Source organism: Rhinichthys klamathensis, unplaced genomic scaffold, assembly GCF_029890125.1.
Source record: "Rhinichthys klamathensis goyatoka isolate OS25496 unplaced genomic scaffold, OSU_Roscu_1.1 h1tg000067l_1, whole genome shotgun sequence".
In the NCBI taxonomy this organism is placed as follows: Eukaryota; Metazoa; Chordata; class Actinopteri; order Cypriniformes; family Leuciscidae; genus Rhinichthys; species Rhinichthys klamathensis.
The window spans coordinates 461,378-533,466 of NW_026606610.1; the positions used below are offsets into that span (position 1 = coordinate 461,378).

Genomic DNA, 72,089 nt, shown 5'->3' on the forward strand with positions numbered 1-72,089 from the left:
AGTTTCTAAGTTGATGTACTGAATTGTATTTTATTTAAGCGTTTTTGGTATTTTTCTACATGTAATCATATGGAGCTTCGAGATGGCGACAGTGTATGAAAGCTCTTTTTGGTCCACTGAGAGAGAGCACTGATTGTGCTAGACTATTTCCCAGGGCCAGATGACTCATTGAGTCCTTTTATGACTCATTGCATCCATCTCTCACGAAACAACACTGCCATCCAGTGGATGGAAAGGCTCAGGATTTCATGATCTTGTGCTCCAAAATTGGTCATTTTGTATTGACAAACAAAATTTAACAAAAAAAAAAAAATTTAAATACAGTGTGGTCCAATAGTCTGAGACCCCTATTCAAAACGCTTAAAATATTTCTTTTTTTTTCTTAAAATATATAATATAATATAGTCAGCATAACGATAAGGCAAAAAGCTGAACTGAAAATTGGACCTTTTGAGTTCACATGGTCAAATTGGCTTATTTTTTATTTTATTTAAGATTTATTTGACAGGGACAAATGCATAAAACATTGCTTTATAGTAAATACAAAGTAGATGCCACGCATACAGGTTTCTAGCCATGACTAATTTGCAACCCCTGTCCCTGGTTAGGCTTATGAAATAAAACAGAAATTACAGAGTATTGAATGTAAGATATGTAACTATTAAAAGACACACAACAAATACATCCCATACATGAAAAAGAATATGGGCTTAAGTAGATATAAAACTATAAAACAATCTGGCAGATTTAACAATACAAAAACACAAAAGGCTGCATATGCGTGCTAACATTATGCAACATTATGTTTGTATGCATTGTGTTATATCCTGTACAGTCAGTGTTCACAAAGTTGTTTCTGTTTCAGCCATTGCTTTAAATGTGTATTAAAAACCTTGAGTTCTGTCAATGTTTTAATTTCAGATGGTAAAGCGTTCCACAAATGTATGCCTCTTACTGAAAATGATGTCTGACCAAATGTTGTTCTACGCTTTGCAGCTATACAGTTTCCACTTATTGTGCCTCTAGTTCTTATTCCGCTTTTTTGTTTCTCTACTAGTTGACAGAATATTTCTGGTGCAAGGTTGTTCACACACTTAAAAGTTAGTTTTAAAAATGAAAAACTGACAAAACTGTCAAAACTCAATATATTATGTTTCCTTAGAATGATGCAGTGATGCCATCTTACAGATTTCTGGTCCATTACTTTTAGTGGTCTCCTACAGCAGCGGACAAAACAGACGCAAGTCACTTTAAATATGCACTGATTGGACTTCTTCCTTTCTGGTCAATCATATTTCAGCCCAAAATAATACATTTACAAGAACAAGACATTTGTTTTAAGATGATTTTGGCATTGTCATTCTTTTCAGGACAGTTCCCTTCATATTCTTCTCAATTCCCTACAATACTGAAGCTGAAGTAGGCTACCATCACCATTTTTTATGAAAATTAAAATAAATTTAATTCAATACTTTGACAATGTATGAATAAATAGTATTTTAGTTATAAGAATTAGAGAGAACGCAGGAATGTGATTAACTGGATTGCAAATAATGTCTGCTTTTCATTCTATAATTGTAACATTTAGTTAAATTATAATATTATTTTTTCTTTTAGGTTTAGGGTAGTGTTATTTTAGTATAATATGCTATTATAGTTTTTGTTAATTTTGTTAGATTTATTTTATTTTTTCTGTTTTAATTTTAGTCAAAGTTCTAGTCATTTTGATGGGAGTTTTTTAAAATATCTATGTTTATATATATTGTTTATATATATTATTTTAATGGTCTAGCTCTAGAAATTGTGAATTCCTAAATTTTATCTTGGAAGTACTACTAGTCGGTTTGTTGTTGTTATTATTTTCAAAATTGCCGCACTTTATTTTCAGGTTTAAATAAAATTTTGCATACCAGATTTTTTCACCCCAAACCAAGGTTATTATTGTTAACTAAAACTAAAACTAAAACCATAAAAATCATTACTTGAAATAAACATCAACAATAAAATACAATATAAAAATTGCGAAAGCATTTAGTTTGTTGAAGTACTAAAATTAACTAAATACTAAAACTTAATTTAAAAAAATATATATAAACATAGATATTTTAAAAAACTCCCATCAAAATGACTAGAACTTTGACTAAAATTAAAACAGAAAAAATAAAATAAATCTAACAAAATTAACAAAAACTATAATAGCATATTATACTAAAATAACACTACCCTAAACCTAAAAGAAAAAATAATATTATAATTTAACTAAATGTTACAATTATAGAATGAAAAGCAGACATTATTTGCAATCCAGTTAATCACATTCCTGCGTTCTCTCTAATTCTTATAACTAAAATACTATTTATTCATACATTGTCAAAGTATTGAATTAAATTTATTTTAATTTTCATAAAAAATGGTGATGGTAGCCTACTTCAGCTTCAGTATTGTAGGGAATTGAGAAGAATATGAAGGGAACTGTCCTGAAAAGAATGACAATGCCAAAATCATCTTAAAACAAATGTCTTGTTCTTGTAAATGTATTATTTTGGGCTGAAATATGATTGACCAGAAAGGAAGAAGTCCAATCAGTGCATATTTAAAGTGACTTGCGTCTGTTTTGTCCGCTGCTGTAGGAGACCATGTTCACTCTATAATATAATGACAGCCTGACCCTTGAGAGACAGTGTGCTGTTGGGTTTACACTGAATTATGTCATGTGCCTGTGTTATATAGACACACACCCGGATCTTTAATTAACAAGTCTGTGTGACAGGGGAGACAAGAATTCTCTTATCAAAATTATGAATGATGCCACTCGTTACAAAGCAAAGAGCGCCTTATTTGTCCAAATGACACATTGTGCTGAATGAAAGGAAATCTACAGTATAGAAGGCCATTCCTGTAAGGAAAAATCATGCTTTTGTAAATCAATCTTGACATAAAAAGTTGAAATTATAACATAAACGTCGAAATTATGATATACTAAGTCATAATTATAAGATGAATATCCATAATTATGACAAACAGTCAAAGTTATGACATACTAAGAGATGAAGAGTCATAATTATGGCATAAAATTCACATACTAATTTGAAATTATGACATACAAAGTAATGATTATCAATTATGATATAGAAAGTCACAATTTTGACTTTTTAATGTCATAATTATGATGAAAAGTCATATATATATGGCATAAAAGGTACACATTATGATACCCCAAATCAAAATGATTACTTGCTAAATTAAAATGATGACATTAAAAAGACATGTCCAAATTATGAACTAATAATTATTCTGATTATGATTTAGAATGTCAACTTCAAATTTCAACTTTCTTTTATCTCATGACTTGGTGTGTCATAATTTTAGAATTTTTATCTCATAATAATGGCTTAGTAGTCTTGTTTATCTTGTAATCTTATTATGATTTAGTATACGTCACTTTCAACTTTTTATCATAATTATGGCTTAGCATGTCATTTATTTAACCTTTATATCTCATAATTAGGACTTAGTATGTCAATTACACATTTATCTCATCTGTATGTCATCTGTAGCAAGGTTAGATGTTGTGGGAACTGGGAAGAAGGAGGCGGGAACCGGCGAACATTCAAAAACTTTAATAAGCGTAAAATAAACAAATACAAAATGAAAGTAAAGACAGCAGCCCCTCACGGACGACTGCTGTCACATATAACAAAACACAAATAAAACCCAGGCCTGTGACCTGTCCTCTATCGCTCCTCCTTTATGCTTCCGCTCCTCCATGAGAGATACGAGACCGCTCTTCATCAATCACGCCACCAGCCTCGCGCCCTCGGCCTCGTCCTGCTCGCCGCATCATCATTTTGACTTTTTATTTCATGACTAAGTGTCATATGAACAACTTTTAATGTCATAATTAGGATTTACCAAAGCACTTTTTTTTATGTGGCAGAAATGGGCTTCCATAGAAATTTGAGATTATACACCAAAAATAAAATGACAATTCAAATCAAGCTAGCACAAAGCATCACACCGTCAAAGGGCAAGGAATATTTTTCTGTTTTATTGAGAAATTATTGTTTTAAAAAGACCCAAGCCATTCCAACTTGAACTACAGACTTTGTGTGCTCAGTTTCCTATGTACAAGGACTTCACTGGCTCGTCACATTCAGAACAAGTTTAGATAGTATAGTTATCTCCATTTGTCTTGACAAAATACAGTAGTACTGTAAATGTAAGCTACAGCAATACTAGCAAGGTTGTACTGAGTTGTGGAATTAGGCGGGTAGCAGTGGGGCGTTTACATTCTACACACAGGAAAGAGCACTAGACACATGGCGTAACACTTCCACTGTGCCCTGTCAGTAACAGACTAGTAAAACACTGCTTCCGAGTACAAAAGAATCAAATTAAAATCATGCACGTCATTTCCCATTCACCAAGTGTCATTATTTCCGACCAATCCGTGAAATGAAAGGAATATTCTGGGTTCAATACAAGTAAAGATCAATTTGTGGTTTAATGTTGATTACCACAAAGATATTTTTTACTGCAAAGATCATTTTTGACTCTTCCCTCGTTTTCTTTACAAACAGCAGAAATAAAGGTTACAGTGAGGCGCTTTAAAAGTAGAAATGTGAAGCTTATCATTTTGCATTGATTCTTGTGTTACAAATTGTGTATTATTTGAGCTGTACAGCTTTTTAAATAATTTCTAATGTTGTTTCAGGGTTTTAGAGTTTTAGGTGTTACATTGTCTTGGCAATGAAGTTGTAAAATTTAACATAGGAAGAGTAGTATAGTACAGTTTAAAAGTTTGGGGTCAAAAAGATTTTTTTCCAAATATGTTTATTCAGCAAGGATGCATTGAATTGATCAATAGTGACAGTAAAGTCTTTTACATTATTACAACTTTTTTCAACATTGATGATAATAAGAAATGTTTACTGAGCAGCAAATTAGCATAGTAGAATGATTTCTGAAGGATCATGTGACACTGAGAACTTGGAGTAATGATGCTGAAAATTCAGCTTTGCCATCACAGGAATAAATTACATTTAAAAATATATTAAATTAGATTTGTTTTAAATAATATTTCACAATATTAATTTTTTATGTATTTTTGATCAATTAAATGCAGCCTTGGTGAGCATAAGAGATTAAAAAAAAACATAAAAAAAATTCTCACCAACCTTAAAGATTTGATTGGTAGAGTAAGAGATTTTTTTAATCTCATATTGTTTACAAGACTTTTGAATATTTCGAGATTGGCCTTCCATTGTAAGTGCCTCATTGTAACCCAGATATGTTTTTACTAAATTAAAAATGATTTTTGAGCTAATCAGTCAATATTATGCCACAAGTGTTGTTGAATGAGCTTGTACTGAACCAGGAGAATTTGTTTTAGAGTTCCAGTGACTGTGTACATGCTGTTTTTAAAGCCACAAGAAATGCATGATTATTGCTCACAGTGAGTTTGAGCGGCCAAAATGGGTTTGGAAATACTGCTAAATTTCATCAGAGGGAGATCCCCTAACAGACACTGAAAAAAATGAAAAATAAAAATGTTGGCACAGGATTTTTTAAGAACAGTTAAATATATCTGAACATTTCGAATGACGGATAGTGCCACCGTGGGTGCTGGCAGGCTTTCTTAACATAACATCTCTCAGCTCACAACAGCTGTGGTAACTAGCAGCAACACAACAGAAGAATTGCATAAAATTGTAGTGCAATGGGCAAATTGTTCATAAAAGATCATCTCTTTTGGTCAAGTTGGTAACAAAATGCAGTACATAAAATATGTTCACTATCCACCACCATGACAAATCCAAGAGGTGTACCATGAATGGATTATTCATATTGTTTTTCTAGTTTTAGAATCACTGATTTCACTTTAATACCTCAAGTCATCATATTGCGGGTTCAAATCAGTAAGAGAAATATCAGAGCTAACCAATAACTGATCTGAAAACATTTGCAGGTATTCTGGAAACCTGGATTCTTAAACTCTTGTAACAGGACTAAGCATCCAACGGTTAACCTGTTCGGATCAAGAGAAAATCAAACACTAAAGGACATGAAGGATGGACGTTTTGTCTTGTCTATGCGAAGGTGTTCTCTGGATAGCTGACTTTAATCGCTCCCCAATAGCAGGCCCGTACCAGACAGATGAGACCCAGGAGATATGCGAAGGCCCAGGACACATAAGTAGCGTGGAAACGCCTGGCGAAGTCCTGAGTGCCCACCTGAGAGGACAAAAACACCAGGAATCTGTGATGAGCTAACAAACATAGTTTAATAGTTCATACCCAGAGTCCAAAAGTGGACACTTGCCAAGTGCTAATTCGAGTGGCTGGTAACTTCTTTTAGGAACCGCAACATAATATGCGGTTTAAATCAAATTGTGAGAACATCATCTGACCCTGATGTAATTTACAAGTGTGATTCAAATGAAACGTCTCGGTTACGGATGTAACCCTCGTTCCCTGAGTAGGGAACGGAGACGTTCCGTCGGATGACGACGAATGGGGGTTTCGCTTAGAAAGCCAATCGACTTCGAGTACTACAAAACGAGCCAATGGCAAAGAAATGCCATGGGTCTGCGGAATTTGCATAGCGTAGCACCGCCCCACCTCGTGGGTATTTAAGGAGCTCGCTGGCAGCAAACCGGCATGTTTTCTTCGCTGAGGAGCCAAGACTGAGCTCAGGCGATCCCCGCGGTACAGCGGAAGTGGCAGGAAGACGGAACGTCTCCGTTCCCTACTCAGGGAACGAGGGTTACATCCGTAACCGAGACGTTCCCTTTCGTTGTCACTCCGAGTTCCGTCGGATGACGACGAATGGGGATACCAGTCTAATCACGCCATTTCTCAGCTGTCTTCCAGTGCCCTGCGTAAATCTGAGATCCCTGTCGTGAGACTAGCACGGACGAAGGACTCCTATTTAACACAGGAATACCAAGGTACACTGGGGAGCATATCCCAGATCTTAGGGAAGTATGCAATTACTGCCAACCCAGAGGGGGGGACTTAAGGATACACATATGACCCGAGGAATGCATATGGGGAATCACTGGGGTGTCCAGCCGCAGGTGGAATATTTCAACCCCAGGGGTGGCAAGGTGGCTTGCCAAGGGAAAGACACATGCTCAGAGAGGCTTACAGTGGGAATACACATGTGGGGGTAGCTCCGGGAGGTACCATGCACACGGGAGGCACCTAGCCGACGCGCAGGCAAGAGACACTGGCGCCGACGTCAGGAGTGCAGGAGGAACTCAGGGCTTTCGGAGAAGCTCACCTGAGGAGAATATCGCACGCATCCAGTCCGTGGAGTGGAATGGCGAGCAAGCGAAGACACCTGAGCGGGTCCGGTACTAGCTGGTTGAAGCGAGTACATGAGAGGACACTGGCTCCACTCGGAGATTGTAGAATCTGGCGAATGTATTAGGTGTCGCCCAGCCTGCAGCTCTGCAGATGTCTGTTAGCGAGGCGCCATGCGCTAGAGCCCAAGAGGATGCCACACTCCGGGTGGAGTGGGCAGTCACACCAAGGGGGCACGGTCGACCTTGCTGCTGGTATGCCAAAGCAATGGCGTCCACTATCCAGTGAGACAACCTTTGCTTGGAGAGAGCCTTTCCCTTCAGCTTCCCACCATAACAGACAAAGAGCTGGTCTGAGGTCCTGAAACACTGCGTTCTGTCTACATAGATGCGAAGAGCACGTACTGGACAGAGCAGTGCCAAGGCTGGGTCTGCCTCCTCCGGGGGCAGCGCTTGCAGGTTCACCACCTGGTCCCGGAAGGGAGTGGTAGGAACCTTGGGCACATATCCAGGCCGGGGTCTCAGGATCACGTGAGAGTAAGCTGGCCCGAATTCCAGGCACGCTTCGTCAACGGAGAATGCGTGCAGGTCCCCTACCCTCTTGATGGAGGCCAATGCAGTCAGAAGCGCCGTCTTCATTGACAGGAAGTTAAGCTCGACTGACTGTAAAGGCTCAAAGGGAGCACTACGCAGGGCGGTTAAGACCACTGCGAGGTCCCAAGAGGGAACGAGAGGAGGGCGAGGAGGATTCAGTCTCCTCGCTCCTCTCAGGAACCTGACGATCAGGTCATGCTTCCCCACCGACTTACCTTCTATAAGATCATGCTGTGCGGCAATAGCGGCGACATAGACCTTGAGGGTGGAGGGAGACAGCCTTCGCTCCAACCCCTCTTGAAGGAAGGAAAGCACGACGTTGATCGAACATCTCCGGGGGTCTTCTCGGTGAGAAGAGCACCAGTTGACGAAGAGGTTCCACTTCAACGCATAGAGGTGTCTCGTGGACGACGCTCTAGCGGAAGTGATGGTAGCCGCCACCGCTGGTGGCAGGGTACTCAAACCTGCCTCGTCCCGTCCAGGAGCCACACGTGGAGGTTCCAAAGATCGGGACGAGGGTGCCATAGGGTGCCCCGTCCCTGAGAAAGTAGGTCCTTCCTCAGAGGTATGGGCCAAGGAGGTGCTGTCGCGAGGAGTACAAGTTCGGAGAACCAGGTCCGGGTGGGCCAGAACGGCGCGACCAGAGTGACCTGCTCCTCGTCCTCCCTGACCTTGCGCAGGAGTTGCGCAAGAAGGCTCACTGGGGGAAACGCATATTTGCGGCCCCGCGGCCAGCTGTGCGCCAGAGCATCCGTGCCGAGCGTGCCCTCGGTCAGGGAAAAAAACTGGGCGCAATGGGTCGAGTCGTGAGAGGCAAACAGATCTATCTGTGCGTCCCCGAACTGGTCCCAAATCAGCTGAACCGTCTGGGGATGGAGTCGCCAATCTCCGGGGAGGGGCTGAAGCCGTGACAGCTCGTCGGCTGCACAGTTCAGGGCTCCAGGGATGTAAATGGCTCGAAGCGACCTCAGATGCTTCTGACTCCATAAGAGGAGGTGGCGGGCGAGTTGCGACATACGGCGGGAGCGCAGACCACCTTGACGGTTGATGTACGCTACGGTCGCGGTATTGTCTGATCGGACTAGTACATGCTGGCCCGAGAGCACGGCTCGGAAGCGGCGCAGGGCGAGCTGTACAGCCAGCAACTCGAGGCAATTGATGTGCCATAAGCGGTGGGGTCCTGTCCCGGAGCCCGCGGCAGCACGTCCATTGCACATGGCACCCCAGCCCGTGGTGGAGGCATCTGTCGTTACAACAACATGCCGGGAAGCTCGTTCCAGAGGCACTCCTGCCCGTAGAAAGCTGAGGTTCCCCCACGGGGTGAAGGTCTGACGGCAGGTCGGAGTAACTGGTACTCGGAGGGTGCCGTGTTGCCATGCCCACCTCGGGACTCGGTCGCGAAGCCAAAGCTGAAGCGGTCTCATATGAAGCAATCCGAGCGGCGTTGCCGCGGCTGCAGATGCCATATGCCCCAGGAGCCTCTGAAAAAGTTTCAGTGGAACCGCACTCTTGCCCTCGAACTGTCTCAGGCAAGTCAGCAGTGACTGCGCGCGCTCGCTCGTAAGCTGCGCGGACATGGCGACCGAGTCGATCTCCATACCGAGAAAAGAGATCCTCTGCACGGGGCAAAGTTTGCTCTTCTCCCAGTTGACCCGAAGGCCCAAACGGGCTACATGGCGGAGTACCAAATCCCTGTGTTCGCAAAGCTGATCTCGAGAGTGAGCTAGAATCAGCCAGTCGTCGAGATAGTTCAGAATGCGAACCCCGTGTTCCCGGAGGGGAACAAGGGCTGCCTCGACGACCTTCGTGAAGACGCGAGGGGACAGGGCTAGCCCGAATGGGAGAACTGCGTACTGATATGCCTGTCCCTCGAAAGCAAACCGTAGGAACGGTCTGTGTCGAGGGAGAATGGAGACATGAAAGTAGGCGTCCTTCAGGTCGATCGCTGCAAACCAATCCTGGTGCCGCACACATTCGAAAACGCGTTTGGCGGTGAGCATCTTGAACGGCAGCCTGTGAAGGGAGCGGTTCAATACGCGCAGGTCCAGGATTGGCCGTAACCCACCGGTTTTCTTCGGGACAATGAAGTAGGGGCTGTAAAACCCGGACCTCATTTCGGCTGGAGGGACAGTCTCGATCGCACCCTTCGCCAGCAGGGTAGCAACCTCCGCTCTCATGATAGGGGCATTGCCACCGACCATAGTGGAGCGGACTCCCCTGAAGCGGGGAGGAGACCGCGCGAACTGAATCGCGTAGCCGAGCCTGATCGTTCGTGCGACCCAGCGGGACAGGTTGGGAAGCTCTAGCCAAGCTCCCAAGGACTGAACCAGCGGGGTCATGCGAACCACAGACTTCCCGTCGGTGGGGCAGCGAGGCGGTATGACTGACCCAGACGTGGACGGCGTAGCGGCCCGATGTGGGGGTGCAGTCATGAACCGCGCCCTGACAGAGGAGACCAGGGAAGGACGAACGTTCCACGGGGGTCTGCTCTGCCAGGGGTCTGGCGACAGAGGGGGATGAGAGCGGCACGGTCCGGGGACGGCGCGCACTGTCATCCGGCTCTGGGACAGAGGAGGACGAGGGGTGCACGGCCCGGGGGCGGCGCACCGTGTCGTCCAAGAACTCTGTATGCTCAGGGATGAATGTGTCACTTCTCTCAAGATTCTCCCCCGGCCCTCCACCGGGGGAAGGAGTGGTCCTGCTACCACCTCCTGAGAAGTGTACATCATCCCTGAGCAGCCCGTCTCAGGAGCGCCGCTTGACCCGGCATTTAGCGGGGGGCGGGACTGGAGAGGGCTGGGGCGCCTTCCTACGGCCTCCTCCGCGACCGGGCCCGGGTGAAGGCTGCTGCTTGGGCCGGGCGGGAGGGGTGGGAGCCGTAGGAGGGCGCCCTCGGCGGGAAACAGACTGAGTATTCTGCCCGGTCGGCTGAGTGGAGGCAGCAGCGGGCCGTCGGGGCAGAATGTGCTTAATAGCCTCAGTCTGTTTCTGGGCAGTCGAGAACTGTTGGGCAAAATCCTCGACTGCACCGCCGAAAAGGCCATCTTGCGATATGGGGGTGTCGAGCAGCCGGGACCGCTCGGCATCCTCCACATCAGCAAGATTAAGCCAGAGGTGTCTCTCCTGGACCACGGCTGTGGACATCACCAAACCCAGGGAGCGTGCGGTCACCTTCGTCGCTCGGAGAGCAAGGTCGGTGGCGGCGCGCAGCTCATTGAAGAGCCCCGGGTCTGTCCTGCCCTCGTGCATGTCCCTGAGCATCTGGGCCTGGTAGACCTGCAGAATGGCCATGGCATGCAAAGAGGCGGCTGCCTGTCCCGCAGCTCTGTAGGACTTCGCCACTAACGCAGACGAGTACATACAGGCTTTGGATGGGTGCTTAGGCTCACCACGAGAAGAAGCGCTCTGAGGACACAGTTGCATCGCAACAGAGCGCTCAACCGGGGGGAGCCCAGTGTACCCACGGGCAGCGGCCTCATCGAGGGGAGGAAAGGCGGATGAAATCAGCGAGCGGTCACGGGAAGACATGGGAGTCTTCCAGGACTTCGAGATCTCATCATGCACGTCCGGGAAGAAAGGTATCGGGGCCTGACGCGGACGGGGGTCCGCAGCCTGACCCAAATACCAGTCATCCAGCCGCGAGCGCTCGGGGCAGGGCGGAGGGTTCCACTCTAACCCGATGCTCGCGGCGGCTCGAGACAGCATGGCCGTCATCTCTGGATCAGACTCTAGCACAACTGTATTCACACCCGAAGGTGGCAGCTGTGATGAGTCTTCACTTCCAGAAGACTCAGACCCACCTTGTGATGCTGCGATAGACATCGCGTCATCCTCTGGAGCGTCAAAGGAAACCCGCGGGACACCCGAAGATGATCCCGCCGGAATCCCCCGAACACTCACGGGTTGCAGCACTGGAGAGGATGCGGCTGGGCACGGACTGATAGTCGGCGCTTTGTTCCAAACCGTCATCCTCAGATCACCCTGGCCACCAGCCGAAGTACTAGCTCTATTTCTAGAGTCAGTAGATCGGGGTGTGGATGAGGGGACCCTCACTCTTGCGAGATCACCGAGTCTTGATCGTAATGCTGCGATGGTCATGTTCCCACAGAGAGAACATGAGTCATCCACGAGTGCTGCTCTAGCGTGATTAACGCCCAAACACACTATGCACCACTCGTGCCCATCAGAGTCATCAACGAGTCTACCGCAACCAGAAGTGCACGGGCGAGGCATCTTTAAAAAGACGTGCCGCGTGCAAGCTCTTTTGTGAGAAAAAGAAACTCTGACTGTGTTGAAGCGCCCGGGGAGAAACACACTCGCTGTCGAATCACGGACAGAAAAGCAGGAAGCGCGTCCTCGCCGGAGATCGCCGTCACACCAACACCAGAGAATCTCGCTCGTCTGCAGAACTGACAGTACAGGAATGGCTTGTGGAGCGAAGGATCACCTTGGCTCCGAAGCGAAAACATGCCGGTTTGCTGCCAGCGAGCTCCTTAAATACCCACGAGGTGGGGCGGTGCTACGCTATGCAAATTCCGCAGACCCATGGCATTTCTTTGCCATTGGCTCGTTTTGTAGTACTCGAAGTCGATTGGCTTTCTAAGCGAAACCCCCATTCGTCGTCATCCGACGGAACTCGGAGTGACAACGAAAGGGAACTGTTATTAAAGAAAACGACAGTTCTAAGTGTATCCAGGAAGATCTTGACCAAAAACTGATGCGCCTCTTAATGGAAATAACATCACAACATTTATTTACATCAAGAGGTGCATATATATTTTTGGTCAAGATCTTGTATTGACAATGCAAGAGTCCAGCACTCTGTAAAGTCTCCTCCAGCACATCCCACAGTTGCACAATATTTTTGTGGACACCATGATACATTTTTTAGGATCCTTTAATGAATAGAAAGCTAAAAAAAACAACAGCATTTGTTCGATATATAAATATTTTGCAACATAAAAGTATTTATAGTCGCTTTTAAACAATTGAATGCATTCTTGCTGAATAAAAGTGTTAATTTCTTTTTAAAAAACATACTGACCCCAAACCCTCCAAAAAAGAGAACAATACTCACCGTTAAACCGATACCAATGAAAATGCAGATCATTCCTACTGTAATGTAGGCACAGCAGCGTCTTCTGGGTAGAGCACTGCCTACAGAAGAGCTAAAGACACAGATAGCACACAAGCTTAGTACCAGTGCTGCTCTAAACAGACCACAAACCTAAAGCGGCTGTTTTATTGGGCTGTATCTGTCTCCTAGTACAGAGGTAATATGGTTCAACAGCAGGAATTATTCAATGCCTGCGAACCTCCAAAGGAAAAACAGTCTGGAAAACAGACAGATGGAAGGAGTTATTCAATGGACACAGGAAAGCCAACAACCAAACTAGACTAAAATTAAGCTAAAGTACGCTGAAAAAAAGTGAAATGACTAAGACATTTATTTAAAGTCTAATTGTGGTTTGGTTCAGTTTGCCTAAAAGCAAGTAACACTCCCCATAGAAAATAAGCATTTTGTTTAAACAGTATTTTCGTTTAACACCAGTGTTGATGTGCAGAACACATACTCGCTTTACTGACTTCAGAAATGAATGTGGGTTTTGTCAGTACATAACAGAAAATATGATGTATATTTTAAAAAGACAAGTTGTCTTAATTTTTAGAAAGTAAACTAAATGAAACACTGACAAACAAAATGTTTTTAGTTTTATCTAGGGCTGTCAAATGATTAATCGCGATTAATCGCATCCAAAATAAAAGTTTGTATTTACATAATATATGTGGGTGCACTGTGTATAAATATTTTATAAATATAAATACACACACATGCTTGTATATATTTAAGAAATATTTTCATGTATATACTGTATATAGATTTATATATAATTTTGATTATATATAAATACAAATATTTTATATATAAATAATATTTTTTTCTTCAATATACATGCATGTGTGTGTATTTATATATATACAAAATAATTAAACACAGTGCACCCACATATATTATGTAAACACAAACTTTTATTTTGGATGTGATTAATCCCGATTAATCATTTGACAGCCCTAGTTTTATCTTAAAGGTGCAGTGTGTATTTTTTAGCGACATCTAGCGGTTTGGTTGCGAGTTGCGCTAAGGGCTCAGCCCACACCCCTCCCTTTTGAAGAAGCTACGGTGGCTAAAACGGGACAAACATATCGTCGTCTGAGACAGCAGAGAATATCCAGAGTAAGCCAAGAGTAAGTCACTGTTTCTCAACCACAGTCCATTATAAACCACATCATGGATAAAGTTTACAAAGCCATAGTCAGGTGAGGATCAAGGGTCTTAATATATAATATAATAATAGTAATCAGCTGATTGTCTCACAAACGTAACCAGCACATTTCTCCCCACATAGCAAACCCATAATACAGCGAGGGAGAAGAAACACATGAAACTATGCAACTATATATTTTTTCTAACAGGGTAGTAAAAGTTTAGCTGGCTAAAAATGAGCTGTTACTGTGGCTGAGCTGGTTAAAGCATAAAGCCTTGTTTAAACTCGACGCGTCCGCATGAGCGCAAAGGTCAAATTTTGAAAACTCTTCGCGATGGACTTAAAATGCTTCCAAGATCGACTTGTCGACCGTGAAACATGACGTCACAATATGTCGACCTTCATAGAAGGGGGTGCCCGCGGTTATGTAGATATAAATGTCTCATTCTAAGGTAATAAAAACGGTTTATTAAGTAAGTTCTTTATACACCACTGAAAACATAGTTATGGATGTCATATTGCATTTCTGTTAATAGATACTCAAAATTTTTACACATTGCACCTTTAAGTGAATAATTCTGCTTTCATATTATAGCTAATATAGATTTTGTGAAATTAAGCAAATAAATACTAAAAATCAATTATGTTGACCTATATTGTATGGTCTTTATAATAAATAATCTTTTTGCGTTGTATAAAGTATTTTTAATTAATAATAAATCAAAATTTAAGGGTTGAACTAAACTATATAAATATAATTTGAGGAAAAACTGATAAATTCGGCTGTTGGTCCAAAATATATTTTATTCAGTGTGTACAAGGCCTTTCAAATGTAAGATTGATCTTATTAAAGCAGTCCAACAAACGCTTGTAGTCAAAAGAGAACTGCGTCACTGAGTCACATGGACTGCTCTTTTTCCTGTTTGAGTCCCATTAAGTCTGACCATGACCCTTCACATGGCTCTCATGTGATGGGATTTTCAAACATTCTTCTGGACTCACAATGAATCAGATAGCTTAAGGTGCTTCATTTCTCTCCTTCTTCTGCTCGTATCTCCTTCTCTGCCTCTTCAAACGCTCTGCATTCGAGTGGAAATCTTATTTGCTTTGGGATTCTGTGGGCACTCGGCTCCATTCATGTGTGCTGCAACATCTGTTGTCATAACTCTCCCTCGCAGCGTCACTAGCGTGCAGGGCTCATGTTTCAGTATGTCAGCATGATGCTCTCGCTCTCTCAAGTGACTGGCAGACTGGCATCACATCACCTCCCTCTCTAACTGGAACTCGCAAGGGTTTATTTACTTTCAGTTTCTACAAACTGCCCAGTACAAACTCAAGCCTGACCTCCGGCTAGTCACACACATCGCACATTGAGATTTATGACATTTCTCCTGAGAACGGCACATCATCGGTGGAGTATTGCCACAGACATTGCATTTTTGACGTACAAAGAATATGACAAATGATGGCAACTTACATTTTTTTGCAATGTGGGCACTTGGCCAGAGTGTTGAACCGGAGCTCCATCCACTGCAAAAACAAGGGAAGTTAAGAAGAAAGTTATTTCTTCAGCAAGCAAACAAACAGCATGGTAAAGCAGCACAAGTCAATTCATTTAATAATCTACCACACCAAACTTGATTCCAGGGGTCAGTGCATGACATTCAAATATTAGTTCAAATGAGTACTGATAAATGATTCAAACAACTAGCAATTCTTTTTGGAGATGATTTCAATGAATAAATTGAGATGTATACAGGAATAAATTAGGAGAATTAGTGGATTTAACCCTGTACAAAGGCAAAAGGCAGTTGAATCCTGAAAAAAGGAAGAATTCTTTAAGGTTATAACAGAAGATCTTACATTAAAACTAATGTTTCAGTTCCTGCATCTTGCCTCTGTAGGCCACATGGAGTTATGTTCATTTGAGTCACAGGGCTACAGACACAAAAATGACTAAAATGAAACATTTAGGACTAAATTACTTTTTTTAGTTGACAAATTACAGAATTGCTTAATACAGATGATTGTTCAGAAGTTAAGTTCACTGAGTGCATAGATTCTTACTTTAGTTTTTAACAGTCAGTGGATGAAAGGAAGATTCAGTATATAAATTATGACAATTTAAAGGGATAGTTCACCCAAAAATTAAAATTCAATCATCATTTACTCAACCTCAAGTTGTTCCATACCTGTATGAATTTCTTTATTCCACTGAACTCAAAAGAAGATATTTTAAAGAATATGTTTAACCAACAGTTGACAGGCCCATTGACTCCATAGTATGGAAAAAAAAATACTATGGAAGTCAATGTGGCCCATCAACTGTTTGGTTACCGACATTGTTCAAAATATCTTCTTTTGTGTTCAGCAGAAGAAAGAAATTCATACAAGTTTGGAACAAAATGAGGGTGAGTAAATGATGACTGAATTTTCATTTTTGGGTGAACTATCACTTAATGTAAATGAGGTGTGTTTGTATTTAGTATAATTTATTCCAATCTGATATGATTGCGAAATTGTTTAACTGGCAATGGTCATAGGAATTGTTTCATTTTTACAAAAACATCATGACGTGCGCCGTTTTTTGTTGGGTTAACTAAAGGGCGGTATCTGACAAAACTGCATATGGATGCATGTAAAGGTTTCCTATATTTTTAAATATTGTTGCATAAAAATTGTAATAATAATTGATATATTTAATTATTAGTCACATTTGCAAACATTTTAATCTCTGTCTGGAGCCCTGGAACCATGTGATTTAAAAAAAAAAAAAAAATTGAATTATTATTTCTAATTAGTTTGTCATTTAGTCAGTTCCACCGACTGAGAAGGTGGCAGTGTATTAGGACCTTGAAGAGATCAGAGGGGCCGCGAATAGCCAGGCCTGAGGTAGACTGGGACCACTCATCATCGCTGCCCTATACAGCAGGGGCATCACAGGACACTAAGAACATGTGCACTAGTAAAACTCAACACTACCATTCAAAAGTTTGGGGTCAGTAAATTTTTTCTGAACGAAATTAATATTTTTATTCAGCAAGGATTCAATTAATTAAAAATCACAGTATAGACGTTTATAATGTTACAAACTATTTTAAATAAATGCTGTTCTTTCGAGCCTTCTTATTCATCAAAGAATCCCGAAAAAAGTGTATCATAGTTTCCACAAAATGTGAATAAATTAGAATGATTTCGAAGGATCATGTGACACTGAAGACTGGAGTAATGATGCTGAAAATGCAGCTTTGCATCACAGGAATAAATTACATTTGAAAATACATTAAAATAGAAAACAATTATTTTAAATTGTAGTAATATTTTGATGTTTTATCATGGAGCCTTGTTGAACATAAGACTCTTCTTTCAAAAACATAAACAATCTTACTGACCCCAAACTTTTGAATGGTAGTGTAAATGCATTACAGATCTTCTCTGCTTTCAAGAAACATTACTGTAGGTCAGAAAGGTCAGTGATTTTAATGTAAAGATGTGAGACCGTACAAGGAATGTGTTTCCGCAGTGGCCGCAGACCACACGCATGCCCTCAGGCTGGACTGGTAGAGCTGGCTGGGCGGGCTGCTCCTCTGGGATCACCATCACAGGGCTCAGGTTGATGATCCGTCTGCTGGGGGCCCATAAGAACAATGTCAGTTTTTCACCTTCTACAGATTTGTAAAGAATTGTGTGTTAATATTAACCCTATGAAGCCTACTGTATCATATATGCTATGCACATTTGTAAGGCCTCTAAATCATGCACATGATCAAAACTGAAAAAACTGTTGTACATGCTTTCTGATTGATAGTTTATACTTTTTTTAAACAAGTAAAATGCTATTTAGTATAATTCTGAAAAAAATCCTCCTTCAGGTTGTGGTGCATGTGTCTTTTTGCTATGAAATCTTTAACCATACTTATGAAATAAACATAAGAATAACTTTTATAATGTTAGTAATATTTCTAGATGAACACTTACTGAACTGAAGCAACTTCAACAATCATGCTAAAATTTGAGTATCAAATATGATCCATCATGTTTTTGAGGAACATTTATTTGTACATCTCTCAGTAATTATGATTGTAGTGCAATGCCCGTGTAAAATCTTTTTTTGTGTGTTTTTAGTAATTGTTGGTTTGGTATGTTTGAGTTGCTTAATAGCCTAGACTACTATTACACAGGAGCCTAAACTCTGAGAAAACGATAACGTTAAGCCCACCAGAATAAAATATAATATTCAGAATTAAACAGTGTAGCTGACTTACAGATTCAGTTAAATCTCAAAAAAGATTAAAAATGAATCAATACTTTTTCAAAAATGAATCGATACTTTTTCAAAAGTGAATCGCTACTTTTTCAAAAGTGAATCGCTACGTTTTCAAAAGTGAATCGATACTTTTTCAAAAATGAATCGCTACTTTTTCAAAAAAGAATCGAAACTTTTTCAAAACTGAATCGATACTTTTTCAAAAAGAATCTCTACTTTGTCAAAAGTGAATCGCTACTTTTTCAAAAAATGAATCACCACTTTTCAAAAAAGAATCGATACTTTTTCAAAAGTGAATCGCTACTCTTTCAAAAAAGAATCGCTACTTTTTCAAAAAGAATCGCTACTTTTTCAAAAGTGAATCGCTACTTTTTCAAAAATGAATTGCTACTTTTTCAAGTGAATCGCTACTTTAAAAAAAAAAAAATCGCTACTTTTCCGAAAGTGAATCGCTACTTAAAAAAAAAAGAATCGCTACTTTTTCAAAAAAGAACTGCTACTTTTTCATTGTTCTATACAGTTTTTAAACTATGTATAGTTACATTGTAATAAAAGTATAATTACATTGTAATAAAAGTATAATTACATTGTAATAAATGTATAATTACATTGTATTAAATGTATAATTACATTGTAATAAATGTATAATAAGACTAACAAATGTATAAGTGACACAACTTCCCAAAGTTTTGTATGGTCCAAACATTTCACCGACGACTGTTTCCTCATTTCGATGAACGTCTGAAAATAAATCGATCGATTTACCAAGCAACAATTTCTGATGTGTAGCCTAATAGTTCAAGTTCAGACAGGTAAGTTAATCTTTCTCTCAAAATCGTTCAATACTGTTTATGCATCAGTAAGTCAAGCCAGTGACTAAAATATCAACTTCACATCGTTTCTTTTAGTAGGATGAAAATAATCGTATTTAAATTCTGAACAAATTATACAGAAAGCGATCAAAGAACAATCTTTCCACACAGCGTGAGTTTATCTGGACAACTCGTTATGAAATCAATGACGCATGTTACACTGCACAACGAAGCTCTTACTGTATGTACATTATCGTGTTTGCATTGGAGAAAGCATTAGAGAGAGTGCAGAAACTGCGTTGCAAAGATAAGATCTTCATGCTCGCGATCAACAGACTGTCATCTGCTTGCTCAATGCTCATCACGGCAACATTTTATGTGATGGGAATAGATCTAAATACTTTAAAAACTTCTCACGATTCGTTCATCTCGATAGCTGTAATAGTAAAAACGTATAATAGCTTTATGTAGTAAAAGTTTCGTATGTAATACATAGCTATTTCATATGCAAGCATGTCAGCCAATCACAGTAGTGGCTGGCTACACTGAATCCCACAGCCAATCACAGCAGTGGGCGGTTACACTGAACCCCACAGCAGACACGCCCCTACAAACAGAGCGTTCAAATCAGAGGCTAAAATCAGGCTAGGAAAATTGCCTTTTATATCTAAATTATACCCATTTTGGTAACACTTTATAATAACTGCATGCTATTAATCATTTGTTAAGCATGAGTAAACAGTTAATTCTGCCCTACAAAGGCAAAAGACCTTAACTCACCAGAGTGTGAAACTGAGAAAAATGACTTTAAAGTTTTTTTGTTGTCCAGCCAATTGTATGATAGGTAGGACAATGAAAATTTGCCAAGTAGTTGTCATAATGAATATATTTATCTACATTAAAAAATATTTAGCTCAAACTTGACCTTTGACCCCTATTCGGAAGTTACTGTATTCTGCCTTTGCATTATCTGCAAAACAATAATGGGTCATACAAAGGCAAAATACCTTAACTTCTAATTTATTGACCATTTTGCCTTTTATCACTCTATACAAACATTTCTATGATAACAACGATAGCCTTAAAATAACATTTAGTAAGTTCTGTCTAGTAAGGGTTAATATTACATCAATAGTTACAAAATATTACAAAATAAAAAAATTATGAGAAAGACCTTAACTCGCTAGAGTTTGGAACTGAGAAAAATGACTTTAAAGATTTTCAGTTGTCCCTCCAAATTAATTATAGGTAGGACACTGTAAATCTGGCAATTAGATGTTTTAGTAATAAAAATTATCTACATAAAAAATCTTGAGCTCAAACTTGACTTTTGACCACTATTTTAAAGTTACTGTACTCTGCCTTTGCATTGTCAGCAAAAAGTGAGAAGTTATGCCAAGGCAAAAGGCAGTAACTTCCACATTATCAATATTTGGTTGCTGATCACCATTAACAAAATCATTATAGTAACACCTGTATACAATCTAGTGATCATGGCATTTATTTTGTATGATTTACACTTATAGACATCTACTTATTACTAGCCTGTGCTTTGGTTGCATTCTGGTGGCATTATTAATACATGAGACATGGCAAAATACCTCCATAGCGGTAAGATCTTCAATTGGTACCGAGTGGCATAAGACTTGATAAACGCGCGTTCAAAATGATCATAAAACAGGTCCTCGCGCACATTCGACCCGGGGACTCGTTTATAGTATATTCGTGTTCGAAGGTGTCATGCTCCTCGTACGTTCACGAAAAGTACGAAGTACGAACGCAGTGCTTTCCATCTTGAGACTCGGTGGGGAGCGCGCTCTGGACTACCTAGACGACTAATGCATTTATAGCACAACCTTCTGTGTTCTGCGTCTTTTCAGTAGCGGTGGTTTCAGCTGTCTGCCCTATTATTGTGCAGTGCACTTCGCTCGTCCCGCGGATTTATTCCGGACAGTGTGATAGTAGGTACAACCCGCTTGTAACAGCTTGTCTGATGTTGTATGCACTAGCAATTCTTGCTGCATTATGTTGTATGCACCAATATACCGTTGTTGCTTCATTATTATCACTCTGTGATATATTAGTCGTGCGTCGGCTCGACCGTGTTCAGGGCGGAGCTGAAGGCGCCGGCGAAGTTTTGGCACTCTGCCAGCTAGATGCATGATTGTTTCAACCCGATCTGGGTGAGGCGGGGATTTAGTTCTTTGTTGTATTCACCTGCTACGGCGTGTGTAACATTTTTTTCTGTCAACTCTGCATATATCATTCGCGATGGATAGCCTATCGCACGTTTTTCATATGGAGCGGGTTCAGACCATACTAAATGTTCTGACCGCATTTGTGCTGGACAAAGCTCTGAGGACATCAGAAGTTACAGGGACTGATGGCAGCTGTACAAAGTACACAGGCTACATCGTAATTTCGGAGATTTTAATGGAGAGCAAAACAAAGGCAGAACACCGTACAATCTGAAAGGTAGCATATTTGATAGAACGCCAGCACCGTAACTTCATATTGACGCGCGGCTAAACAAAGGCAGAGTACCGTAACTCAAAATGAGCGTTCCAAAACAAAGCCAAAGAGCGGTAACTGGTGTTACGGTGTTCTGCCTTGGTTTCTCACGGGCTTTTGGAAGTTACTGTTAAGACAACCCATTATTTTCTCGAAAAAACGACGGAATTGACTCAAGATACTTATCCACATGATAAAGGGGGTCTTGAATGTGCCAAAAATATAAAAAACTAATTTTCGACCAAACACGAAGTTACGGTCTTTTGCCTTTGCACGGCAGAATTCATCATTTATAAAGCATTAATAGACATTAATAAGCAGTTTATAAATACAGCTATAAACGCTTTTTTTCTTGATTTATAAGCATATCTATAATGTGTTTAATAATTGTATTTTCATACTTTGCTAATGATCAATTAATAATTTCTAAATAAAGTATAGCATTATTTACAAACCAGTTATTTAAGAGTTGTCAGTCATTCATAAGATCACTTAGAAAGTGTCAGTAAATGTAGTAAATACAGGTAGTTATAAACCATTTAGTAGTGGTCAGTTAACTATTTTGTGAGCTAATCTAAAGTGAGGACTATTCATGCCTTGTAAAGCATTTATAAAGGAGATTTAAAGGCGCATCAATCTTCTAAACAGTAAAATGTAACAAACACAACACAGTGATACAGAACATAGAAATATTTAACAGCCTTTAAATCTCCTTTATAAATGCTTTACAAGGCATGAATAGTCCTCACTTTAGATGAGCTCACAAACATAGTTAACTGACCACTACTAAATGCTTTATAACTACCCGAATTAACCCTGAATTACAGCATAAATACATGTTAATAAAGCATTTATTAACACACTAAGTAACCATCACTATATGTCTGAATAATAAGATGTATGAATGTACATTTAAATAGTTTATTAATCATTTACTTACACGTTCTAAGTAATCTTATGAACCACTGACAACTCTTAAATAACTGGTTTATAAAAAATGCAATTATTCATTTAGAAATAATAAATTGATCATTAATAAAGGATGAAAATACAATTATTAAATAAATTATAGATATGCTTGTAAATCAAGAAGAGAGCATTTATAGCTCTATTTATAAACTGCTTATTAATGTCTATTAATGCTTTATGAATGATGAATTAACTGTTTACTCATGCTTAACTAATAATTATTAGCGTGTAGTTATTATAAAGTGTTACCGTTAACGGTTAAAGAAACTAACCCCCCCCAAATAGATTTTTTTTTACTATTATTTTATATGTCTGGCTTCACATGGCTAAGATCTTTTTAGTGACTTCTTAGAATTCTCACAGCTTGTTTTGCACTATAAATGTTCAGACCACTTTCTAAAAGAATGTGAAATGTTTTGACCTTACCAAGTACAAATCCCCTAGCCATACAAACTCAAAACAAGCACTGCTTGTTTGAGCATTTATGGTGATACATGTCTGTGGTAATACTGTTGCAGATCCCATAACACATACCTACTATATGAGCCTCTGAAGTGTGTCTTTAACACTTACCAGTTGGGCCGAGGGCATCCTATCCTCCTAGACGTGTCTTTACAGATTAGCAGGCAGTTGCAAGGACATCTAACATACTTCTTTCCTGTTGGTGGATTTTTTATAGGCTGTTAAAAAACAGATACATCATGTTTCAAAAGGGACACACAATATGCAAGATAAAACAATCAAATGTAATATAATTCTAATATTGTATAATGGTTTAATATTACGAATATCCCTTTTAAGTTTATGAATAAGCATTATTTGACCTTACATACCCTCAAATGCTCTTGTTTAAGCATGCTTTGTAAGAAACCAACAAGTCTTCATATGTTGAATAATTCTATTATAATAGGGACTAGTCAAAGGCTGCCTTAATGAGTCTAGACAGAGCAACCTTTCACTAATACCTTGTATCAAGGTCAGGTCTGCATAGGAATTTATGAAAAGTCTAATTCTGAAGCTGTCAAGCTGAAGGTGTAATCCAACATGTACAGTTAGGTCCACATATATTTTGGACACAGGCACAATTTTTTGTTATTTTAGCTGTATACTACCAACACACTTTCAAGTGACAGTTATAATTAATGTGGGCCTGAATTGTACACTCTCAGCATTAATTTGAGGGAATTCTCACATTCAATTTGGAGGAAGGGTTTAGGAATTACAGCTCTTTAATATGTATCATGTACTCAAAAGCATGGACAAGTGTGGGCTATTCAATTGTTATTTCTTCATCAATTAAGTTGATTCTAAGGGGCCGTTTAAATGACACTGTTTTCAACTAAAAACAGACAACTTTATATGGGTTTTGGGCATTCATTTACACAACAACGGCATTCTGGGGGCTTAAAAACGCAGACTTTTGAAAAACGGGTTTCAAAGTCTACGTTTTTGAAAACTATACTGTTTCTGTCTCTATTTAAAGTACAAAAGATGCGAATATGTGATAACAGCACAAGTGCCCTGTAAAAGAGTGCGTACGTGCACAGGGACGTAGTTTTTCTTTTCAACATGACATCGCTAACTACTGGCCTGGCATACAAATACAGCGTGTTTTAATCGTTTTCACAGATCTATGTGGCCAAATGAACAGCTTGGTACATTCTGAGAAAAAAGAACGCATTGGAGAGCTCAGCAAAATAAAAGGGTCTGGATGTCCATGGAAGACATCAGTGGTGAAAGGTCGCAGGATCCTCTCCATGATAACACATAACATGTTACTGGTAACATAAGACATTTGGCTTTACCAGCACACAAAAATATTGCCCCATTGCCCCATTATTATGCATTATATTCAACATAATTTTTTAGAAGTTTAATGTAGTGCTGACCCTAAAACTCTTTATTTCTCACACATTAATTTTCATTTTGGGTGAACTATACACAATACAGATTGTCACTATTCGTGAAACACATCGTTGCCTTTTGTATTGCAATATATTGACATGTATTATTACATTGTAATACATGTATAATGTACAATATGTACAATGTTACAAACAATTACAATGTGTAAAAGTATTATTAAAATGTAATGTATAGTTATATAAATGACTATAATAAATGTATAATTATACTGTGACAAAAGTGTAATTACAATATAATAATCCTATAATATACTGTAATAAATGTATAATTACTGGGGATGCACCGAATCCAGGATTCGGATTCGGATTCGGCCGAATATTGGGCTTTTTAACGGGGTTCGGTTTCTGCCGAACCTCAGAATTTTTTTTCCACCGAACCGAACCCTAGGCTTGCACTACGCGCGCTACGTCGAAGTCACCGATCAGTGAATGACATCAAAGTACCGCGTGAACGAATAGAGAGCAGACGGCTCCATGCTTTTGAATTGCTCTCGCGGTACTTTGATGTCATAAATAAACTGATCTGTCTGTGCAGCGCCGGTTCAAGTCGAACAAGCCTGTAGTGTAACGCGTTGTGTCAGGAAGAAAAATAGGGATAGCTCACAGCTAAAGTTATTGCAGAGGCCAGACAGTCTCACGGAGGCGATTGGCATCTCACAACTCGCACTTTATTACACAATCGAACTTGTGTAACTGTCTGTCACAAGTTCTCCCGACCACAGCGTTACTTAACAAAATAAGGTAAAAATGAGCATCAAACAGAAATAACCCGCATACATGGGCATGTGTTCGAGGCGCACGGCACATACAATACGGACTGCAAACAGTTCAACAGGGAGCGCGCAGTTCTTAAAGGGGCCACACCTTATTTCCACTCGTTACAGTAGGTGGACCGTTCGAATGCAGTAGGTTGTGAGAAAGTGAAAATGGAACTCGTGAGCAGAAAAAGTGTTGTTTGGCAGTACTTTCAGTGAAAAGAAGGCAATTCAAGTCGAGCTACATGTTCAATTTGCAATGCCGATTAGTCTCATGGTGGCAAGGACTCTAAATAATAGGCTACACAACATCACCGCTGTTAAAATGCATAATGTTGCTTATTCTTTTTTCTTTTTTTTACAGTTATAAAAGTAAAGTAGTGTTTATTATTTACAGTAATAAAATAAAATGAAAAATCCACTTTGTTTACTTCATTAATGTGTTTACTGTGTTAATGGACTGAGGATGAGAGTAGGATTCGGTATTCGGTTTCGGATTCGGCAGAATCTTAACCAGTGGATTCGGTATTCGGCCGAACCCCACAAATCTGGATTCGGTGCATCCCTAATAATTACACTGTAATGTATTATTACAGTGTAATAAATGTATAATTACACTAATGTATAACTACACTGTGACAAAAGTGTAATTACAATGTAATAATCATATAATTGTGCTGTAAGTAACAAATGTATAATTACAATGTAATCAACATACACTGTAAAAATTGTATTGCACTGTATTAAATGTATAATTATAAAATTGTATAATTACAGTTTTTCTCAGTCGCTTTGGTGTATTTCTCAAATCATCCTTAATATTTGCAAAGTATGTGCATTCTCAAAACAATTCGTACAAACATCACCACACATTGGATTACCTGCAAAAACCTGTAACTTACTTTTGAGAGATGAACTTAAGATTTTGAGTAAGTATTTGTCAATGAACATATCAGTGCCATCAGAATGAAAAGGCCTTGTGTCATTGTTCACAAACAAGATAGTCAAAATGCTTAGTCATGTTGTCAGTAAAACACTGCACTCTGTTAGTATTACCTGATGTAAACTATGGCAACAGTTTGGATGACAGTTACTGTATTGAAATGTACAAAGCTGCGCTTCTTCTGTATGCCATATATCCATTTCAAAAGTACAAATTTACACACTACTGTACGTGAGTTAGTGATTGAAAGATACTGGATAGGATTCACAGTTACACTTTTACACACTAGTGGTCTGACAAAAAAATAACATTACAATATTATTGTGATATAGAAAATACAAAGAAATAGGGTCACAAAGGCGAAAATACAACATTACAAAGGCAAACACGGGAAAGACCCCTTAGGCAGAACTTTGCTTTTGCATGCAGCACTGCTTGCCGATTGAGGGTTCATGAAATGCAACTTTGAGCTATTTCAGAGAACTGGTTTCTCATTGTTTGATCTACATTCTCTTCATTAATGAAAGTCAAGTTTCACCTGCACAATTCATGGCACATTTAAAAAAAAGTCGAATAGAAATGTGTAGAAAATATGCTTGACAGTTTAACAACGTAACAAACTTAGAATTACTCTGTAAAATCATACAATTATACAGTAAAAAAACCCGTATAATTACACTGTAAAAAATTAATTACACTAATGTATAATTATTAAAAAATATTATTACAACAAACGTATAATTACACTGTAACAAATGTGTAATTACATTGTAACAAATGTATAATTACACTGTAACAAATGTATAATTACACTGTAACAAATGTATTGTTACAATGTAATCCGATAATTGCACTGTAACAAATGTATAATTACACTGTAATAAATGTATAATAACACTATAAACTTTTACAATTACACTGTAACAAATGTATAATTGCACTGTAACAAATGTATTGTTACAATGTAATAAATGTATAGTAAAACTTTAAAAATGTATTATTACACTAACAAATGTATAATTACACTACAAAATATTTATATTTACAATGTAAAGAATCTATTACACTGTAGTAAATGTATAATTACAATGTAATCCTATAATTACACTGTAGCAAATGTATAATCACACTTTAAAAAATCTATAATTACAATGTAACAAATGTATAATTAAAATGTACTAATCCTATAATTACACTGTAACAATTGTATAATTACACTGTAAAAATATTTATAATTACACTGTAACAAATGTATAATTACAATTTAACAATACTATAAGTATACTGTAATAAATGTATAATTACACTGTAATAAATGTTATGATTACCAGTGATGGGAATAACTTACTAACGGCATTACTTTTTCCCAGTAACGAGTAATCTAATTGATTACTCTTCTCATCTTAATAACGCCGTTCCAGTTACTGCCAAAAAATGCGGCGCGTTACTATAACTGATGAAGCTGGGTTTTTTTTTTCATCAGACCAACTAGATCTCTGAGCGAGAGACAAATACTTTTTTTACTGTTCTTCCTTGGTTAGTGGGCAGAGCACGAGACAAGCGCATAAATGCTGAAGACTGAGGTAGAGTAAAATGTCATTGTAAGCCAATCAGAGGTAGAGTTGGGCGGGTGTTCGAAAGCACGCATAGTAGTAGGCATTCGGCACTTTTGACTCAGCTCACTGAAAAGAGCCGGCTCTTTTGGCTCACAAACGGCTCTTTAAATGACTTTGACTATAATATATATATATTTTTTTACATAATTATTTAATTTCTATAGGCAAAATAGAGTCGGCTCTTCAGATATGCGAGCCAGCTCCCGACGTTCACCTAAAAGAGCCGGCTCTTAGAGTCGCCTCATTCGCGAATCGCGAACGACCCATCAAAAGCTCATTCGCGAACGAGTCGATCCATCATCACTAACGGCTAACGCTCATGAATTGCGAACGACCCATCATAACGCATAGTCGGACAGGACAGGACACACAATGAACAACACAAGCAAGCCAGTCAGTCAACGAGAGACAGGTAAGGCGACGAGCTTAACAAGCTTAATTTAATTTTGCCCAGTTGTGGCCTGTTGAGGGGCAATAAATATCAAAAGTTCCAAAACATCTATTGTGTTATTTGCATTGATCCACTATATAAACATAATATCTACATGACATTTGATTGGAGGCTAGTCTCACTTTGTCCCACAGCAACATTTTTTTTTTTTTTAGATGTGTGTACAATGTTTCATGTTTCTGTTAATAATGTATTGTATTAAGTGTCCATTTCATTATAATATTCAGATTTATCATAAATAATTGAACATGCACATGTATTGTAAGTTCCGTTAAAGAGGGGTAGAGGTGGGGTCACATTTGAGCATTTAAAATTTAATTTTACTTGAAAGTAACGCAATAGTTACTTTCTTAAGTAACTAGTTACTTTTAAAATTTGTAACTGAGTAACTAATTTAGTTACTTTTTGGAAGTAGTAACTAGTAACTGTAACTAATTACTTTTTAAAAGTAACTTGCCCAACACTGATGATTACACTGTAAAGAATGTGCAATTACAATGTAATAATCCTATAATATAATGTAACAAATGTATAATTACACTGTAACAAATGTATAGTTACAATGTAATCCTATAATAACACTGTAACAAATGTATAATTAAAATGTTATAATCTTATAATTATACTGTAACAAAAGTATTAAAATGTAATAAATGTATTTACACAGTAATGTATAATTATACTGTAACAAATGTATAATTACACTGTAACAAATGTATAATTACAATGTAATAAATGTATAATTATATGGTAAAAAACTATTACACTGTACAAATGTTTAATTACACTGCAACAAATGTATAATTACAAAGTTATAATCCTACAATTATACTGTAAAAGATGTAATAAATGTATTACACTGTAATAAATCTATAATTACACTGTAACAAAAGTATAATTATACTGTAACAAATGTATAATTAAACTGTAATAAACGTATAATTACACTGTAAAAATGTATTACACTGTAATAAATGTATAATTAGATGGTAAAAAACTATTACATTGTTATAAATGTATAACACTATAAAAATGTACAATTACACTGTAACAAATGTATTGTTCCAATGTAATAAATGTATAATAACACTATACATTTTTTATTATTACACTGTAACAAATGTATAATTACACTATAACAAATATATTTATTATAATGTAATGTATAATTACACTGTAACAAATGTATAATTACTAGGGATGGCCCGATACCGATACTGGCATCGGGGATCGGGCTGATACTGTCCTAATATACTCGTACTCGTACTCATAAAAATTCGCCGATACCACGCACCGATACCACGTACATTTTGCAAAACGAAACTGGCCGCCGCGAGTGCTTTGTCGAGGTGAACTGAGGCATAGGAAAGTATAATGTCGGCGGTTTGGGCTCATTTCAAGATAAGGGGTGATGACAACAGCAAGGCAGACTGTGAGTTATGTTCAGCTAAGGTGTCGAGAGGGGGGAAAGAAAGTACATCGTTTAACACCAGCAATCTAATTAAACATCTGAAGACGCATCATAGATCTGATGGCCGAGCGCGCGCGCGGGGGCGGTAATGCACTCACTCTGTGTGTGCGGGTTACGGGAGAATAAAACGATTCGCGGGACTCCCGCAAACTAGAAATATCTATGAATAAAACATAAAAACTAAAAGATTTTTATTCATCTCTTGCAGAAAAGCAACAAGAACAACTACAACAAAATAGAAACGATTTACAGGCCAGAGTTTCTATTCATAACATGGTTACAGCGTTGAGCGATGTAGCCAATCACAGACATATGTGTTGATTTCTGGAACGCAATGGCCAATCAGAAGCATTTAAGATAGACTCCCCTCACTGCTCAAAACGGACTTTTTTGTTCAGTGCTGAATTCTGTATGCTGGCAAATCCTCTAATTATAACAAACAAAGTGTGGATATTATGAAAGATTGATTGTGCAGTCAGCTTCATTGATAATAACAGAGATGTGTGAGATCGCGATGAACTGTCAGCTTTTAGGATTTATTAAGAGAGCACACTTTGCGCGCATTCAGTACTTGCCAGACCATGCACGCAGTAGCCTGCTTGCTTTTATGTTAAATTAACAGTGGTTTGTGTGTTAATACATTTATTATTTTACTAATTTTTATTTATTTTTAGACTTGTTAAAACAAGCAGAGAAGAAAATAAAAACAGTCTTCTAACCTGTGTTCTAAAATAGTCGTCTTCTTTTCTGGGAGCCTATTACTTTTGCGGTAGAAATATCGGTATCGGTACTCGGTATCGGCAAGTACACAAATGTAAATACTCGTACTCGTATCGGTTTGAAAAAAAATGGTATCGGGCCATCCCTAATAATTACACTTAATACACTGTAACAAACGTATAATCACACTTACTACACTGTAACAAATGTACAATTACTTGAGATGCACCGATACTAAATTTCTCAGCTGATACCGATAGCCGATTATTCGGAATGACATCGGCCGATGTTGATACCGATAGTTTGATTTTTTTTAAGGAAAACAAATCTATCCCAAATAATGCTGCAGGAACCCTCTCATTTGGTAGACTACAATATTAGAGGTTAAAATTAACAACAGAGCTATTAAATACAACTGCTATTTATTTCCAGATATAATATTTCCACTCAAATAAAAGCTGAAATGTTTGTATACAACTCAGTTGCACATAAGGTAGTTTTCATAAACACTTAATGGCAAATTTATTCAAACATACATATATAATTAAAAGTAAATAAGCTCTTCTCTAGAGTTTTTTATAGCTAACTAACGAACTGTGAACACTGGATAACTTTCCTGAGGTAAATGCAACATTAAGTGATATTGTTCACAAGCTGTTTTAATGACGTCTTTCCGTGGTTGAAACAGACTGAGTTATGATACAGATTTGGTACAACATACATTCTGATATTCATGCACATTTTTCTAGATATAATTTATATTAACGTGGAAGAAAATATTTGCGCTCAGCGCTGCCGCTTGAACTGAGACGCTACAGTGATCTGTCATTTCGCATTTAAGAGGATCAAAACAGCATTTATTGTTTGAATTTCGAGATAAAATATACAGAATTTGAAACCTGAGACTTTGGCTGCGTTTACACTTAGCATTAACATGCGACCTGTATCCGGATGTTGTCCACATACACATTGAAAAGACAAGTGTAAACGCACATCTGATTGGAATGTCATCCGATCAGGGTGTCCAGGTTCGGAGGTAGTCGAGGACGCATTGTGATCGGATCTCAGTGTAATGTAAATGCAATCCAGCCATCGTGTCTCCCCGCTTGGCTGTCAGAAAATAATGGCCAGATGCGGTTTTAGACAAGAAATTAAACTTATTTGAACCTTACAATAAACGTCAATCTTTAAAACAGTTTATTTAGACTTACATGATACTATGGGTGTCATGTTTCATTATCTGACCGAGGCGATCGCCTGTACAATCACAGTCAGTCATGAGATCTTAATGAAGAGCTGAACGCTGCTTTGCCAGAGGAATAATCTGAATCGGATTTTTTTAATGTTTTTATTGTTTCAGCATGTTTATCAATCTCCCATTTCTATCAATATAGTCGTTACAAGCTATAACCTTAAACCCAGATGATCGATGATGACGAACAACTTGATCCAATCTGCTTGATCGGATCACGGTGATCGCATGTTAATGCCAAGTGTAAACGCAGCCTTTGTTTCTTATCAATAGTAACAGCACAAAGCTCTTCGTGATTATTGGATGGGGGGCGACACAAACAATGTTTGATTTAGGGAAAAACCATCGTCACACTGCTGGCGTTTTTTTTTTAGAAAACAAGGCTTAAATACCAGGGATAGCTAATGAAACAGAACAGAAACAGGAGTGGGATTAATTAGAAACTATGGAAACTAATGAGCAAGGAACACAGGTAAAACGAGTACAGGAAAAAACGAAACCAAAAAACATTGAAACTAAACAGAACCAAAGCATAACTCTGACATACATTCCATTAGTAAAATATTTAATTTACTGGATAATCCAGAAATAGGCACTACCACATGGTTCTTTAATATACATTTTCGTCATTGAATTTCCAGTATATATTATGCTACCATAAAAGTACTTATTAACTTCTGAGACAGGCTTTTAATTACACTGCCCACCCCAAGTATATCTAAAAAATAAGTAAAAAAAAAGGATAAAGGACTAAAGCTATGCATGACTAAGCTCAAGTTGCATTTGGGGGTCTCTTACCGTGGCTTCACTGCAGACGGTGCACTTCACCACATGCTGATGGAGTTTGCCATCCAGAGTTATAAGAGACTGGCACACTCGACAATTAATGACCGGCACTCCCCCTGCATCTGGACTGGCAATGGCTGTGTAGGGTGGAGGTAATTCGGCTGCAGGGGGAGAGAAACCAGCATGCAGTCTTTAAAATCAGTGTGCATGACTACTTTGTTGATGGTACTGTATGTTAATCAGTTGGTTTCTTAGTCTGTATAACTGACCCTACCAACATGTTGCAAGATACTGCAAAGACTATAATGCGGTATTATCGGTTTGGTAATGTACAGTCAGCCGGTCATTATTGCAAACTAAACCCAGACAGGGTGATCAGGTTTTGCATGACCCTTAAGACTTAAGAGGTTTATTTATTTTGCCATAATGACCAGCTCAGTTCCATTATTCCATGTATTATTCCTCGTTTTTACATGGCTATTTACCAAATATGTAAATATATAGGCATGAAATTACATTATACAAAAACATTTGACTATAAAATGCTACGATTGACCAATCAGAATCAAGTATTCCAGTGTAATAAGCAGTGATAATCATTTTGCTGAATAATAGAACCTTAGAAATGAATTAACGGACAGGCCTTCATGTCTTGTTGGTGCTCAGATAGAATCCACTGACATATGTAATATTTATATTATAAATGTGTCTCGCAAATCCCATCTAAAGGATACAGAAATGCAAATTCATGTCTTCAGCAATAAGTGCATCCTACTCACACTTTTAATTATTCTCTCACATCCATTGTACAATATCTGGGCGATCAGCCAAACCCTGCCTTCAGTCTACCCTTGTCTTCAGTATTACTGAAATCCAGGGCTCAGCCACGACATTCCCTGCTGCTTATTCTCGGTGAAATTAAGATATGTTCCTCCTGCTGTCTGTCACTTATCCTTCTGAGATCACACTGGCAACAACACAGTCATACTGCAGCCATATTGAACATGTGACACCACAGCAAAAACAACTGACAGCAGCCCTGGCCCCATGATCTCACTCAGCTGTCGGGTACATCCATCTCTGTATGTGCTGCTACAGGATACCAAAAACACATAGTGTGTCCAAGAACTGTGATTTTATCCTATGTAAAAAAAAACATTAAAATGTTGTTGTTAGCCTTTAAAACTAGACAAATTAAGTTATCTGCATTGTTTTAAAAATGATTCGCTATAAATAAAGTTGCTGCTGTCTCACGAGTTTGGGATGCATTAATGCAGCTTTAAAGTGGGCATGAAATGTATGTTGCGATAGTTTTTTCCTCCTTATTGTGACATATATTTGAGTGAAATGGCTTCTCGAACAAGAAAAAATGCAGGGCGGTACTTGATTTTGTCCATTTGGAATTGATTGGATCGTTATGGTTTGCTATTGCTGTAATGTCATGTGAGTGAAAGGATGATCCCACCCTCACGCCAGTACACACATCATCAGAAGAAAGAAGAAATGTCCTTGCAATAGGAAGGGGGAGTTATTTTGATTTACTCTTTCGCAGCCAGTGTTTTACCGTATTTTTAAGTTACCATCCAGAGCCAGTATTTCATATTCAAAAAACTTTCATGGTCCCCCGGATATTTTGATGTTTGATGAATATTTAAAGACAATATATCAAAAGAATGAGCAGAACCTCTGCTTTTAAAATAAATTAAAAAATAAATTACTTCATTCATTCTTTTTTATCAACACTTGAATGTAAGTTCATCAAAAAATAACATTTTGAACAAAAAGCTTAGAAAACTATTTTTTTCTGACAAAGACTTCGTTCGGATTGGAATCAGAACGACGATCAAAACATAGATCATTTAGATCCAGTCCTCGCAGTCATATACCTCTTCATGGGTTCAACAATTTACTCCAGAACGTTAGGCAGTTTACTTGTGTATAAACAACTTCTATTCACTCCTTGTGGTTTACGCAAATCTTCTTCTTCGCTTGTTTTTGGATCTGGATGATGTACTATTTAAAAAGATCTGTAACAGTGAAAACACAGATCACCAGAAAAACTTCTCAATGGTGGGGAAAGAATTAAAGATCACAAGGGCATATGAATGTTTAAAGAAATAATATTGTACACGGATAAATACTGCAATATTTCATAAAAAAAACAATAAACAGAATTGTCCATTTTGATTTCATGGTGACTTTAAGCACATTTCCGTTATGCCTCAATATAGCATATACCATCTCTCCTGGGGCAGATGGAAAGCACAGGTCTCATTTCTCTGACACCAGCCTGCACTGTTTGTAAGATGAGCCTTTTCCCAACCCTGGAGCCTGCAGCCAGCTGTTGTTGCAACTCCCTCTCTGTCTGTCTTACAATAATGTTAAAAAATTAGAGAGACGTCGAGTGTCCCATGTGTAGGGGGGATTAGCATGCAATTGACAATAGTGAATGTGTTAACTGAACGTACAGTTCCATAAGCAAGCAAACTTGTTGTAGTTTTTACTCTTACAGGTACAATATGTAAGAATTTTGTAATAAAATATCCAAAAATCACCTGCAGTGTGATAAATTTCCTGCAGTTGTGTACTTACAATATCCCAAAAGTCTCCAAAGATTTTTTATTTCAGAGAAATTCCAATTTTAAATAAGTGGCCGTCCCGGAAAAAAATGTCGCCTGTCAATGACGCAATATCCGCGCTATCCTCAGTTTCCGTTCATACTGCCATAGCCATGACGTAACCATGGCGACAGACGTGGACAACTGCGTAGTGCGTAACATTTAGCGGCACACAGTTCTTGTTTCTTTCAAACATAGACCATGGCAAGCAGACTTTGGGACAAACAAGGAGAACTAAAATGAGGATCAATATCAGCGTGGCGTTTTGAGATACCGAGAGCTCCACGTCCGCGACTAACTTGGACTTGACAGAGCTTCACGAGTCACGACTTTATTAGACAGGTGAGCAAATGTACATAAAACAAATCAATGTATAACGTTAGCTCAACATGATGAAATGTTAGAATATGGTCAGTATGTTATTCTAATGTTGATCTAGCTTACTGCTAGTTTTCGTATAGCAAACGAACTAACACGTAGTATAACATTATAACTTTCAACACACATTTAAATGTCGTTTAGTGTGATAGTGTAACGTTAGACCAAGTGAAGTAGCGCTGCGTTACCTCACACCGTCACACGTTTAATTCGTCTAATAAACTGACCCGTGTGAGTAATCCAGCACTTGCGGGTAGTTCGGTAGAATTAAATGTCCTTATTCCTTTATATCCGCGGGACTCGCGTGTGATATCTGTCTCTTTAGCAATCGCGACCTGCTTCATACCACTGTAATATTAAAAAACATGAATGTTTGCGCTCATCCATAAACATTATTCGATCCATCAGCTTGACAGCAAGTCCTATCATTCAGCACATCACTGCGTCATCAACCTACGCCTTTGTTACTGTTGGAAACTGCGCCCTCTTGTGGCGAAAAAACCCTACATATTGTGCCTTTAATCCATAATCTCAAAATATGTGGCTGTATTAATAGCGTGCAAAACAACATTATTTTAGGGATGCACCGATTACAATTCTGTCTGATACTGATAAATGGCCGATATAAAAATTCTGTACTATACTATTGTCTGAATAAATGAAAAATAAAACACTAAAAACTACAACCAGAAATTTTAAATGGGAATATAAAATTGAATTTAAGCATCCAAACATTACAATGCACAGTATGAAAAATTTATATTTATTATGGGATTTGCTATAAATTACATTTAACAGTGTTATCAAATTATTAGTGGTTTTAGTGGCATTAAGTGAGTGTTAAATAATAGTAAATTCTAAAATCAAAATGTATAATCAGAAGAAAATGAACAAGAACAATTAAATATCCAATATAGACTGATACATAAAAAAAAAATCTAATATCGGTAAAGCAGTATGTTTAAAATCAACATGAAAAGGAAGTTTAGTCTTTCCTTTCCTATTGTGATGTATATCCAAGTGAAACGGCTTCTCAAACAAGAAAAAATGCAGGGCGGGACTTGATTTTATCCATCGGGAATTGATTGGATGGTTGTGGTTTGCTATTGCTGTGATGTCATGTGAGTGACAGGTTGCCCCGCCCTCACGCCAGTAAACACATCATCAGAGAAGAGAAGTGATGTCGCTGCAAGAGGGAGGGGAAGTTATTTTAATTAAAGATTATGAGGGCATGTTAAAAAAAATAATGATGTGCACAGATAAATAATTTATAATAAATACTGCAATATTCAATCACCCAGCCCTACAAGCCAAGGTTGATCTAGTCGTCATGTCCATCCCTAATCTACTAGACATTCAAGACTTTCAATCAGATAATATTTGCTTATCTTGCGAGGTCCTAGCAGACATGACATCACTAGAGCAGACAGCAATGATTGGTCAGGTTTTCGCCTCGGAGGACTGATCACATATCACTAAACTCATTTAGTGAATATCATGCAGACAAGCTCAAAGCAATTTCTTATCCTTTGTTTTACCCTTACTCGGATGTCTAACAACATAGATCATTATTAAAGAGCTTGTTCTACAAAGTTCTACACTTATAGGGTTTGATGCCCAGGTTTTTTGCCAATAAATGTAGTTCTGGCTTCCGGAAGTAACTGCAGAATAAACAACAATCTCAGCACACTAAGCAATGTTGTGCACAGACTCAGCAGTCCCTCCCTCAACAGGCCAAGTTAATCCCTCTCATAGACTCAGTGAGTAAATGCTTGTGGTCAGAAACAGCGAAAGAAACCGTAATCCGGGGGTTTGGAATACTAGGGCAGATAATAATGTACATTAGCACACATAGTTTATGCCCTCCATATCACCTGATCATGGTACGGTAATAAAGCCATCATGAATAATGAGACGAACTGTAAGAGGATCATTACAGTAAAAATGTCAATCTTTTTCTGCTAATCAGGAAGTGCAGTATAGATTTACAAAAAGATCAAAAATGGGTTTTAAGACTTGACCGTTTAGACATTTGGTTATTTTGAGATCATGAGTAACGGGGCCAATAACTATATGAACAAAAAAGCTTATTTCATCTCAGAGGAATTGCTACAAGTAATTTGTATTTGCGTATAACACATAGGCTATATGTCAGAATTATATCAGCTATAGTTTTATTAGTGAGTATCAGCTAGTTAAGATTGTTAGTATCTTCAAGATATCGGTATCGGATAATCAAAAATCCTATTGATTACATTTTTAAAGGGGTCCATTTGGTAATCTGACACCCATATTTATTCGTGAATGTGTTCATTCTTTGTGGTCTTATTTATCAGTTGGTTCGAAAATATGAGACCCATTATGTAAAATATACCATCACATGTGCTTCACTTCCTAAAAGATTATCCATCCAGACTTTGAAAAGGTGGACCTGTCTGTTCAACTTTTGGCATTGATTTGGTTTCTCATAACAGCCTAACATTCAAATACACAACTAATTATTCATGATTAGAGGAACCAAAAGTAAAAGTCTAGGAATCCATTAATGGAAACTCCACACTTGGGAGACCTTCCTGAATGTCTATATTACAACAAAGCATTTTGGTTACATTTTTTTTAAAGGTTGAGTAAACTTAGGTGAGAGTAGACGCCTTGTGTGGTTTAAACAAATAGGACTGGGCAAAAAACTCAAGCTCCTCTGACATTTCTCTTTAAAAATTCTTGTTTTAGACTCTTTTATTTTGCTTTAGCCTCTGCGCTTCCGCTTTCGTCAATACGTCATGCGTCGGGTCAGAGGTCACTTTTTTGGACTTGAAAAAAAAAGAAGGTACCATTCTCTCCTATTATAAGGCTTGGAAGAGCCAAGATATTTTTTTTAAATATAACTCCGATTGTGTTTGGCTGAAAGAAGCAAGTCATCTACACCTAGGATGACTTGAGTGTGAGTAAATTATGGGATAATTTAAATTTTGTTGGTAAATTAACACTTTAAGGTGGCCCTGTTACAGTGTAATTACACAAATACATACTGAGTAATATTAATTAACAACATGTACTTACTATACACTCTTTAAAAAGGTTCTTTATTGGCATCTATGATTCCATGAAGAACATTTAACATCCATGGAACCTTGCACAAAAGGTTATTTATAGTGGGAAAAAAACTTTAAATTATTTAAATATTCTTTACAAAATAGTTCTTTAATGGCCTCATTGCACAAACTTCCTTTTGGAACCTTTATTTTTAAAAGTGTATGTTTAGGGTTAGGTTTAGGATTGCTTGTATTTATACTGTTATATCCATAGTAAGTAGGCTACATGTAATAAAGTGTTACCATTATTGTAACAAACTAAGAATTGGCTTAGAAACTTGCATAAGTTACACAGAAATATCACAGCACGCTCTTTATAGTCTATCTACAAACCAAATCTTCACATCTTTCCTCCTCTTCCCTTTTTTGTTTTTCTTTTATCAGTGTGTCTTATGGATAGTAAGCAAAGAAGTGTTTTGGTCACTTATATAATGTTTAATTTGCTTATAGACACCATATCATTTTGGTCTGGGCCTTTAAGACAATGAGAACTGGTACTGATGGTGTATGAATGAAGCAAAACATCTCTAGCAAGCTAAATGTTAATAGCCTCATCTTAAATGTACCTCGAAATATCGATACAAATTTGCAGTCGGCTGAACCGTTTAATAACATATAAAGCAGGTTGTTTACTAACTAATAGCATAAAATTCGACACAATATCCCCTTGTCCAGGAATGCAACATTCTGTACCCATCAAATGAGGCTACGATGGGAATATCTGGAAGACTGAGGCCCGTTTTTCTGGCACAACCCTCTGAGCTGTTATTCCTTGTTGTCTACGGACAATGTATCACATTAAATGGGCTGCAGTCTGCTACACCGCTCACTACTATACGCCCTAAATGATTCAGCACCCCCACGTCAATCACAATCCACATTTACCTCTCGGGTTCGGGTCCTGCGGGTACGGCGGAGCGGTGGGCGTGCCATTCCCCGAGTTCGGTGCAGACAACAGTGGGGATCGTTCATCCATACCATCGGAAGCCATTCTATCAGTAGATCAGCACAGAAAAACAACAACAGCAGCAGCAGCAGCGACGAATGGTGGAGGGCTCCGTCGTCCGCTGCTCTGGAGAGGGGCAGTGAGACTGAGAGAGAGCGCGGGGCAGGGACAGTGAAGAGGCGGAGTCAAAGACGTAAGCGGCCGGGGAGGATGAGAAATCACTGCTGGACGGGACGGGATCTCCCCTCCTCCTGTGTATGTCAATATTGCCCGCTAGTCTTTCCCGAGTCTACTCATTTAACCTTGCTAGATGTATTTGCTCATTATCAAGTATATTATTTTCTGTACTTCAATTACTGGACAATGTGCAAGCCAGGTGCAGTAAATTTGTCCAGGGAGTGTCCATAAAAAAATGTTCAGTAGGTAGCCTACAGAGCTGATCTAGTTCTAGTTCAAATAAATAAATAAATAACCACAGCTCACTTTTAACTTTCAGTAGGATTTAAATTATTCCTTGCCAATAATTTGATTTCATCTGAACAAATCTTTGTTTATTCTTTGTAAAACTCCTGTAAAAATCCTAATTTGATACTAAATAGCACATCCTCCTGAGACCCAGAAAAAAAGTTTTTTTGAATTTAGTATTTTTTTTCATGTCATTAGCCTACATTGTTTAGAACATAAGACACAAATGAGAGAAAAAAAAATCTAAACATTTTTGACAAATTATATTTTATTCATGTTTATGCTATGTCCTCTGTAGTGGAACCCAGGACTCAGTTGTTTAGAAAATAAAATGACAAGTAGAGGCAAAAACATTGGAATTTCTTTTCATTCACCAATCAATTTTTAAGTTTCAGGATTTTTTTTAACCAAACTATGTATAAAGATGATTCTAAATGAAAGATAAAATGGAATAAATTGATAAACATGGCCATAAATGCCATTTCCATTCAATACAATGGCTATCTATACACTGCATGCACTCTATAAAAAAGGGTTCCTTGATACATGTATCTAATTTCCATATTAATGAAAAATTCATGAAAAAAGAAGTGTAATAATGGGAGTAATAATTTTTCAACATTTTCATAATAATATCTTATATTTCATATTGATGTATAATTTATTTCCCTATTCACTTGTGTCTCCAAAATGCCCGATAAACATGATTTCAGTCCTGGTGTCCTCTACAGTGGACATGTTTCAATTCAAATAAAAAGTCATATTTTGATTAGAAACCCTATAACATTTTCCTGAGATGTTTATTTATGACAAACAATTTGAAAATGAGTCAAATTTAAAAGATAATTACAGAATATCATATTTACATAAGAGTGCAAACTTTGATCACTAAATTAATGTCAGCTATTTTTAAAGACCAAGGAGAAGTTGTTGTCCTGGTGAAACCTCCATACATTCGGTATCTCTGAAAAGCCCTGAATGTGCTCTTTACATGACATTCTGTAGTATTTTTTTTTCTACTAAGTCAATGGGGTAGGCCTACATGAACTGTCTGGTTACCGACATTTTTCAAAATATCTTCCTTTGTGTTCAGCAGAAGAAAGAAATTCATACAGGTTTGAAACAACTTGAGGGTGAGTAAATGATGAATCATTTTTAAGTGAACTATTCCTTTAAGCTTGTGCTATGATAATAAGTCTATGATAATATGACTACTCAACGCTGCAAAAATACGTTGTTAGAAAAACCTATTCATATTAGGCTAGTTTCGATACTCTCAAGAGCACAATCACCAAATCTGTTTATGTTTAGCTCGCGCACTGAACAAAACTCGAGTGTCTCCTGTCTCAGCGATTACTCATTTTAACGCCTCTGATTGGTCATTGCATTCGTAAGCTCAACAGAGTCATGTGTGATTGGTTATAGTGCGCAACGCTGTAAAACGCGTAAAACTACGATGCAACATGATCAGATATAAATAATGCCGAAATCGACCCTTTTCATTTAATTTTCATTTTCACATTATTACTAGATTTAGTTAAAATGTGCAGGATAATTTTTGACCAAAGCCTCCGTTAATGTTTGACCAGTGGCCAGAGGAGCCTTCCCCAACCTAACACATGCTTGCTCCGCCTATCGGCTTATCTGTTTCTAAGGTGAAGGATTTGCTCATTAATATTAATTACGTTACTCGACGTTCAGTCCGATGAGCCGATGACGAATTAATGTATTACGTGATTGGATGCTCCATGGAGGTTAATTAATATTAATGAGATGAAGTATTTTGTGCCTATTCTGAGAAACGACGCACTGCGCATGTGCAAAAGATAAACGAATCGATAACTGCATGTCAACTGAAGGGCTCACCTAAACCGATCATTTTAAACGGCTCACCTAAACCGATCATTTTAGGTAAGAACAGGATCTTTTACATATTTGATATGAGACAAGCCTATTTTAATCATCGGCGCTGCATTTATCCACTGGTTCAGAGCAAACCAGCCCGCTGCGTTTGTATCTTACCTTTGTTTTTAGCTAACCAGTCAATGCTCGTGTAACGTTAGGAGCTAATGTGTCAAGGCCTGACTTACAAATGGCATTGTATGGCACTAATAAACCATAAACACGACACATGAATGTAGTTTCATCATCTGTCATTAATCCCATAACGTTACATGATGACAGTTGTTGTTTTGGCAAACAAAATGCTTGATGACATCGTATAGCCTACTCCTCCTTGTCTGCATGACTGCCTCAGTCATGTATTATATAAGATACAATCCGTATACCGGTATGAAATATTGCCACTAGTGTTCATATCTGATTGAATTGATTGTCTTTTTTTAGTTCTCCGTTAAAAGTTCTGTTCTATTTGATTTTCAATGAGTTTCTGTTATATTTGATTATCTATTCAAGATTCAATTGCATTTGATTCTCTGTTAAAAAATATATTCTGTATTTGATTCAACATTATATATTTTCTTTTCTTCGGTTCTCAATTAAAGATTCTATTCTATTTATGTGTCTATTAAAGATTCTATTCGGATTCTTAACCTAAAAATTTATTCTGTTTATTTAGGCTATTGAAAGGTTCTGCTCTGTTCAGTTCTCCGTTTAAGGTTATTTTCTATTTGCTTCTCCAATAAAGATTATGTTACATTTGTTTATCTATTTAGATATTCTATTCAAGTTTCTGTTCTATTTGATTGACTACTACAGATTCTATTCCATTTGATTCTCTAAAAAAGTTTCTGTTCAATTTATTTCGATTCTGTTCGATTACTTATTAAAGGTTCTATTTTATTCTGTTCAAATCTCTGTTAAAGGTTCTGTTGTATTTGACTCTCAAAGAGATTTGATCTTTATTAAAGATTCTATTCTAATTCTCTATTGTATTCATGATTCGGTTATATATTGCATTCTCTGTTAAAGGTTTCTATTTTATTTGATTCTCTATCAAAGTTCTAGTCTATAATCTATTTAATTTTCTGTTTTAAATGGTGGTCTTGGATATGCAGTTTTGTTTTTCTGGACATGTGATGTTTCATTTTGCTTTCAACCTTAGTTTTATAGTATAATTTGTGTTTTTTCGCCCATATTAAATCTTTGCTTTTATCACAGGTGTACAAAATGGGGAAGGCCCTTTCCCACCTGCCTAAGCCTACCTGTCATGATGACTGTCAGGACAACCTAACCGCATCCCCCGGGTACAGTGCCATGCAGACAGAGGACATTAAGAACGGGGGAGACGTGTCTCAGTTCCCTTACGTGGAGTTCACTGGCCGAGACAGCGTCACCTGCCCCACATGCCAAGGCACTGGAAGGATCCCGCGAGGTACATTTAGAACACTTCATCTGGAAAGTTCATGTCGATTAAAATGTTTTTTAAAGGAACCCAATCTGAAATGTACACCATGATGTGACACACTGTAACATGTTTATGCAGGCCAAGAAAATCAGCTGGTGGCCCTGATCCCATACAGCGACCAGAGGCTGAGACCAAGGAGAACGTAAGAGATTTTTGTAAAATCAGGGTGTCTGTGGATACTCAGTCTTAAAATGTCTTAAAAAAAAAAAAAAAAAAAAAAAAAAAAAGGCCTTAATTAAAACTCTCTGGGGTCGGCGGTCTCGCCGGCGCTACCAGCTCACTTTTTTCCTTATCAGTGCAAAAGAGACTCAAATTACTCTGTTAATTTTGATCTTACATATAAGTGTTGTACATCATTAGATCCTGTTAAGTTTCTATTTTTTTTGTGGATACTCACAATAAAAACAAAGTGTTGTGCTTTTCACCAAATAAAGAAAAACAAACATGATGCGAGTTTTGCGTTCTCTCTGTCAGTGAAGTCCATTCTGAAACGCGTCCTAAGATTAACTGTAACTCCGCGATTACTTGTCACACAGGCACGAGAGGTTTTTCTTTATGAAGCTTGAATTCTCTTCTTTTAAATGAAGTAATTTATATAAAAAACAAATATTCTCAGTTTATGCAATCTGTATGAAAAGAGAGTGCTGTCAGTATTTTTTCCCCCAGCTCATTACACTTCATTACGCGTTAATCTGACACGCCCACGGACGACGCGCGCTATTCAAACGCAAATGTCGAGGCAAGCCATGACAACGCCCACATCAGCTGTTCCACCGCGGCGGTAAAATGTGTGGTGTATTTGCTGCCTTTTACCGCTAAGAGGCGCTACAATCATAGACTCTGAAAAGTGTTCGTTTATTCCGGTTTATTCTCTCTAATGCGTAATCTGCTGCCGCACCGCGCTGATTCAGAGCGATTGAAAGCTGGTAGCAGAAGAATTCAACAAGTGAAACGTAGTTAAAATAATTCATAATCACAATACTGAAATTAGGCTACTGAAATGTAATTGAATAAATAATGAAAACATTTCAACATAAAACATTGCAATAAAAACATTTAGGCTACATGAACGAGGCTTTACAACTTTAACAGCGTACAGACGATAGCTCAGTGATCAACGCAACGACACGAGCTTCGAGGAGCTTCAACAGACCCGAGATCGAATCTCAATGTAGCATAGATGTTGTTAACCGATGTTGTCCTACGTTTATATTTTCCCACCTTGATGCTTAAATAGGTAACTGTTTATATCTGTTTACTTATTTAAAGTCAAGAGTTTTGTTTGATTATCATTACAACATAAATTTGCTACATTCCTGTAGAACCGCAGCCGCTGCACAAACGACAAAAACTGATGAAGATTGTCAGCCGATCAGAAAATGAAAATGAAGAAGCTCGTCTTTAGTCTGCTAAATTATTGTGTAATGTAAAAGAACACTAAAATTACTTAAGTTTGAAACCAAGTTCGAACATTTCAAGGTTTAAATTGTTTAATTTAAAACAGGGTTGCATCTTGTTTAGAGTTTATTTCTTTTGCGATGCAAAATAAGAAACACTAGGCTAATCTTATTCTTGCGACATTTTAAATTTGTATTGCCAAAGAAATTACAGCTAAATTAAACAATTAAAACAGTAGGCCTACAAAATGAAAATTGTCCAAAGAAACATAATTAAATTAAAAACATGCGTTTCTCTTTGCCTCTCTCGCGCTGGATCTCTTTTTAACAAGTTTATTTAGTCTCCCTCGCTGCGCGCGCGGGTCTCTCTCTCGAAATTAATCATTTCAGGGTAAAAACACATCATACAGCTGATAATACTGTATATGTCGCTGCGTGTCAGCCATACAAATCACGAAAAAATTATTTAACCTTTAATTGTTGCTTCAAAGACACAGCATGCCTTGTTGAATTCACCTTACAATAACTTCAATTGAAATTTTGTGTGAAAAAAAAACTTTAAATAGGCTACAATAAATAAACTACAATATTTATAATTTAATAAGATATGGGGCCTACATTTGGACACAGATTTATCCTTACAATAATTTTGCCTGCTCATCAGGCTGGCTATCCGACACTCTCCATATGAAAGAGGAACATTAACACCTTTGTCCAGCAACTGTCCCTCCAACCCCCCACAGGCTATCGGAGTCTGAGGCTGACTTAACACAAAGAGAAGTCGCAATTCACACTTAAATCGCCATTCTAGACAGTGTTGATAATGAAGGAATTAAATGATTTAAGTTACATGTAGCCTAGTGATATTTCTGTCATAAAAGTTTATTACTAAATATTTCATTATTTCAATAATTGATGAAATAAAACTGGTTTGGGGCAGCTTTTTCCAAGCAAAACTAAATATAATCTGAAAAAACGCTTGTGAATTTGTTGTCACTTAATATTAAAGTCTACAGGGATCTTTGGATCCTTACAACCAGGCATGCAATTTGTGAATTAAGTTTTTATTTTATTTTGTATTATTCAAATAAATATCGAAACACGGTGCTTCGTGGTAATGCTGCTAAATTAAATAACATTTATAGAATAATTATGAACTTAAATGAAACAATATCGCAACATTTCGACAAATACATTATTATGTTTTTACATTTTAATTCAGGGCGATTTAGCCTACATTTAATTAGAGCGAGATTTTCACCCATGTCTTGTCATTTTCTCATTGGGAAGCGCATGTTTGAGTAGATCCTCTGTACCTCTCGTTTTCATATGGATTAGCCTACATAATCAGATAACATTTATTAGCCTAAATATTTAGACATTTAAAGGCTTTAGACATAGCCGATTTCTTATCGTGACTGAGCTGAAGTGGCTTTCGGTTCATTTTTGTGACGCGCAGTTCCCGGAGACAGAGAGGACAGATATACTGTTTTTGTCGTTAGCCTAATATGAATACAAGTTTACAGTTTTGAACGATGTAAGCTACTCTACTCTTATCTGTATGACCAAAAAATTACGGAGTCGCCTATTAAGTTATTTTAGCTGTAATAATGAGATAAATAAATTAATCTAAATGAACGCGCCGCCGCGTTTGTCGAACACTAACTCACGATGCCAGAATAAAACCCGACTTTAGAAAAATGCATAGGGTCACTCGGCGTGGTGTGCCAAAACACTTAATTATAAACTTCAATATTTCATTCAAAATAATCTCAACACGCTTTGTGAAATTTTGAAAAGCCGTGCATGCATTAAGGCCACTGGAACTAATGAACAACTGAAACGCTGGTTTTGATTTTATTGTTTTTCGTTTAAACGTGCCTGTTGCATATCTCTATTTTATATATTTGATATTGGTGAAGTAGCCTATAGCATTGATTAGCTGTGGAGGGAGGGGTGTGGGGATTAAAATAATTCAGCAGAAGTAGGGATGTTTAGACCAGAAGGAAATCCCAGTCCCCCCTGGCAAATCACACTTTACTTAAAACCATGTTTTTAAAAACTCTAGGTTGTAGGGAACAGACCTCTCTGCCATGCGCGCGCACGGTTTGGAGCACAATATCTGTCTCGCATGCACGCTCGCTCTAAATAGATTACGGGATATTTTAACTAATTTACGGTATAACTAGTCGATCACGAGTGGCTCAACAGGTAGATCTATAGATAAACTATATCTTTCAGGAATTTGACCGACCGGGTTGACACTTCAGCGTGAGAAATCGGGGGGGTGGCGTGAGAGCCTGGAATAAATAAATAAAAAAATATATATAGCCTATATAAAACAAAACTGTATGGTGTAACAGAGTTTTAGAGCTAGATAAATCTCTCTGCAATAATAAATATAAAATATACAGCAGACCATGTTTGTGCGGGATTTGAACCTGTGTCATCTTGATGATGAACCATCAGTTCTACCGCTCGGCTATGAATTTTGTTACTGAGAAATAACCAAACGTTTGATTCTCACATGAGCGAGAAAACGTTTTGTCTTTAGCCTGTGAGTGTAGGCCTACTTTAACCTTTTACAGTTTTAAAAGATTATATCTTATCTGTATGACCAACAATTTGTTGTAGGCTTATTTGGAAATTACCATAACTTGTAGTATTTCATCCTTAGGCTACTGTTAATAGACATTAGCCCCACTTACGTTTTGCTAAATGTCCCTTTGCGCCACCTGGCGGTCATTTCGCGTACGACTTTGAAATGCGACTGGTTTATTTTTACCGCGGTGGATGGCTAAAAATGGTATGTGGATGGCTAAAATGTGTGACTAAAAATGTGCTTTTGGCTTTCATTTATATTTTGATTGTTTGTATATATATATATATATATATATGTATATGTATATATATATATATATATATATATATATATATATATATATATATATGTATATATATATATATATATATATATATATATATATATATATATATATATATATATATATATATAATGAGCCTTTCATTCAGGGGTGTCACACAAGAAAGAATGCAAGGACAATATATATATATATATAAATAAATAAATATTTATATACACACACACACACACACACACACATATATATATATATATATATATATGTGTGTGTGTGTGTGTGTGTGTGTGTGTGTGTATATAAATATTTATTTATTTATATATATATATTGTCCTTGCATTCTTTCTTGTGTGACACCCCTGAATGAAAGGCTCATTAGTATGCAGTCTGCTCAGGTGAGAACTGCCTAATTATTCATGAGGGGGTTGGGCCGATCCGCCCATCCGCATATTGCCTTTGCAAACAAAAAAATGTTTTTCACAATTTAAAACAATCTATTGTTTTATGTGAATGATTAGCCAGAATGATTTTCAGATCAATTTGAAGCAAATACTCTAGGCGACAACATCCACTAGTCAAAAGTCTTGTGGACAGATATTTAGTATGTTATTTGTGGCCATATATTAGAAAATTTATTTTTTAGTTTTTTCAATAACCACGCATAAACAATATTCTCTCAAAAATACAAACATGTACATACATGTTGCTCACATATAATGGTAGCCCTGTGTGTGCTATATAGAGTGTAATTTCACCTGTGCCATTAATATGTTTATAAGCAACTGAAAAATGCACAAATGTCAGAGCATGCCAAAACATCTCAAGGACCCCGAAAACACCTCAGACCCCAGAGGGTTAACAATAAAATGTCTTAAATCCACTTTTCAAAGGTCTTAAAAATGCAATTGAACTGACACCGTAGTCAAGTTTTAGATTAAATTTTCGTTCATTGCTTTTTGAAATCTTAAAATCGGTTTAATGCATAAAAGTATTAGTATTTGTATCCCCAAATAAAATGTTTATGAAATGTATTCATAAAAATGAAATATTATATATTTCAGTCTAGTTTTGAAAATGGCATTTAAAAAAATTAAATGGGAAGTGCTGATATTCTGAAAAATGTTTATCCTAATGCAGTTTTGTTGAACCAGTTCTCACTGTTTTAGTCTCATTCCTTTTTTGAAGGTATTATTTTCTTATTTATGAAGATATTATGTTGTGTTTGTTTTACTGATTTAGCTCTTAATCTATGTTTCAGCAAGCTGTATGTGACTGCTTCAGTTATTGTGTGCCTGCTGCTCTCCAGCCTGGCTGTGTTCTTCCTTTTCCCACGTTCCATTGATGTGAACTATGTGGGAGTGAAGTCTGTCTACGTGTCCTATGACCAGAGCAAACGCATTGTGTATCTCAATGTTACGGTAAGTTCCTCCAGAGCAGTCATCACTCTAAACACATGACACAAGTGAGTTTAAAAGTGCTTCAGCAATAAATTTAAGAGATCCCAAATATGAAAATTCTGTTGTAATTTAAGGCTGGCAATATCACCCTTATTTTGCAATCAAGTAACCAACTTGGTTACCATTGGAAGATGGTTTGAGAAAAACTAGGCGTCATACATGACTGAGGATCACACACTACTAGACAAGTCGTTTCAAACACAACAAACTCACTCTCACATGAGATCTGTGTATTGTATTTCATCCTGTCTGTCGTTCCAAACCTGTATAATATTTTTCCCACAGACAGATGCTTAGCAGGTTAATGCGCGTTTGAAGACAGATTTTTTTTAGATGTCTGTTCATCCTGTTTAATTGTCTTTATTTCCTTTAAAGAACTCATTGAATATTACTAACAACAACTATTACTCGGTGGACGTGGCCAACATCACAGCCCAGGTGCAGTTTTCCAAGACTGTGATTGGAAAGACCCGCATTAGTAACATAACCACTATTGGCCCCCTGGATATGAAGCAGGTAGAGCTGTACTTTCAATAGCTGTTAAAATGTATGTTTCAGCATATATAATCTTTAATCATATTTGTGGTATACTTCTTTTTTTATTATTTATTTTGTCAGATTGACTACATGGTGCCCACCACCATAGCTGATGAAATGAGCTATATGTAGTAAGTATACACACTCTTTATACATGAAAACATAACACGTAATAAATATATATATATATTCAGCAAAAAAAAAAAGAAATACTTTCCAACTGCTTTTTTCCCTGCAAATTTCTTAATGTGTTAATATTGATATGAACATAAAAAAGATTCAACAACTTAAACATAAACTGAACAAATTTCACAGGCATTTGACAAACAGAAATGGAATAATGAGTCCCTGAACAGAGTGGGAATCGATATCAAAAGTAGCAGTCAGTAACTCGTGTGGCCAGCAGCTCATCTTCATGAACTGCAGCAGATTTGCCAGTTTTGCTTTGAGATGTTACTCCAGTCTTCCACCAAGGCACTTGCAAGTTCTCGAATCTGGGGGGGACATATGGTAACGTGTTTTGGCACTGCAAGGACGATCAGCTGTCCTTCCTGTCTCCCTGTAGCACTGTCTTAAGTGTCTTACTTTAGGGACATTAAAGTTTATTGCTCTGGCCACATCTGCAGTCCACCTGCGTCCCTACAATCTATGGCATGTTCACGCAGGTGATCGGGGACCCTGGGCATCTTTCTCCTGGTGTTTTTCCACAGTGAGTCAGTAGAGAGGTCTCCTTTGTGTCCTAAGTTATTGGAACTGTGACATTAAAGCAACACCAAGTAACTTTTCCTCAGCGGTCGCCCTACAGGTTGGAAGCGGAATTGTCCATTACTGCTGTCATAAATAATTTAGCCTACCGCAGCCTACTGTCACACGCGCACGCACACACATGCTCTCTGTTTATCCAGCACCGGCTTTGGAATCATGATGACAATTCAAAAGCTACCCGGCTGCTAGGTATCTTACATGTAGTTGTAGTCTAGTGTCAAGTACGCTCCACCTATCGGCAATTGTAACGCTTGCCGTAAAGCAAGTCAAATTTGTAGTTTTCGTATGTCTCATTCGGACTACAGAAACGCGACCTGATCTGGCAATCTTACATAGCGTGGATATATCAAGTCAAGTCAAGTCAAATATATTTATATAGCGCTTTTCACAATACAGATTGTATCAAAGCTGCTTCACAGTATCAATCAAAACAACTTAACAGTGTTTGTTTATTACTGGAAAAGACATCCAAGTTTGGTAGAGCTGATCAGTGGTATGATGGGTAATTTAATTTGAATATCCCCCATATATCAGATAAAGGACCGCAAAGCGGTGGCATAAGTGCATTTCACCATGTCACGACTTGATGAACCACTGAAATGATTTTGAAAACATTATTTTAAGGTAAAAAATCTTACTTAGTGTTGCTTTAATTGTCTACCGCCTGTAAACACTTAGCATCTTAAAGACTGTTCCACAGGTGCATGTGCAATAATTGTTTATGGTTCATTGAACAAGCATGAACAACTTTGATTAAACCCTTTCCAATAATGGGGAAAGGTAATGATATTGCTTTGATATGCAAATCGTTGGTAATGGGAAAGCTTTGATATGCAAAGCTTTCTTTTTTCGCTGAGTTTATATTTTTCCCTAACAAGCCTTTTCAACTTCATCTGTTTTACAGTGACTACTGTACTCTGCAGAGCATCAAGGTGCACAACATTGTGGTTATGATGCAGTAAGTATTGTGCAAAACGCGTATATTGTTTTGATTGATTTTTAACAATAGTTTATAAACCTTTAAAGACAGACCTACTGTGATTTCGATGGTACATGCTTTTGTTGAAAGCTCCAGTCTGCATTATTTCAATTTTTTTAAATAATCGAATTTAACAGCGGAATCCCTGGTGAAAACTACATATCCCATGATTCTGCAAAGAAATCTCCACCAAGCAGGGAATCAAAATAAGCAAATCACGCCAAAACTTAGCACTTAGCACACGTTGCTATACGTTCAGCAGTCACGCAGGAAAAGCAGGTTTGAGGTAATTCTAGTGCAGTCGGGTAAATGTTCTTTGTTTATCTGTTACTAACTTTGCTCGTTGGTTTGCAGGATAACCGTCACTACAGTGTACTTTGGCCATGCTGAGCAGGTGTCTCAGGAGATGTACCAGTATGTGGACTGTGGAGGAAACACTACAGCTCTGCATGAATATAGTCTGAATACTCCTTGGGCAGGCTAGAGCTGATCCCGATAATGTAACATCACCCTGTCCCTCACCTCTCCATTCCATGTGTCAATGTTTTGGTAAATCTGTTTGAGGGTTTACTGCACTTCTGCCAGTGAACCACTAGATGTCAGAGTGTTTGCAATTCACGAATGATGCACTTTATTTTTCATTTTCTCCAAGCAATATGAACATTACGGGGTCTGCGTAGTTCTCAGTCCAGTTCACTTTGCCAAACAGAATCATTCATGAGTGTTGTGGTACAAGATACCTTTTGACAAAGTTCCCTTGTCTTCTAGCACTTCTTATTTAAAACCCCTCTTAACTGACTTGATGTATTTATGTATTTGATGCCAGCTTTTTGTCAGCTGTACTTCGGGTTATTATTTTTATCGTGTTGATCCTGATATTCATTACAGTTCCAATGACGAGATCTATCTTAACCCAAACACACTTAATACCTCGTTCCAGTTCCACAGAGTTGGTTCATGCTCACAGACAGCATTACATGATGCTGTTTTCTGAGGGGGAGTCGGGGTGCATATTTGAGATTGCTTTCAACTACTGTGTGTTTCATACAAAAGGATCATGTGACCACTGAGGGAATGTCATTGTAGATAGCACAAAAGTTGTGCTTCATGTAAACACTTCAATCTATTTATTTTGTTTGCACTTTGATAGCAACATTTCTTTGTCACAGTTTATAAGCTGTAAATCTCCATGAAAAATCACCTCTAAATGCAAACTGATAAAGCACTAATTATGTAGAACCACAATCACTGGCACCTGAGAGCATCTGACTGCTCAAATAATGGAGAATATTATGAGATGACCATTCCTTCTGATTCCTTATTGTTTAGAATTTAAAGGCATTTCATATAGAAGTTTGCTTATTAAAACTAGATGTTACGTTTAGATAGAGAGAACTTTGATAACATTTTAAACCAGATGGACTATATAGAAATTTACATTTGTAAACATTTTAATCATGTTTTTAAAAAAGATTATATAGCCTCTGTAATAGAAGTGGCTGCTAACATGACTTGGCATTTTTGCATTTCCTAACAACCGTTTGCTTGATGTACATGTTTGTGTGTAGCTCTTGTGATTTTGAAAGAAGAAAAAAAGCGGTTTGGACTGCTTGAGAGATACACCGACTGAAATAACATGACACCTACTGGTTTCCATGAAATAAACATGTTTTGAGTCACTTGACCTTTGTTTCTATGAATTAATGTGAGAAAAAGAATAACACGTTTAGTTTGTTTGAGGGTGTTTAAATGCATTTTCTTTATTTGGTTATAATATTGCTGCAATGAAAAAGTTATTTTACGTTTCGGGTACATTAATAATTCTATATAAAAGCTCTCTTAGTAGATAATTTATGTGCACAGGATTGAATTACAGTTTAAGCTTTGTGATTATTTGTAGCATGAATAAATGTGCAAACGCATTGATCTATTTACTGGACCTGTAATTTAACAATAATAATAAGTTTTAATAATAGCACTGAATGATCTAACACCCTTTGATGAGAGACGAAAGCGTGGTACAGTAAGCAGTTTTAAGTCAGATGACCGAAGAGACTGGGGGTGAATAATAGTGCAACAGCTCAGACAGATAATGGGGAGCAAGACCATGAAGGCATTTAAAAGTTACAAGGATAATTTTATACTAAATACGGACAGAAACAGAAAACCACTGAGATTGTAGAGCAAAGGGGTTCTGGTGGTAGAATTTTGAACAAATTGTAATCTAGCAAGTGTTTTAGCCAGCAGTCCAATGATAAGCAAATTACAGTAGTCAAGACGTGAGGCTATCAAAGCATGGACCAGAGTTTTAGTGTCTTTGGGGATGAGAGCAGGCCGCATTCGGGCAATAATGTGAAGGTGGTAAAATGCAATTTTGTGTTGGAAATAGAGTTTATATGAGATTGAAAAGCCAAGAGGAAGAGCAGATTGCAGAGCAAGCGGATATGTAAATTTGCAGGTCATCAGCATAACAATGATAGCTGAAACCATGACAACAGAAAATATGACCAAGGAGTAACAAATAAATATTGAAAAGAAGAGGTCCAAGAACAAAGCCTTGAGGGACACCTTGAGAGAGATGACAAGTGAAGGATATGAAGTTATGGACAGAAATAAAGAATTGCCTATTGAGATGGGATGTAAACCAAGAAAGAGCTCTACACGTGAAGCCTATAGCTAAAAGATGAGAGATAAGTATGTGATGGGATACAGTGTCAACAGCTGCTGTTAAATCAAGCATGATAAGAACAGTGGTCATTGGTCATTTTTAACAGTGCTGTTTCAGTGCTATGGCCTGATCGAAAAACGATTGATAGGGATCAAGAAGATTTTTAATAGAGAGATGAGATTGTAACCGAAAGGCAACTGTTTTTTTCCGAGCAGTTTAGAAACAAAAGGAAGATTGGTCATAGGTCTGAAATTATTCATAGCAGAATAATCTAGTTATAATCTAATAATCTGTCACATATCACACATGCACACTTCATAATCCGACAGAAAGCAGGTTAATGCGTTTACGTGCCGGGCGAAATCAGTGTAAGGGGCAAAAATCTAGCTGTGACGATCGGTTTATTCTAAGCTGTTTATGACCATATTCCGATAAAGGAAAACGAGCAACAGTGGCATATTAGAATAATCTCTGATGAACCAATGGCTGCTGAAAATTCAGCTTTGTCAGCACCTGATTTCTTCAAAATATAACAGCCACACAGGGGCGGATCTACCGGGGTGGCATAGGGTGGCAAATGCCACCCTAAAAGAAAGCCTTGCCACCCCTGCTGCCACCCCAGTTGGCGGCAACGAATTAAAAGTTATGGCCAATTTGACAATTTACGAACGCGAATCTCCAATGTCCGACTGCAGTGAATTCGCTCCGTGCATAATATGACGACCGTTGACGTTCGTACTTTATTGTGTGGGCAAATACTTCCGGTGATCTGACCGCGAGAGCGGGAGACAGCGAGAGCAAGAGACAACAGCGACCGAGTTCCATTACCAGAGAGATAAGTTTTCAACCCGACCAAATTTTTAAATGCATATATCATTTTCAGTGTATTTCACCTGTGCGTTTCTATGCTTTATATTACTGCATTTATTTTGTGCAAGTGAGATGAGTAAAGAACATCTGTTTCATATATCATTATCTGTCTGGTGTTTATAAGCAGTAGCCTACAGTATTTTACTACGTGTAAAATATACACAAACTTAGCTATATTAAGTTGTTTGTGTACAGTTAAAAATATAAATGTAAAATATGTGATAATAATATTGATCGAGCAATTGATGTAAGTAAGTAAAAATACATGCGCAGAATTAAGAAAATATTATTTAATATTTATGGAGATAAATTGTAGCCTATGATAAAGCAAACGTGTGAATGTTCACAGGGTATTTTATTTAATATTATAACTATTATTATATAGTAGTGTAATGTAGACAGACACTATATCACAACTAAAAAGAGTTTTGAGTTTTTTTTTTGTTCAATTTGCACACTGAATATGGGTTGGAGCTCTTTATTTTGAACTCTCAAAGTGCACCAGATTGATGAATTTAACATTAAAAAGCACAAAATTTTCTTACGGGGGAGCATGCCCCCGAACCCCCCTAGAGGGACAGAGGTGCACTCTGCACTCACCACAGATTTCGATGGGAAAAACCGGTATGCAGCTTATAGCTTGTTTTAGGATTCATCACTGTGGAGTATAGTTTAACTGAGTATAGTTCAACTTTTAGTATAGTTCCACAGTTTCTAATGATAGAGGAAGAGTTGCGTCAGCATCACACTCGTGCATCGTGGCACTCACGGGAACAGCGTCGGCCAATTATGACCCGGCATTCTGATGTAGAACCCAGAAGCGCTGCACAGTGTTTACTACGCGATCAGTGTAGGAGACTGACACAGAAGAGAAGAAATTGTTGAATAAAGTAATTATTTTTGTTTTGGGGTTTTTTGCGCACAAAAAGTATTCTCGTCGCTTCATAACATTAAGCTTGAACCACTGTAGTCACATGGACTATTTTAACAATGTCTTTACTACCATTCTGGGCATTGACATCCAGACGTCTGCCAATTTGTTTAAGCAATCGGATTTCAGGTATACCAAGGAGAAGCATGAGATGAAGATACTGTTATGGATTTTCTATCCTCAAACCTAACTATTTTAGATTTGTCTCCCCAAGACTAACTATTCTAATATAACTTATACGCTAGCGCAACTAAATATAATTGACATTAGCTACGTTCACACATCAGCGAGTCTCCAGTCGACTACAGCATCCGCTCCCTAACTATACATCAGCGAGTCTCCAGTCGACTACAGCATCCGTCTAAATCTCCAGCGAGTCTCCAGTCGACTACAGCATCCGCTCCGTAGCTATACATCAGCGAGTCTCCAGTCTACTACAGCATCCGCTCCCTAACTATACATCAGCGAGTCTCCAGTCGACTACAGCATCCGCTCCCTAACTATACTTCAGCGAGTCTCCAGTCGACTACAGCATCCGCTCCCTAACTATACATCAGCGAGTTTCCAGTCGACTACAGCATCCGCTCCCTAACTATACTTCAGCGAGTCTCCAGTCGACTACAGCATCCGCTCCCTAACTATACATCAGCGAGTCTCCAGTCGACTACAGCATCCGCTCCCTAACTATACATCAGCGAGTCTCCAGTCGACTACAGCATCCGCTCCCTAACTATACTTCAGCGAGTCTCCAGTCGACTACAGCATCCGCTCCCTAACCATACATCAGCGAGTCTCCAGTTGACTAGAGCATCCGCTCCCTAACTATACTTCAGCAAGTCTCCAGTCGACTACAGCATCCGCTCCCTAACTATACATCAGCGAGTCTCCAGTCGACTACAGCATCCGTTCCCTAACTATACTTCAGCGAGTCTCCAGTCGACTACAGCATCCGCTCCCAAACTATACATCAGCGAGTCTCCAGTCGACTACAGCATCCGCTCCCTAACTATACATCAGCGAGTCTCCAGTCGACTACAGCATCCGCTCCCTAACTATACATCAGCGAGTCTCCAGTCGACTACAGCATCCGCTCCCTAACTATACATCAGCGAGTCTCCAGTCGACTACAGCATCCGCTCCCTAACTATACTTCAGCGAGTCTCCAGTCGACTACAGCATCCGCTCCCTAACCATACATCAGCGAGTCTCCAGTTGACTAGAGCATCCGCTCCCTAACTATACTTCAGCAAGTCTCCAGTCGACTACAGCATCCGCTCCCTAACTATACATCAGCGAGTCTCCAGTCGACTACAGCATCCGTTCCCTAACTATACTTCAGCGAGTCTCCAGTCGACTACAGCATCCGCTCCCTAACTATACATCAGCGAGTCTCCAGTCGACTACAGCATCCGCTCCCTAACTATACATCAGCGAGTCTCCAGTCGACTACAGCATCCGCTCCCTAACTATACATCAGCGAGTCTCCAGTCGACTACAGCATCCGCTCCCTAACTATACATCAGCGAGTTTCCAGTCGACTACAGCATCCGCTCCCTAACTATACTTCAGCGAGTCTCCAGTTGACTAGAGCATCCGCTCCCTAACTATACTTCAGCAAGTCTCCAGTCGACTACAGCATCCGCTCCCTAACTATACATCAGCGAGTCTCCAGTCGACTACAGCATCCGCTCCCTAACTATACTTCAGCGAGTCTCCAGTCGACTACAGCATCCGCTCCCTAACTATACATCAGCGAGTCTCCAGTCGACTACAGCATCCGCTCCCTAACTATACATCAGCGAGTCTCCAGTCGACTACAGCATCCGCTCCCTAACTATACATCAGCGAGTCTCCAGTCGACTACAGCATCCGCTCCCTAACTATACATCAGGGAGTCTCCAGTCGACTACAGCATCTGCTCCCTAACTATACATCAGCGAGTCTCCAGTCGACTACAGCATCCGCTCCCTAACTATAGATCAGCGAGTCTCCAGTCGACTACAGCATCCGCTCCCTAACTATACATCAGCGAGTCTCCAGTCGACTACAGCATCCGCTCCCTAACTATACTTCAGCGAGTCTCCAGTCGACTACAGCATCCGCTCCCTAACTATACATCAGCGAGTCTCCAGTCGACTACAGCATCCGCTCCCTAACTATACATCAGCGAGTCTCCAGTCGACTACAGCATCCGCTCCCTAACTATACATCAGCGAGTCTCCAGTCGACTACAGCATCCGCTCCCTAACTATACATCAGGGAGTCTCCAGTCGACTACAGCATCTGCTCCCTAACTATACATCAGCGAGTCTCCAGTCGACTACAGCATTCGCTCCCTAACTATAGATCAGCGAGTCTCCAGTCGACTACAGCATCCGCTCCCTAACTATACATCAGCGAGTCTTCAGTCGATTACAGCATCCAGAGCCAATAATTCTAGCTTACTTGTTCTCTTGCTGCGCAGATTTAATGACAGACAGACTTGAGTAATTGTCCTTTAAATGTTCTTTATTACGGCCGGGAGTCTCGAGCAGTTCTCAGAGAATCTCCCAAAAAGAAGCAATAAGCATGGCTGGTGGATCTCAGACAAATCCCATTGAGAATCCCCGGAGTAAACACAAATACAACAGTTTTATAGAATAAGGAGGTATGGCAAAATGACACGAAACATTACTTAAAGGATTAGTTCACTTTTAAAAAAACTTTTGCTGATAATTTACTCACCCCCATGTCATCCAAGATGTCCATGTCTTTCTTTCTTCAGTCGAAAAGAAATTAAGGTTTTTGATGAAAACATTCCATGATTTTCTCCATATAATGCACTTTGCTGGGCACCAAACGGTTCAAGATCCAAAAGACAGTTTCAGTGCAAACTGCAAACTGTTCAAATGGCTTAGTCTCTGTTTGGGGTCATTATGACCCCACTGGACTTTTCCTTGATTTTTTAAAAATGTTCCCTTCATCTCAGGGCCATGAAACTCTGTGACTTTTCCTACATAATCTATCTAAATATGCACAAAAAAAACTGGGTTCGATTCGGTTGTTCTAAAGGTGTGTACATTTTTTTTTACCATTTAAGAGGTTTGGGGTCAAAATGACCCCAATTGAAAATGAATGGGAAAATGAAAAAAATGACTTTTTTTATTTTGTTTGTCAAATAAATAAAAGTAAATCCATTATAAATCTGAAATGTTCTACATATAAACCAAGGTCTGGTCCTAGAGCATAAATAGAAAGTAGAACAAACTTTCTATCTCATACACACACACAGATACACACACACAAACACACACATGTCATGACTGCAACAGAGAGCATTTTTACAGAAATTGGCAAATAAAATAAACAAAACTGGCCTAAATTTAAAAAAAAATGACATATAAATCAAGGTCTGGTCCTAGAGCATAAACACAAAGTGGAACGAACTTTCTATCTCATACACGCGCACACACACACACACATACGCACACATACACACACAGACACAAATCTATGTGACTGCAACAGAGAGCATTTTTTTACAGAAATTGGCAAATGAAATAAACAAAACTGGCATAAAAAAAAAAAAAAAGACATATAAATCAAGGACTGGTCCTAGAGCATAAACACAAAGTGGAACGAACTTTCTATCTCATACACACACACACACACAAACACACACAAACACACACATGTATGTGACTGCAACCGAGAGCATTGTTATAGATATTGGCAAATAAAATAAACAAAACTGGCATAAATCTAAAAGAAAATGACATATAAATCAAGGTCTGGTCCTAGAGCATAAACACAAAGTGGAACGAACTTTCTATCTCATACACACGCACACACACACACACACATACACACACAGACACAAATCTATGTGACTGCAACAGAGAGCATTTTTTTACAGAAATTGGCAAATAAAATAAACAAAACTGGCATAAAAAAAAAAAAAAAGACATATAAATCAAGGACTGGTCCTAGAGCATAAACACAAAGTGGAACGAACTTTCTATCTCATACACACACACACACAAACACACACAAACACACACATGTATGTGACTGCAACCGAGAGCATTGTTACAGATATTGGCAAATAAAATAAACAAAACTGGCATAAATCTAAAAAAAAATTACATATAAATCAAGGTCTGGTCCTAGAGCATACACACAAAGTGGAACGAACTTTCTATCTCATACACACACACACACAAACACACGCATGTATGTGACTGCAACAGATAGCATTTTTATAGAAATTGGCAAATAAATCAACTAAACTGGCATAAATCATATTTTATGGCATAAAAGATTTCACAAATGCAACATGGAAGAAGCATGTTCCCTCACACACACACACACACACACACACACACACACACACACACACACACACACACACACACACACACGCACGCACGCACATATACACAGAGAGAGAGAAAGATGGGGAAAAGCAGATAATTCAAATTATATCAGACAACAACAACAAATTCTAACTTTGACAAAAATACAGATTTTTATGTATTTTCAGAATGTTTAAATAGGCTATTTTCACAAAATAAATATCAAAGTTTGAGGGGAAGTTGAACAGTTAAGAAAAATTAAGTGAAAATGAAACCAGTTCCTATATGGTCTTATATGGACCTCTACTGGAGACATGGGGTCATTGCATTTTATCTCTTTAATTATAATATCTAAAGTTTTTTCTACCACCAGCAGATGTCAGTATTCTATCCCTAACACATAGAGCTATGTCCAAAAACAATTTAGATTTAATTAGGATCATCATTTAAGTGATTTTTTCTTAAAAAAATCATTTTTTATTAGACAATTTATGGCCTAGTTAAGTAATTGTGCAGTAAATATGTAAAAAACTTCAAAATTTCCACAAAAACACAGCATAAATATATAGTTGAGAAGTAAATTAAAAAAATGATATATCGTTTTCCATATAAAAAAATTATATTTCCTTATGCAATCGCTCTTTAAAAGTTTGGGGTCATTTTGACCCCAAACAGATTGAGCGTTGTCCTTTTCTAACAGTGATTAAGGGTTAAACGACACCAGACGATGAATAAGAGTCTTATCAAGCGAAACGATCGCTCATTTATAAGCTCAAATGCTCGCCTTGCTCTGTTCTGTGTGACTCTCCTGTTTGAACTCGTTCATCAAAATGAACGAATCTTTTTCCGAGTCAATTCGTTCATTTCGTTCGTTAAATGAACCAAATGACTCGAAAAAAGATTTGTTCATTTTGATGAACGAGTTCGAACAGGAGAGTCACGAACGTGCATCACAGAACAGAGCAAGGCGAGCATTTGACATTATTAAACCTAAACTTTGTTATTTATTTTTGAAATGACCGATCGTTTCGCTTGATAAGACCATTATTCATTGTCTGGAATCGTTTAAAGCCCTTTGAACAGTTTGCAGTATGCACTGAAACTGTCTTTTGGACCTTGAACCGTTTGGTGCCCAGCAAAGTGCATTATATGGAGAAAAATCCTGGAATGTTTTCATCAAAAACCTTAATTTCTTTTCGACTGAAGAAAGAAAGACATGGACATCTTGGATGACATGGGGGTGAGTAAATTATCAGCAAAAGTTTTTTTTAAAGTGAACTAATCCTTTAATTTGATTGGTTCTTCATTGACAAGCCCTTTGGTTACTAGGTAACCAAACTCTGTTTTTAGTTTCGAGTTTAGACACCTGTCTAGTTTCATTTCCCAAATTATGTTATTTATACACACAGTCATGGGTTTCCTTCCAAGAGACACACATACATTCATCCAAAGGACAAAACGTCTTAGTACATTGTTTCAGTGTTAGCATGTCAAATAAGGTAAAATGTTAAAACATGGTCAGCCCAACATTCAACCTAAAATTTCCACGACAATACCAGCCTAGTTATGGGGGAGTGTTCGTCCAAGGCTTCAGATATAGCAGGGTTGTAAGTAGAGAGAACAAGAAAAATCTGAGTAAGTAGACAGAGAAGATGCATTAAAGGAGTTTGAGAAACAGTTTTAATATTGTGATAATTAATAGTAGTTTGACAGCAGGTTCAGGAAAAGGGAAATCAAATCTAAATGACATCAGTTTATGGTCAGATATACCAGTTTGTGAGCCAGAGATAGATATACTATTAATTCTAGAAGTGCAAACAAGATCAAGTGTGTGACCATGGCACACATGAGTATAGGAAAATTAACATGTACAAGACTGAAACCGAGAGTTGATGTAAAGTTATTGCCATTGGAGCAAACAGTGTCAATATGTATGTATGTATGTTGAAATCGCCTAGCAGAACAACAGGAGATGATACAGCACAAGCCAGAGTGAGTAGTTCAGTGAGTTCAGAGAAAAAAGATTCTAACAGAAGATTAGGAGGAATCATCATATGATTAGAAGAGTGGTGTAAGCAAGAACTTTCAAAGCAAGCACTTGTCTTTCAAAGCCATGTATTCTGAAGATTTCACGTTATAAAATTCAGTCATGAAAACTTTCATACCATTCTGATACTTTCACACCATTCTCTACCATAGAGACGTGGCTAAGACGTGTTTATATCCAGAGCAGAGGGAGTAAGAATGTTTGATGAAGGTAGTCATTTGGTAACTGCCAGGTTTCCGTGAAGAGTAACATATCCAATTGTTTGTAAGTAATAACTTATTGGATATGTTTAATTATTTTATCTAGGCCGAACGAGATTTAGACAAAGTAAACAAACAGAGTAAACAACCTGAAACTTCAACTCCTTTTGAAAAACAGGAAATGCAATAAAAGGGCGTCGACATCATGTATGATACTGCATTCAAACCCGAAACTTTTAAAAAAGTGAACATATTTAATGCCTCCTTTTCACAATAACACATCAAATTAAAAAGAAAAACGGTTACACTTTATTTTAAAGTGTCCTTGTTGCAGTGTAATTACAGTGCTTAGCATAAGTGAACACACCAATGCTAAAGTTGACTAAAAAGAGGAATAAAAAAAAAAATCATCTTTTGGAAATTGATCTTAAGCCTTCATTTAAAAAATGAGGAAAAATCCAACCTTTAAGGACCTTTAAGGACACCAATTTTCACCATACCTTCAGATTGACATGGGGTCATCTCTCAATGCAAATCAAACCACCTATTAGGCTAACTGAAAAAAAAAAACCATGCCAATCTCTAGGTATGGTGAAGGGTATGTGATGATATGGGGCTATTTTAATTCCAAAGGCCAAGGGAACTTTATCAGGATGCATAGTATCCTGGATCCATGAAATAACTGGCCTTTAAAAAAAAAGAAATCTGCCTGCCTCTATGGGAATTTAACATAGGGGTGTCGTGACTTATGCCCCCTGTATTTTAAGGAAGAACATTCATTTATTTACGATACATTATTCATTCACAAAGAAAATTGGTGTCCTTAAAGGTTGGATTTTTCCTAATTTTTTAAATTAAGGAATTAAGCCTGTTTTTACATCAACGACAGATGGTGTACTAATATCAAAATCCATCAAAAGATATGTTCACCAAATCTGGAGATGCTTACTGTATCACTGCGCCCCCACTATCTCCCCCGTGAATTCCCAACTGTTGTGTCCAGCTGTGTTTATATCCCCCCAAATGTTAACATCAAGACAGCATCTGAGCTGGTGGCTGAAGAGGCTAACTCGATGCTTGCAAAGTATCCAGGGGCTCCGGTGCTTATTATGGGGGACTATAACAGTTGTAGACTAGACACTGGTCTGCCATCATTCCACCAGTATGTTGACACCCCCACCAGAAGGGATAACATTTTGGATTTATGCTACGGTAATATTATCGATGCGTATCGCACACGCTCCTATCCTCCACTTGGACTTGCGGATCACAACATGATCTGTTTACTTCCGGTATACAAACAGAAACTCAAAACACATAAGCCAGAGACATACAGCGCCCCTAAATGGACGGAGGACGCCATTGCGCAACTCCAAGGCTCTCTGGCATGCACTGACTAGGACATTTTCGAGGGGGAACTAGATGACAGGGTCTCCATCATCTCAGATTACATCAATTTCTGTATTCAGACTACCATAACAGTTAAGAAAATAAAAAAATACCCTAACTCTAGACCATGGATTACACATCAGCTAAGAAAAAGCCTGAAGGAGAAACACAGAGCTTTCAAGCTCAAGGACTGGACAGCACTTAATATAGCAAACAGAGCAGTAAAAAATGAGGTATTTAAAGCCAAACAACTATACAAGAATAAACTGGAACAAAAATTCAGCTCCATGAACACCAGACAAGCCTTTCAGATGACCAAAACACTGATAGGAAATGCACCCAGACCCAGCACTCCAATCTCACCAGAGCGAGGACATCAGCTGAACATCTTTTTTAACCGGTTCGACTCAGTTGACTACTCAGAGGAGTGCCGCAGTCAGTTGGATGCACTCCCCCTGCTGGACCCAAACGACCCAGCCCCCTTTTCAAAGGAGGACGTCAGGCGGCAACTGAAGAGATGCAAGCCAGGCAAGGCCCCAGGGCCTGATGGGATCCCAGCAAAGGTGCTTAAGACCTGTGCCACTGAACTCTCTGAAATAATCCATCCACTCTTCTGTGAAGTCTATCATCAATGCAAAATCCCTATCCTCTGGAAAACAGCTACAATAATTCCAGTACCCAAAAAACCACGTCCCAAAGATCTCAATGACTTCCGGCCCATTGCCCTTACACCCATCCTGATGAAGTGTCTGGAGTATTTGTTGCTACAAACCATCCTGCCACACGTCCGTCCACATCTAAATCCCCTCCAATTTGCCTATAAGGCCAAGAGAGGCACTGAGGACGCTGTGGCATGCCTGTTGCACCTTGTCCTACAACATCTGGATTCTCCAGGCACGACTGCCAGGATCCTGTTTGCAGATTTCACCTCTGCATTTAACACATAGGGGATCTCTGGATAATCCGTAATTCGTTTGTAATTATAAAACGAAAATACCGTTTTTCTGTTTTTTGTTTCAAAACGAAAAACCAAATAACCGTTTTTGGTGTCAAAATCAAAAAACGAAAAACCAATTAAAAACGGTCCGTTTTTCGTTTTTGGCGATCATTTTTATCGTTATTCCTTTTTGAACAAACAATGAAGAGAGTCTTTGAACTTCCGTCTAGTCGTTTTTCGTTTATAAACAAAAAACGGAAGTCACGTGGTCAATTCCTTATTTGGAAGCGAAAGTAACCGGTAACACTTTCAAAATAAAAGTAACTATAGTTAGCGAGGTGATTGTAGACTAAAACTGAACTAATATAACGTTTTTTAGTACAACTAAAGTAGCACTGGGTGTGAAAAAAACACTTTAGTTAACTGAAATAAAAATTTAAACAAATAAAATAATTACTCTTAATAAAATTAAACATTTGTAAGACCATTGGTGACCTCTGTAACTTCAGATTAAGACAAGTGAACTCCTTTTATATGTAGCTTAGGATAGCAGGTAGCCTATTTATTTATAAGTTTCTATTATTTAATTCACATTTTAGTTTAACATATTTATGACAACAAGCAACAAAGGTTTGACCTTTTGACCTTTTCACCTGCCTTCCAGCTCCTCTTTCTATGGCACTATAGCTGCTAAATACTCTCAGCTTCCACCATCTACTGTTACCCCTTCTGTGTCAAAACAAAACTCTTCCAAAACAAATCTATAAAGTTGTATACTTTTTATTTTCCTTTGCATTTTTCTCCAGTGTAATATACTTATTATGTTAGTTAAGTAGATGAAATATTTTTTATGCAGCTTGTAGTTCTCATTAGTTATGTAGACCTACTTGTGTGTGAAACCTAGCATTACTCAGTCAAAAATTATCTCTAGCTCTGGGACTTTCAGATCTTTTGGTGCTTTTTTGGGTTTAATTCTGTTTGATGAACCACCAGGGAAAGGCAGTGCTCTGTACTCTTGGTACTTGTGTAAAGTAAAATAAAAGTGAAGTTAAATCATTTAGGTTTTTCTCCCTGGTACTCGTGTCAGGGCCTCCCAGAGTTTCCCCAATACCTGGAGGATGTGAGCCTGTGCACTGTGTGCAGGGTTTAAGGACTGATGATAGTACAGCAAGACTGGCCCCAGTCACCTACCATCTCTCTCTTCAAATAAATGCTGGACTGGCAGGACAAAGCAGCACACCACTCCTTCCTCCGGCACCATAAAAGGGCCTTGTTGTCACTTTCAGATATTTACATCATGGTTTATGGTAAGCCACATCTTTGAATTGTGGCACTACTTTTGTGGAATTGGATATTGAAATAAGTGTGTACTAAGACTAATTGTGACTTTGGTGCTACAAGTGCGGCACCCAGTGTCACTAGTAATGCTTCTGTTGGAAATAGTGGGACACAAGTGCCACTAAATGGAGTGTAATGGAAACTGTTAAAAGGAGTGACCAGGGCACAAATTAGTGGTTGATTTTCCTTTATCACCAGCCCAACAAACAATACTACTATTATGTTTATGGTTAAAATTGAACATTCACCCAAACAAATTTAGTTTTTTTTTTTGTTGTCACAGGTTTCTTTATGCTTTTCATTAAGTTGTTTATTTAAATGTATTGTTGTTATTCTAGTTCTCATGGCTGTGCTGTGTTTATTTAATTATTTAATTTGCTTGACTGTTTCTTCTTTTGATTCTCCCTCAGTTGTTTTCTTACGTTAGCTGTTTATTGCTGTTATTTGGCTGGTTGTCTCTTGGTTTTTTTTTGTGGTTTTTTTTTGTGTCTTTTCTCTGCCTCAAGCCCCCATCCCCGTTCTCGTGTTGTCCTTTCTCTGTGGTGTCTGTTGTGTGGTGTTTGTGGCCCCCATCCCCAAATCAATTTATAATTAAATAAATAATAAAACAAAGGAGTATAGTAATACTTAAATGTTAAATGTAAAATGTGTCTGGCGCAACATGGTATCCAGCTCCTCAGGCTGTGGTGCAGCACTAACCATATGGCTGATGGACAGAGTAGGTCATTTTGTACCATGGTTTTGACTCTTAAGGGTTTATTATGTTCAAGACTAGTGAGATCAAATGTTCAATTATTTAAGGTTATGTCCAAATTTGTAGAGGAAACAGAAGTCAGATAATTCTCCCTAACAGCCAGAGTTATTATTTTATTAGTTTTAATTTTTATTTCAGTTAACAAAAGTCTTTTTTCACACCCAGTGCTACTTTAGTTGTACTAAAAAAAACGTTATATTAGTTTAGTTTTAGTCTACAATCACCTAACTATAGTTACTTTTATTTTGAAAGTGTTACCGGTTACTCTCGCTTCCAAATAAGGAATAGACCACGTGACTTCCGTTTTTGGTTTTATAAACGAAAAACGAATAGACTGAAATTCAAAGACTCTCTTCATTCTTTGTTCAAAAAGGAATAACGATAATATTATCGCCAAAAACGAAAAACGGGCCGTTTTTAATTGGTTTTTCGTTTTTTGATTCTGACACCAAAAACGGTTATTTGGTTTTTCGTTTTGAAACAAAAAACAGAAAAACGGTATTTTCGTTTTATAATTACAAACGAATTACGGATTATCCAGAGATCCCCTGACCTCAACACTCCCGTTTTTCCCGGGTTTCTCCCGTGTTTTAGCCCTATCTCCCGGACCCCTCCCGGTTTGTTATTTTTCCCGGGAAACTCCCGTAATTTGCATGGCCCGGGCCAAACTCCTTTATGAATAATCGGACCAATATGTTTGTCTAATGTTGACCAGTTGCCAGATTGTATTTAATGCATTATATTCACAGAATCCACAGACCATTTACAATTTCAACCCGTTTGTCGCCTCAACCTGGCAACCTATAACCCATTTGCGCAGTCGGGGAAAGTTTAACCCGAAAGCGAGCCGATAGACATGATGGCAGGTGATGAAGGTGGTGTTCCCGCAATGAAACTTAAGTACAGTTTGTAACGCGTTGCTTCAGGAAGATTAGGGATAGCTCACAACTGAAGTTATTGCATGCAGAGGCCAGACAGACACACGGAGGCGATTGGCATCTCACAACTCGCACTTTATTCCCAAATCGAACTCGTGTAGCCTAACTGTCTGTCACACGTTCTACCGTCCACATCGTTACTTAATAAACAAAATAAGAAAAAAATTATCATCAAACATAAATTACCCGCATACATGGGGTGTTCGCAAAAGGTGTGTTCGAGGCCCAAGGCACATTCAATACAATACTGCCGACAGTTCCACAGGGAGCGCACAGCTCTTAAAGGGGCCACACCTTATTTCCAGTCGTTACAAGTTGTACATTTACCGCCCCCCCCCCCCCCCCCCCCCCCCCCCGGAGAAATCTCCCGGATTTTGAAAACCAAATGTTGACAGGTATGATTTAACACTATTCAGAGACATCTACTGATCCAGAAACTGCTCCACCTCTTCTTCACAACTTCCTCACCAACAGACAACAGGCTGTGCGGGTAAGCTCAACAACCACACCTATACTGACCTCCAACCAGTGGTGGAATGTAACGAAGTACAAATACTTCGTTACTTTACTTAAGTACATTTTTCACGTATCTGTACTTTACTTAAGTAGAATCAATAGTGCATACTTTTTACTTTTACTTCGTTACATTTTGCAGCAATTATTATACTTTCTACTCCACTACATTTCTACAACGTTCTGTTACATTTTCGTTAAATTTTCTGATCAGTTTTTCCCCTGCCAAAACGTCATCCTGACCGTCCGTTCATCGCACGTTTCTGTCTCACCAGTGAAGTTTGGTTGCCATAGTAGATATATATTAACCCGGTCACACTAAATGCGTCTCTATAGCACGCAGTGTGTTTATCGTGCAATTTATACGCGAAAATTTGTTTTTACATGCATAGGAAACGCATTGGTAGGTTTAGTAGTGATGTGGGGTGCGTGTGTATTATACGTTTGGTTAGGATTAGTATGGCAAGCCAAGAGGTTCAGAATTACGCCATAAATTAGTCGCGTTTACAGCCAAACGCCGTCATATATGCGTTTTAACATAATATGTGTGTTTATATATATATATACCGTATATAGTAAGCTTGATGTGTATATTGCCTAATTGCAAGCTTGTTCAGAAATGGTGACAAAAACTTAAAATATAACTGCTTTTCCATCATATTGAACATCATTATATGAGTATTAGGTTGAATGAGTTAGAATTAACTGTTTTATTAATCATTAGAATATAGACATCAAGAGAATAAATTGTTATGCAAGTACTTTTACTTTTAATACTTAAAGTACATTTAAAATCAGGTACTTTTTACTTTTTACTTAAGTAGGGTTGTCATTGTGGTACTTCTACTTTTACTAAAGTAAATATGTCTCTGGTTATTTGTACTTTTACTTAAGTACTGAGATTCAGTACTTCCTCCACCACTGCCTCCAACACAGGAGCCCCGCAGGGCTGTGTTTTAAGCCCTTTTCTTTACACCCTCTACACAAACGACTGTACCAGCCCCTCATCCAACATCATGTTTCTTAAGTATGCCGATGACACTGCAATCCTTGGACTACTCACAGACACTCATTCAACTCAAGAATATCTTGACACAGTCTCTCACTTTACGCAGTGGTGTGGAAATAACTATCTAAAACTCAACATCAAAACAAAACAAAAGAAATGGCTTTTGGAGCGGTACAATCCCACCACCCCATTATCATTAACAATGAAACAGTAGGGATAGTTGACCATTTCAAATATCTTGGACTCATAATTGACAATAACCTCACCTTTGAACACCACACAACAGACATACATAAAAAAGGGACCCAAAGATTGTCAGCGGTGCGCAAACTAAAAGGACTTCATGTTGCCCCCCATTTACTCTTACTATTGTATATTAGCATTGCTCAACCTATCCTACTATACTGTTCCGCCTGCTTTTTCAATATGCTTACTGTAAAAAACCGAAATAAACTTACCCAGATAACCAATATCGCCAGGAAAATAATAGGTTTGCCCACTCCAAATCTACATGAACTAAACACCAAAGCCATCACACGTATCGCTCATGTAATATCCCTGGACATTATTCACCCACTAAATCGATACTTCTCACTCCTACCCTCTGGCAGGAGGTTCAGAAGCATAAGATGCAATAAGACTCGCTTCAGCAGAAGCCTTATTCCTTCAGCTATCCAAATACTCAATAAGGTCAAAACCACACAGATAAAATAAATCTTATACAGTGCAATGATATATGTTTCTCCCATATATGGCTATGTCAAATGTCTACTGTGTATGAAATATGTATGTCTATATGTGCCGTGAATATATATATGTATGAGGCAAAACGTTTCTGGAAATGTGAAAAAGAATTTCCCTAAAGGGACAAAAAATATATACTACTTAAGATCAATTTCCAAAAGAAGATTTTTTATTCCTCTTTTTAGTCAACTTTAGCATGGGTGTATTCACTTATGCTAAGCACTGTATATAAATAAGTACTACATAATATTAATTAACATCATGTACTTACTATAGGGTTTGATTAAGGGTTAGTTAATGAAAAGTTAATTAAAGTCACCATGAAATCAAAATTGACATTGCTTTGTTTTTTAAACAATGCTGTATTTATTATAAATTATTTATCTGTGCACATCATTATTTTTTAATTCATGTGTCCTCATAATCTTTAATCAAAATAACTTCCCCTCACTCTTGCAATATCATTTCTTTTCTTCTCTGATGATGTGTTTACTGGCGTGAGGGCGGGGCAACCTGTCACTCACATGACATCACAGCAATAGCAAACCACCACAATACAAGCATCCAATCGATTCTCAAATGGACAAAATCAAGTACCACCCTACATTTTTTTTCTTGTTCAAGAAGCTCAGATATACATTATAGGGAAGAAAAGACTATTGCAACTTCTGATTTATGGCAACTTTAAAGTATTTGATTGAAAGACTTGAAGGTGAAAGACTGGGGTTGTTCATTGGAAACTGCATCTTCTCTGCAATTAATGTTATAAAGCATCATAATTGAAGTGCACAAATAACTCGGTGCAATTAGGAGATTTTAATTTCCATGCTTCCCCAGGACAACAAAAGTAATCATGTACAATTGGGTATTATAACACAGTTAACACAATAACATGTTATTGCATAACCTCAACACTTACCGTAACCCTTATTTAGAACTAACAAAATGGAAGTTCAAACAGGCAACATGGTTTTATTAGCTGGCAACAAAGCAATGTATCCAGAGCATAGACAAATTACACAATGGTTGTCAAGGAGAACTGCCAATAAGAGGCGTAATTTCTATTCAGTTGATCGCTATAATTATGTTGCAATCACTTGTCTTTTTAAATAAAGGTTTTTCAAATCTGCAGAACTGTTTATAGGCACTGGTAAAGTTTTACAGAGATTCACCAGTTTGTCTACATTTGCAAAGTGCAATTATGCGAAGACTGAATAACAAGACTTCAAATTCCTATTCGTCCTCCACGACCTGCAGCGATCCTCACATTTAATCAGTTTGTGACTATCTGTTTTGTCACAAGAGAGAGCTATGATTACCATCCCAGGTTCCTTCAGTGATGTTTTTTCATTATTCAAGGATTTGCATAATGCACTGTTGAGTTTATAGCACGGTTAAATTTTCAGCTGAGGAACGGGGTCTTTCTTTATCATTCACAGATGCACAGAGACCCATATCTGTTCAAGGCACCGATCCCTCAAATGATGGTTGTCATAGAGACAGAACTGGAAGTGATTAGACAATTAAAGTCCATGGTTCAAGTGTGCCACACCAGAGTACTACTTGTAATTATCATACTGTTTTGAAAAAGAGAATAGCCATAACTATGTATTTTATGAGCTAGTTTTAGATTTTGTGTGATGACTTCCTAGCCGTGTATGCAATGCTACAGTATATTCATTTCTACATGTCAACCTGTTAACATTTGCATAATATTCATACAAGGATACCATGAAGGTATTTTAACAATTACACATAAAAGGATTACTTGGAATGAACACCTTGGAAATACACAACCAATAGTTTTTTTGTTTTTTTCAAACATGAAATTATATTCTGTGGTACTTGCGCCACAGATACCATTAATTGTTCTGGAAAATTCCTTTGAAC

General features: G+C 38.0%; 2 protein-coding genes across 4 annotated transcripts; one reads left to right on the forward strand and one right to left on the reverse strand.

Moving 5' to 3' along the window:
* Positions 1-5,847: 5,847 nt before the first annotated feature.
* Positions 5,848-39,861, reverse strand: pip4p2 (phosphatidylinositol-4,5-bisphosphate 4-phosphatase 2). 2 transcript variants are annotated; one of them, XM_056250074.1, is made up of 8 exons: positions 39,618-39,861; positions 32,657-32,805; positions 23,299-23,405; positions 17,671-17,794; positions 17,019-17,087; positions 15,644-15,696; positions 12,978-13,068; positions 5,848-6,233 (listed from the first exon to the last, which is right to left on the reverse strand). In XM_056250074.1, exons 1-8 carry the CDS (start codon positions 39,721-39,723, stop codon positions 6,090-6,092), a joined length of 843 nt encoding a protein of 280 aa, XP_056106049.1. In that variant the 5' UTR covers positions 39,724-39,861; the 3' UTR covers positions 5,848-6,089. The 2 variants fall into 2 exon arrangements, with proteins under 2 accessions (XP_056106049.1, XP_056106050.1); XM_056250075.1 differs by lacking the exon at positions 17,019-17,087 and having other exon boundaries at positions 39,618-39,858.
* A 12-nt stretch (positions 39,862-39,873) lies between these two features.
* On the forward strand, positions 39,874-53,211 carry tmem106bb (transmembrane protein 106Bb). Of its 2 annotated transcripts, none has more exons than XM_056250072.1 (8): positions 39,874-39,933; positions 43,264-43,477; positions 43,589-43,652; positions 49,048-49,207; positions 49,622-49,762; positions 49,865-49,914; positions 51,453-51,506; positions 51,882-53,211. In XM_056250072.1, the coding sequence occupies exons 1-8, from the start codon at positions 39,889-39,891 to the stop codon at positions 52,009-52,011; spliced, it is 858 nt and encodes a 285-aa protein (XP_056106047.1). In that variant the 5' UTR covers positions 39,874-39,888; the 3' UTR covers positions 52,012-53,211. The 2 variants fall into 2 exon arrangements, with proteins under 2 accessions (XP_056106047.1, XP_056106048.1); XM_056250073.1 differs by lacking the exon at positions 39,874-39,933 and adding an exon at positions 42,031-42,054.
* Positions 53,212-72,089: the final 18,878 nt, after the last annotated feature.

What these genes read in the sequence shown, in the direction of transcription:
- pip4p2 (XM_056250074.1), bottom strand. Translation starts at nt 39,723, where the DNA reads ATGGCTTCCGATGGTATGGATGAACGATCCCCACTGTTGTCTGCACCG. An exon ending in CCGTCTGCAGTGAAGCCACG is followed by an intron (nt 23,406 to 32,656) that starts GTAAGAGACCCC and finishes GTTTTTTAACAG; the next exon opens with CCTATAAAAAATCCACCAAC. An exon ending in GCCCCTCTGATCTCTTCAAG is followed by an intron (nt 15,697 to 17,018) that starts GTCCTAATACAC and finishes TTGTTTTTGCAG; the next exon opens with TGGATGGAGCTCCGGTTCAA.
- tmem106bb (XM_056250072.1), top strand. Translation starts at nt 39,889, where the DNA reads ATGAGAAATCACTGCTGGACGGGACGGGATCTCCCCTCCTCCTGT. An exon ending in AGGCTGAGACCAAGGAGAAC is followed by an intron (nt 43,653 to 49,047) that starts GTAAGAGATTTT and finishes TCTATGTTTCAG; the next exon opens with CAAGCTGTATGTGACTGCTT. An exon ending in GCCCCCTGGATATGAAGCAG is followed by an intron (nt 49,763 to 49,864) that starts GTAGAGCTGTAC and finishes TTATTTTGTCAG; the next exon opens with ATTGACTACATGGTGCCCAC.